Source organism: Phaseolus vulgaris, chromosome 3 (assembly GCF_051622355.1).
Source record: "Phaseolus vulgaris cultivar YP4 chromosome 3, ASM5162235v1, whole genome shotgun sequence".
Taxonomy (NCBI): Eukaryota; Viridiplantae; Streptophyta; class Magnoliopsida; order Fabales; family Fabaceae; genus Phaseolus; species Phaseolus vulgaris.
In genome coordinates, this window is record NC_143500.1 from 18410370 (window position 1) to 18482458 (window position 72089).

Consider the following 72089-nt stretch of genomic DNA (forward strand, 5'->3'; position numbering starts at 1 on the left):
GCGTTAGATAATGAACATAGAGCACATGAGTGTAGTGAGGTGTTTACTACAAATAAGGTAAGGTAAATGTTAGGCGTGTGAACCTTATTGTTTATGAATGATTTTAAATTTTGGCATCTATTATTGTAGGTATTTCATAATCGAGATGAGTTGTTAGAGTGGGCAAGAAGTGTTGGCTATTATTATGGGTTTGTTATTGTTATATTAAGGTCGGATACATGGACGGGGCAACCAGGAAGGATGACATACATATTATTAGGTTGTGAGAGAGGAGGTAAATACAGAAAGTATAAAAAAGACGTAGATATCAGTCGAACGGGAAGTAGGAAGTGTGATTGTCCTTTCAGATTGCGAGGCAAACCAGTCTAGGGTGGATGGTTGAATTAATTTGTGGTTATCACAATCATGATTTGGCAGAGACATTGGTAGGTCATCCGTGTGCCGGAAGGTTAAGTGTTGAGGAAAAGGCTATGGTTGAGGATATGATTAAAAATTTAGCGAAGCCAAGAAATATTTTACTAACCAGGAAAGAGAGAAATGAGAAGAATGTCACGACAATAAAGCAAGTTTATAATGCAATGAGTGTTCACTGAAGATCACAACGAGGTCATAGAACAGAAATGCAACAATTCATGTTGTTACTAGAGCGAGACATGTATGTGCATTGATGTAGGTGTGAAGAGGTGTCGAATGTTGTGCAAGATATATTTTGGACACACCCAGATTCAGTAAAGCTAGTGAACTTGTTTAACATTGTCATATTGATGGATAGTACGTACAAAACGAACAAGTATAGGATGCCATTACTTGAGGTTGTTGGGATTACATCAACTGGTTTGACTTTTTCCGTTGCATTTTGTTTACTAGCAGCAGAAAAGGAAAATAATTTTTTGTGGGCCCTTGACAGACTTAAAGGGTTGTTTTTTAGAGTTAATTCATATCCTAGGGTGGTGGTATGTGATAGAGATATTGCCTTAATGAATGCAATTAGAATCGTTTTTCCTGAAGCTTATAATTTGCTTTGCCGATTTCACATTGATAAAAATGTGAAAGCAAAATGTAAAATGTTGGTGCATCCAAGAGAGGCATGAGATCAAGTAATGCAGTCTTGGAGATCTATTGTGGATTGTGATATTGTTGAGGCCTTTGAAGATCGTGTCAATGCATTTCAAGTTGTGTGTTCTCCATGGCCTGTATTTGTTGATTATGTGATGGCTACATGGTTACGTCCACATAAATTAAAATTTGTTAAGGCATGGACAGATAAGGTGATGCACTTAGGAAACACAACAAGTAATAGGGTTGAGGCGACACATTGGAGCCTAAAGAGAGTTCTTCAAAATTCCATGGGGGATTTATGTTTCTGCTGGGATTCGATCAACAAGATTATTATTTTACAACATAATGCAATCAAAGCTTCATTCCAAAAGAGTCTGCATGTGGTCGGACATCGGTTTAAGGTTACAACTTACAAAAAATTGTTGGGTTTTGTGTCTAAATATGCTTTGAACCTGATTGCTGAAGAACTTGATAGGGTTAAATCTGTGGGATTTGATAAAAATAGTTGTGGTGGATGTACTCTTACATGTACTCATGGTCTTCCTTGTGCGTGTCAATTGGCTTCGTTTGGTGCAGGTAGCATACCACTTAAATCAGTACATGTCCTGTGGACTCGATTAAGCTTTGATGATATTGCAGCAGAACAATGTTCATATGAGTTGTCAATTGACAAAGAGTTTGAGGTGATCACGAAGCGGTTCAAAGAGTTGGACGTTGCAGGTAAGGTTAACATCAAAACTAAATTGCAAGAGATTGCCTTTCCAGAGAAGACATCTATTTACGCACCACATGATAAGGTCAAAACAAAAGGTGCTGTGAAGATGGCTCGTCCTACCAAATTCATGAGATCAACTAAGCGAATCCCTTCTTATTTTGAACATGTGGATTTCTTACACTCACAACATGATAGTTGTTCGAGTAAAAAATCTACTGAAGGACACTTACCACAAATTCTACCAGCACAATCCATTCCTTTGCTTGATCAGTTCCCTGTAGGATATCATCCATACATTGTTTATGTTGTCGACGTTAAGGCTGATGGCCATTGTGGGTACCGTGCTGTTCCTGCCGAATTGAGCATGGGAGAGGAGTCACAGGTTGTTGTTCGAATGAATTTGTTAAAAGAACTAAGTGAATGGAGACAAGAATATGTTGAACTGTTTGGCGGTGATGAACGATATGAATACTTGAAGAAGTCACTTCTAGTTGACCACATGTCTATGGTATCAACCACTAACACCATTTCATTTGTACTTTGCATTTCTTCATTTAACTCACTTCGCCATTTGTACTTTGCATTTCCTCATTTAACTCACTTCGCCATTTGTACTTGCAGGCAGGAGCAGATAAGTGGATGACAATTCCAGACATGGGATACGTTATTGCTAATCGGTATAATGTCATTTTCGTTTCATTGTCCATGATACAATCATTGAGTATTTTTCCTTTAAGAACCCAAGCACCAAGTAAATTCACTCATCACCAAATAATTGCAATTGGGCACGTCCACGAAAATCATTTTGTCCAGGTATACCCTAAACGAATAAAAAAAGTAAGTCATAATGTTAACTTAAAAGTTATGTAACTTATATTTATAACTTTTATAGGTGAAGCTAAAAGATGGTTGTCCAATTCCACCAACAGATATACTGTGGGCATCACATCGTTATCCCACGGCCCAATCTTGGTCAACATACTACACTAGTCGATACAAGTTTATACACAAATAATGTCCATTAGACGATATTTCTAATATTAACATTTGTAATACATATTTAATGTTTATGTTTTAGTATGTTTAGTTTCTTTTGATACATGTATTCACTACATTTCTATTGCATATACGCGTTTATGGAACTATCATATACAATTACAGATGACACAATCCATCACACACAATGGTGTCTACAAATGCCAAAATTCGGAACACATTAGGGATGACAAAATCCGGAACACATAATGATGCCTAGGGATGACAAAAAATTAATAATATTGTAAATATATATATATTATAATAATAAAAAATATATTAATATTAATAATATGAATATGAATATTTAAACATGAGAATAACAATAATCTTTAAAATTAATTAATAAAATAATAATATTAATTAAATAATAATAATAATAATGAACATAAATTAAATAAATTAATTATTATTATTTATTTTATTTTATATATATCAAATATTATTAATTATTATTTTTATTTTATTTTATATATATCAAATATTTAAAATATAGAAGCTTCATTCCAAAAAAAAAAAAATTAACAATAAAAAATAAAGATTGCATAACTCTTGTCAATTTAAGCTTTGATCTTAAAAATGTGATTTGTGATATCCATAAATAGACATTCATCTTCATAAAAAACTTAGTCTGAGATTTCATCTCAAATAAAATGAACCCTTTTTGACTTCAGTGTTTAATGTGGAATAAATTGCTTCTAAACAAAAATGTGTGCTTATTTTTCATGCTATCAAAATTTTTTGGAAGAGCTTGTTTCCTACAAAATCATATGAAGATAACTTTTTTAAGATCTGGAAAAAAAAAAGTTAAACCAAAAGTGTATATAGCATGTACAAATATAGGATTTTGAACTGAAACACTGGTGAAGCTGAAGCAAACCTGGGTGCAGCGCACATATACATACTAGTTACTTTAGCTTCCAAATCACTTTTAGTTTATTAGATAAGCACGTGATATAATCTATGTTGTTCATTACTATTTTGCTTGCAAAAATTAGTTGTAGTTGTGATCACAGAAAAAAGGGTGCAATGCTGTTGGGTTGGGTGAATTAGATGTGGGTTGGGTGCACATTTAAAAAAATCCTAATTTTTATTTCATTAAGGGTATTTTAGTCTTTTTCTTTATATATATTGGGTGTAGTTTAAAATGATCTGGTGCAGGAAGAATCTGCCATAAAATATCTATAAAAAATAATTGATAGAGTAGTTACAAAAAAAAAAATTGAATTCAAATAAATTAATTGATAGGGTAGTTACAGAACAATTTTTTTGAATTTAAACAAAACAGTTAATAAGTAATTATGAAACATTTTTTAAAATTTAAATAAAATAATTAAGAGTAGTTGATAGAGGAGTTAAGAGATAACAAATTTTAAATTTTTAAATTTTAATATAAATTGTGAATTTTAAATTTTAGTATAGATGGAAAAAAAATAGCGTAAATGAAAAATATCTTTTGAAAATATTTTGCAAAATGTGAAAATAAATATATAAAATATGATAATATTTTTTTAAAAAATTATCTAGATGACAAAAAAATTAAAATATCTTTCTTTCAAAGGCTTGAATAAAATCAAAATTAAAAGCATAATTAGATAAAAGAAAATCAACAGAAACAGAAAAAATGGAAAGAGAGAAACAAAAACTAACATTTTATATTCACATCAGAAGAATAACAATGGAGTTTTTTTTTTAGTGTTCAGTATATCCTTCTCTCAAAACTTTCTAATGCACCTTCCCTTTTCTTCCTAATCCCTCCTTTCTCATATACTAACCCCTCTCACTTCCACATACGCAATTTTATCGGGTACGTTTTTTTCTCTTTCAATTTTTTATTCAATGAACAAAGCCCTACAATTCTTATTTGTTTGTTTTTCTTTAATAGTTCTATTTGTTTGTGTTTTGTGTGAGCAAAATAAAAAATAAAAGTAAAATCAGACATTGCATTTTCATATTCTACTTTATAATTGAAAAACAACACTTATTGAATGGTTTCGTGGTTTTGGAACGATGAAAGTACAACTTCTGGTAATTTGAATATGAAAATAGAAAGTTTGATGGGATAAAAGTGAAGATGAATGGAAGAAAAAAATAATACAATTGTACAATGCTCCTGAACAAACCTCACTTTGTAATGTTTAATTTTGAATTTAAAGTAGTTTTATCTATTAGTATCTCTTTGAGATATAAAATTTAAACTGTTCACAAAATGAAAAATAAAATAAGATGAAAAACAACACTTACTGATTGGTTTCGTGGTTCTGGAACGGAAGTGGTTCGAAGTGGTTCTGGAACGGAAGTGGTTCGAAGTTGTTCAGGAATGGAAGTGATTCGAAGTTGTTCTGGAACGGAAGTGGTTCGAAGTTGTTCTGGAACAAATGATCGGGAGAAAAAGATGAGAGAAAGTTTGATGGGATAAAAGTGAGAATGAACAGGAGAAAAAAAAATGATAGAAAGTTTGATGGGATAAAAGTGAAGATGAACGGGATAAAAAGATGCAATTGTACCATGCTCCCGAACAAACCTCACTTTACAAATATTTAGTTTTAAATTTAAACTCTTTGAGATATAAAATTTAAACTCTTCACAAAATAACAAATAAAATAAGATATAAAGATAAGGATAAAATTTAAATAAAATAAGATGGTAGTTAAGAGGGGAATCCCCTTTATATATAAGTATAAATTTTATAAAATGTTATTTAAAATAGTTAAGCAACATTTTTTCAAATATTTTGTGTCAGAAAAAAAATAAACTTTACATGTACAACAATTAAAAACAGTTGCCTATAATTATTTTAAACAATATTTTTTTATTCATTAACATATAACCGTGATTTAAAGTGAAAAATCTTATAGTAAAAATTATTACTCAGTCAGCCACGTCATAGATCCATCACGGTATATCCGTATATGTTTGCTTAATAAACTTACTCTAGTGTATGTATTAAAAGATACGGATACCAGAGTTATAGAAGGATCATAATATTAATTGGGTGTCTTTTCTAATTATTCATTATTTCTCTTTTAATAGAAGAAAATAATTTGGTGTCTTTTCTAATTATCAGTTGTTTTTCTTTATAGAGATGAATAACCTTTATTTTGTCTTTGTGTGTTAGTTATGATTCTAGTATTTAATTATTGATTATTTTCCTCTTTAGTTAAACCTAGAATTAGTGTACTACTTGTATATATTGAGACCATTTATTTTGATTTTAATAACAAGAAAAAGAGATATTCATTCTCATATCCTTTACCTTCCTTTTACTCTTTTATTCATCTTTGTTCTATTTCATAATATGGTATCAGAGCTCTGGTTGCTACATTTATGTATGGGTGAAGTTGTTGATCACTCACAAGATCTTTGTTGACCTTACCATGTTAGTTCATCAGATAATTCATTCTTGAATAGAGTTTACCCTCTCATTACACAACAAGAGAGACAAGTTTTTGGTGATCAATCCAAACAATGATTGCTACTAGCAAAGGAGGTTATAAAAATAATGCTACGACCTATGGCATGGATGGTGGATATGGAAGAGAATATACTTCCAAAATTTGCAGTTATTGTGGAAAAACAGGGCATACCATTGATACATGCTATAAAAAGCGTGGTTTTCCACCTCATTTCAAATTTAAAAATCAGAACCATCATCAGAGTCATGCAACCTTTCACAATACAAATTTTAACAATAATGAGCAGAATCATGAAGGTTCAAAATCAGAAGTAGAGTCTCAACAAATTGGTTTTACTCCTGAGCAGTATCAAACATTGTTAGCTCTTTTACAACAGGTCAAATCCCAGTGACAATGTTTCTAGTCAAGTCTTTGTTATTCCTTCCAACATGACAACACAAACTGGTAATAACTCTATTTCTTCTTTTAGTTCTTGGATTATTGATAGTGGTGCTACTTATCACATTTGTTCATCCTTAACTTACTTCACTTCATATCATCAACATGATCCTATTTATGTCAAATTACCAAATGGAAATCAAGTCATTGCCAATTATTCTGGAAGTGTTTTTCTCAATCAAAATCATGTTATAACAATGTTTTGTATATTCCTTGTTTCACTTTTAATCTTCTTTCAGTAACAAAATTGATTGATAGATTATCTTGTGTTCTTACCTTTGATTCTAATGGTTGTCACATTCAAGCCAAAAAAATCCTTGAAAATAATTGGTTATGTTAAGATGCAAGATAGACTTTATATACTCAGGATCCCATCTTACCAGAAATTTCAAATTAAACCCCTTGAATCTACACACATCATCAATATTGTTAATGTCAGTGCTAGTGATCTAGAAACCCTTTGGCACTTTCGATTAGGTCATATTTCAAATAAATGTATTGATGTTATCAAGAATAAATTTCCTTTTGTTAAATATAACAAATCTTTTGTTTGTGATGTTTGTCATTTTGCAAAGCAAAAAAGACTTTCTTTTCCTATTAGTACATCTAAATAAATAAAAAAATGTTTTGATTTGATTCATGTAGATGTTTGGGGACCATACTCAATACCATCAATTCATGGTCATAAATATTTCTTGACCATAGTTGATGACTATTCGAGGTACACATGGATTTTTCTTTTGAAACAAAAATCTGAAGTTGTTAAGGTTTTGGAAAATTTTGTTATTTTTGTTCAAACACAGTTTGAGACAATAATAAAAATAATAAGAAGTGATAATGGAATTGAATTTTTCATGACTAATTTTTTTGTCAGTAAAGGAATAATACATCAAACAACATGTGTCAATACTCCACAACAAAATAGTATAGTTGAAAGGAAACATGATCATTTATTAGATGTAGCAAGAGTTCTTATGATACAATCTCATTTACCCAAAATTTATTGGTCATATTTTGTGATACATGTTGTGCATATTATAAACATGCTTCCCACACCTGTTTTAAACTATTCTTCTCCTCATGAAATGTTTTTCCAAACAGATGCAGATTTTAATGGATTAAAGGTGTTTGGTTCTTTACGTTATGCTAGCACTTTGTCAACAAATAGAAGAAAATTTGATCAAAGAGCATCAAAATGTGTTTTTATTGGTTTTCCAAGGGAGACAAAAGGATATATTTTGTTGAATATTCAATCAAGAGAAATTTTTGTGTTTAGGGATGTTGTCTTTTATGAACATGTTTTTCCATACCAAAGGGTTCAAGATACTAGTAATGAAACTAACCGTCCTGACATTGATGATCAAATTTTGTTTGTTGAAGATCAATATGTCTTAAGTAAGCCATCACAAGCCATTCTTGCACCTTGTGATAATACACCTTGTGATAATGTTGAAAATAGCAGTGATAATAATTATGAGTCACAAATTGAGGTTTCAAAAGTAGATTGTTCCATATAGACCAAAACCTCAATGAAAATCATGATATAGAGCAAAGTTCTGAATCAAATCCATTTGTCCAAATGAGCACAAGAATAAAAAAACCACCTGAGTATTTAAAGGATTATCATTGTAAGTTAAATATCCTTTGAATTTTGTTTTGTCTTATAGAAATTTATCACCTTCTTACAAATCTTTTGTTATGTCTCTTTCTTCACATGTTAAGCCAAACACTTATTCTGAAGCTGTGAAACATGACTGTTGGAGAAAAGCTATACAATGTGAGATATCTGCTTTAAAGTCAAATCAAACTTGGGAGACTGCTCTTCTGCCTAAGAACAAAGCTGCCATAGGTTGCAAATGGGTATTCAAAATAAAATATAAGGCTAATGGGACAATTGAAAGGTATAAGGCAAGGTTAGTGACAAAGGGATATACACAAAAAGAAGGCATTGACTACCTTGATACTTTCTCCCCAGTAGCAAAGATGACCACCATAAGGTTGCTTCTTTCTTTAACTTCTATTTATAATTGGGAATTGAAACAATTAGACATAAACAATGCCTTTTTACATGGAGATTTGAAAGAAGATGTATACATGGTTGCTCCTCCTGGATTGACTTCTATTCCACCAGGAAAAATTTGTAAACTAAAAAAAGCTTTATATGGCCTTAAGCAAGCCAACAGAGAATGGTTTGCCAAAATGTCATCATTTTTGCTTTCTATGGGATATACTTAATCTATGAATGATCATTCCTTGTTCATTAATTCTTCTGAAGGATCTTTTACAACATTATTGGTATATGTGGATGATATAATATTGGCAGGAAATGATAAAGAAGAGATTGCTTGAATCAAACAAGCCTTAAATTAGACATTCAAGATTAAAGATCTTGGGAATTTAAGATATTTTTTTGGTTTAGAAGTAGCAAGAAGTAAGACAAGAATAATGGTAAATCAAAAGAAATATGCATTGGAATTATTAACAGATATTCAAGCCTACAGAAGATTGATTGGAAGGCTTATGTATCTCACTAATACCCGACCTGACATAACATTTTCTGTGCAACAACTTTCTCAGTTTCTTGATAAGCCTACAATTGCTCACTATAATGCAACGATTAGAATTCTCAGATATATCAAAGGGGTTCCAAGTCTTGGTCTATTTTTCTCTTCCACTACCTCAGTTCATCTCAAAGCCTTTTGTGATGGTGATTGGGGCACCTGCAGTGAAATTCAATGGCTAACTTATCTTCTTCAAAATTTCAAAGTTCCTTATACTGTGACAATGACTCAGCAAGATATATTGCAGCAAATCCAGTGTTTCACGAGCGTATAAAACATATAGAAATAGATTGTCACGTGTTCCGGGAAAAATTAAAGAAGGGTCTCATCCATTTGCTTCCCATTTTCACCACAGAGCAATTGACTGATATTTATACCAAAGCTTTAAGTCCTCAATCTTTTAAGAATATTTGGCGGGTATTAAAGGATACAGATAACAGAGTTATAGAAGGATCTTAAAATTAATTAGGTGTCTTTTCTAATTATCCATGGTTTCTCTCTTTATAGAAGAAAATAATTTGGTGTCTTTTCTAATTATCAGTTGTTTCTCTTTATAGAGATGAATAACTTTATTTTGTCTTTGTGTGTTATGATTCTAGTATTTAATTTTTGATTCTTTCCCTCTTTAGTTAAACCTAGAATGAGTGTATTACTTGTATATATTCAGACCATTTGTTTTGATTTTAATAACAAGAAAATGAGATATTCTCTACCTTCCTTTACTCTTTTATTAATCTTTGTTCTATTTCATAATAGTATGCAATAAATATATATACACACATACTAATGTTGAGTTGTATTGACAAAGATAACAAACAAACATTTATTTATTTATTTAGTTCTCACAAATGAGTACCTAATCACTAGAAAATGATGGAAACTAACAATTCCATCTTATTTGTTAGACCTTTTCCCAATCTCCTAATGATATATACATAGAAAAGAATGAAGGAGAATATGAAAAAAAGGATGTCATCCTAATTATGTCTGATCCGATCGGTCATCGGTAGTCGATGACGTCAGCAGAAGATAACCACGTGGACCACTCGCAGGGTGACACGTGGACCAGGTGACAGATAGATCAGGGTGAACGTGATCGGTTGTCACTAACCAAGTGACCACCGACAGATCAGGCGGCAGAGAAGTCAGGGGACAGATCACCCAGAACGGTGATCGGTGGTCAGTAACCAAGTGGCCACCAACAGACCAGTTCCCAGATGAACGCCTGGGGGCAGAACGCGAGAAGCAATAGAGCGCCGATCAGTTATCGGGTGCATGTCATCGGGGTCTCGTGTTACACGCAGTTAAACTAGGACTGAGGTTCCCAGCGAGAGCGTTACGCATGGACCTCGCATGAGCACATCTCAGGGAATCGTGCACGAGAGTGGCCTGAGGGAGCTAGTAAACCGGTCAGTGATTGGTGATTCCCTCAACCCATTACGTGCGTGACACCGTGAAGGGTAAGCCGTTTACGCAGAGAGCAACGTTTGGTGAGTGTGCCTAGACCAGCCACACCTGGCATTCTCCTGAGAGTATGCGATTTACCCAGATGGAAGAAATATGCTAAGTTACTCCGCAAGGGAATAACTTAGGCGCACAAAGAGAAGCGTTGGAGCCCTTCAAGTAGTGACACGTGTATGGTCAGATGTGAGTCGCATGCCTCCACGTGTCATCATCTGAGAAGGGCGCGGTCCAGATAAAGGTGCACTCCGTACCGCTAAAGGTACAGACAAGCGCAGCCAAGCGCAGAGACGCGCGGACACGCACAGACACTCGCACTCCACTGATTCTGGAGGTACGTTGTCTCAGAAAGCATAACAGGGTTCTGACACATGCCAGAGGGGCATAACAGAATTCTGTTAGGCCCAGATACAGAGGGAGGCATAAAAGAGAATCGGGGTGAGATTCAAAAGGGAAGAGAATAGAAAAAAAAAAGAGAGCAAGAGTTTACACACACACTATTAGTTTTTCTCATTGGTGGTTCTGTGATCTAACTTGATCGTCGGAGTGCAAACGGCCGCTAGAGGCGCCGTCTGTGTGTTTTGCAGGTCGCGTTTGGAGATCCTAGAGAAGGTTCTGAGGGTGATTTTGCAGATAACACAGTCGCGTAGACGGGGCAGAGAGTGCAACGAAGCGATTCCTCCACGCGCAAGTCGTCGGCAGGATCAATGTCTAATCACATATTCTACCCTCTAATTCCACCAACTACAATTGGACTCCTCACTTGATGTTTCCCATCAGACCAAGTTATGCCTCCAAAATGTTATAGCCTCACCCGGTCTTGTTACTTTCAGTGTCAACTTATAGCTCTTCTCTTCCCCAATTTTGTCAAATTTCAACACATTAGGCTCCACAGAGATGGAAAGGCCTGCTGGTACTCTAAGACTTGCAGTGTAAGTGCCTGGTGACCCAACATTTTTCACCCTCCGTGTGAAACTAGCTGAGCCATAAAGTTTTGGTATTGTCATTGTAGGGTAGTTGAAATCCAGGATGTCTATTATATCAGGGCAACGATAATGTGCACCAGAGAACGTCTTTATCTGAGTCTGGTTATAGCCAGAGATACAAAGAAAGTTTAGGTAATCATTCATGGTTAACTCATACACCAACCCGGGATCCATGGCACGATTTGGTCTGATGTGGCCAGACCCATATGCAAATGGCGTTGCCTTACCATTATTCCCATCAAGCATCGGCTTGCCAGTGTTGTCCCTTGTCCTGGCTGAAACATGACATTTTCCACAACAAAAATTTATGTAAATATGTGCCACAATAAAAGATAAAGGACAAAACTTAGATAACTCTGATTTTAGTTCTCACTCCTACAACATGTGTAACAGCTATTTATGTTACTTTGTATTATCATAGAATTTCTTAAAGAAGTGTTGTCCTAAAGAGAAAAAAACAGCAAGGAATTGTATAAATAAACCAAATGGACCTCATAATAAGATTATGAAGTATAGTGATAAAACAATATTCTAAAGCTCTTAGTTAATTACCAGTTGTCATTATTGCAGATTTAATAGCTGCTGGACTCCAAGTAGGATAGAGAGTCCGGAGAAGGCCAACAACTCCAGCCACATGAGGACAAGACATGGATGTTCCAGACATGGTGATAAAAGGAACCCTGCGCTTGTCAAAATTCAATTCGGTTGGGCTGACAGCTCCTGAGTAGGCAGCAATAATGTTCACACCTGGAAGCGGTGACATCAGGCTGGAGATATAAAAAGGGGATGCAGAAGAAAAAGAAACCAGGAATTAATCTAAAACCACAAGTTACAAAAGACTTACTGAAAAAAGAAACAAAATACTTGAAAGTGACTCATGAATTTGAAGGTTTTATCTCGACAATCCTCATTATATATAAATATTTGCATGCAGATTAATGAAGTAAAAGTCCCTAGTCTAATAATTTTTTTTAAAAAAAGCTAGGAAATGTATCTAACTTTTGTGCAAATTTGAAAGGAACTACATAATGGACAAATGGGCAAACCTTAAGGATCTCTGGGGTGACTAGGTTGGGCCCTCTTGAGGAGAAAGCTGTCATGACTGGGGCAGGCTTTGTCCGCAACTTGGTCTCGGGTGGTTCAATATATCCTAGTGGATTCCTGCATGATAACATTATTAATAGCCATTAAAGATGTTGACGGAACAATAGTTATGTGGGGTTTGCATTAAGAGAGAAGAGAGATGGTAGAGTATGTTTGAAAGTGAGGGAGGGAGCGAAAGAGTTACTTAGTTGAGTTCACGTAGGCATAGACAGCAAGACCATCTTTATAAGTAACTTGTGATGCAGGAAGGAGATGAGGATCAGCAATAAGCTCATTGCCACTTAACTCGTCATTACAAAGAATCATCCCAGCTGCACCAGCCTCCAAAGCAACCAGACTCTTTTCCACTCTTGGATTGATACCTCTAAGGCAAACCAATATTTTGCCCCTCGCCTTTTCAGGGTCAATTGTTCCTCGTATACACAGAGTACTACATACACAGGGACAAGCGTGTTAATCACATCAATCATGTTGTACTTTCAAAATCACTACATATAATAAATTTTGGAAAAGTTTTAAACAAGCGTTACGCGTTTTCAACTGATTCCTTGGCCAATTTTGCTTCTGCAGCTTTGATAAGTGGGTAAAACTTGGATTCCGGCATAGCTTTGGCAAGGCTTGCTCCCTGATAACCAAGGATTGAAGTTTTTAATTAAAATTGGACAAACAAAGTGAGATGAATTAAGTTGTTGATTGAAAAATTCCCGTTCAAGACATTCATAATTTGTCATATACACATTATTTTCTCTATCAACTACTAAAAGCACTTACTTTACTATAAAGAAACAGAAATATATACCTTGAAGCGTTGTCCATTGTGGAGTTGAATAACAGTGTCAAACTCTCTGTCCAACGTGCTTGCACCAACTGTTACTATCCAAGGTGCAACATTAGCGACAGTTCCAGGCGAAGGTCCGGAATTTCCAGCAGAACATACAACAGGAATGCTCTTCATGTTAGCATGAAAGGCCCCGATTGCTATACCATCCTCAAAGTAATCCGAAGCAAGCCCTCCAAGAGAGAGGGAGAGAACATCAACCCCATCATGTATGGCCATGTCTAAGCCTGCCATGATATCAGCATCAAAGCATTCATTGCCTTCAAATGGTGGCCAGCACACCTTGTAAGAAGCAACCCGGGCCTTAGGAGAGCCACCTTCGGCAGTTCCATTTCCAAAGCCAAACACATTGGCTCCAGGAACAAAGGTCCCTCCTATTGTTGACAGTGTGTGAGATCCATGACCCTCATAGTCTCGTGCTGTGTTCAGTGTCCTGTTAAATTTTGCTATTCCTCCCAAATAGGCAAGATAACCTTTGTTGAAGTACCTTGCCCCTATAAGCTTCCTGCATATATTATCAGAACGTAACACTATTCAATTTTTTTCATTGCACTAATGTTCTGTTTTTAACAAACAACTGCACCATAATTGATACACATTCAGGTACATTCAACGAAAGCCAGTTATAGCTGCATTTTATCTGGATTTTTCTCATTTGAAGGACATTAACAAAAGGCAATTTTTTATTAAGACATTGTTTTTTTTCATTCTCTGTCATTTTTCTTGCATTAATTATATTATATTGACATACAACTCGAACATGACTACCTCCAAGCATAAAACAATTAGCAGATAATTTTTAAACAGATAACTATCATTAATGCCGTCCCTTGTCATCCCTATTTATAAATGCTATAATTATCAGGATTTAATACATCTAATTTAACAACGGATTTTTTTTTATTAAATTATAAATAGGAAAATTGTGGTTGAAACCGATAAAAACACGGGTAAAAGAAAGAACTTGATCACCTGTTGCAACGGAAGCCGGTGATATCATGTTGACAAGTTCCTTTCCACCGTGATGGAATGGGTCCCATCCCCTCATCTCCAAAGCTCGGAGATTCTGGCCATACACCTACAACACACAAGTTTTAATCAGACTTTATGAAAACAATAGCCCAAATGCATTTCAACAGATATGAAAAAAATAAGAGAAGGAGAAAAAGAAAAGGAAGAAATGAGTAGTTGTGATGAAACACTGGGAAAATTGTTTAGGCACTCTATTTGGGTAATGCGGTATCCCAACAACATTATGCATAATAAATAAGAAGGCATGAATTATTAAAACGTGGTTAATTGGATAGTTAGAAAGTTACAATAAAAAACACAAAGTGCTACTTGAGAAAACATCATGGGTCGACCGTGATTTGTCACACATGAAAAGGATCCACGCCAAAGTGATTTCCACGGCTGCAACAAGACAGATGATGCTTTTGACAAGTGGATAGTGATTGCACATTTTTCAATATTTAAAAATAAAAATAAAAGAAATGCATGTGGCAATACCACAGTGACAGACAACTGAGAAAGTTACGGTACTTTAATTACTCAGCAGCTCACAAGAAAGAAAGAACAGATAGGAAACAGGACCTCTCGAAATTTTAACTCTTGATACGTAAGAAATCCCTGCTTTGTGTTGGTGTGATGCCAATACCATAACACATTCTAGTCAAAATCCCTTTACATGATCTAATGGTAATATATGCACATGACATGAGTGAGTTGGGACTCGGGACAGGAAAGGTGAAAATTTACAATAGCTGAGGCAAGCAAGGGAGGAATATTACCAGTGTCAAGATGCGCAATAATAGTATCTTCACCATATCTGGCTTTTCAGAACACTGAATCGGAGGGAACTACCCCATCAACCCTTTCCATGTCCATGAATTCCCATGAATGAGTAGTGTGTAGTTTTCTTCCTTTGTTTAAGAAAACTGACACAACCTCTGGATGTTCTGCATTAAACACACAAAAGTAACTTTGTTAATTAAGGATGGGATTTCATTTCTGAACCATGTCTTGTTTTGCTGGCATTCTTACCTGCAATGTCAGCCGCTTCTTCCTCTTCCAGCATGGCAGCAAAGCCATTGATGTGCCTTGTGTAAGAGTATATCATTGCCTCTTTTGCTTTCTCAAAGCTGCATCACAACGTTAATTTAGAGGAGTTTGCACTGAGGATTGAAGGAACATTCATTTAGTGTGTACCTTCCAACATAGGAATGAAGGAACTCATGATGAGCTTGTGTAACTAGATCAAAATCAGCATATGTGGCTCCTTCACCATGCTCATGGGATCCCATGTAGACTATGTAAGACTATTTTTTTTTAAGAAAAAAGAAAGAACTTGAGCCATTAGTCAACTTTAAAACCAAATGGATGAGTGGGTTAGCACAAAAATTGTTAAGCAACCAACTCACAAAGTGTTGAAGAAAGAATAGTGACATAAAGCAAACCTTTTTTTATTGCAAAAGCAGGAGCATGAAAAACAGAAAAGAGAATGAAGGAGAGTAAGAGGAAAACTGAATGCTTTCCGGACAACATTTTACACTGAGTCATCTTTATTACGAGAATGCAGGAACATGAATTGAAAAGTGAAGAAGAGAAGGTGAATGAAGTAGAGAAAGAGTAAAACAGGACAGGTTAACAAGTAGAGCATATATGGACAACTTGCTCCACTATACAACTCTTCATTTATAATATAAAAAAAGGGTATTTTTGTCATTTCATATAAAAGTTGAAATTTTAGGTGATCCTGCCGACAACTCGAGCATGGAAGAATTGCCTTGTCGCTTGCTTGACCCGCCTCTGGCAACTATGCTATCTGCAGGAACACTCTTAGAACCTCCTCCTTGGGAACTCCGAACGCAACCTGCAAACACACAGACAGCGCCTCCAGCGGCCGTTTGCACTCTGACGCTCAAGTTAGATCACAGAATCACTAGAAAATAATGTGTGTAAAAAACAGTGTGTGTATTTCTCTCTGATTCCCTTTTTATCCCCCTCTGTGTCTGTGCCTAACAGAATTCTGCTACGCTGTCCTCTGCGCGTGTCAGAATTCTGTTATGCTTTTGTACGAAAACGTACCACAGTCAGGGTCGTGGGTGTGTGGGTTTTCTGTCTGTACCTTTCACGACACGGAGTGCACCTTTATCTGGGTCGTGCCCCTCTCAGACAGTGACACGTGGAGGCATGCAACTCGCATCTAACCATTCACGTGCCTCCACCTGAAGGGCTCTAGCGCATCTCTTGTGCGCCTAAGTTATTCCCTTGCGGAGTAACTTAGCGCGTTTCTTCCATCTGGGTGAAATTGCACATTCCCAAGAGAACGCCAGGTGTGGCTGGACTAGGCACACTCACCAAGCATTGCTCTCTGCATACACGATTTCCCCTTCACGATGCCATGCACGTAATGGGTTGAGAGAGTAACCAATCACTGACCGGTTTGCTAACTCCCTCAGGCCACTCTCGTGCACGACTATACCGACGAGGAGCTCTTCTTTCTCTGAGGTATGATCATGCGAGGTCCATGCGTAACGCTCTCACTGGGAATCTCAGTCCCAGTTTAACTGCGCGTAACACGAAACCCCGATGACCATGCACCCGATGACTGATCGGTACTCTATTGCTTCTCGCGTTCTCCCCCGGGTGTTTATCTTGGAACTGATCTGTCGGTGGCCACTCGGTTACTGACCATCGATAACCATACCGGGTGATCTCCTCCCTGATTTCTCTGCCACCTGATCCACGTGTCACCCTGCGAGTGGTCCACGTGGTTATCTGCTGCTGACGTCATCGACTACCGATGACCGACCGGATCACAAGCCCCCTAGTCTCGAGCTGTGAACTCGTTCTCAGCGAAGAGACTAAGTGGTCGCGCTCTTGGTCCACGTGGCAAGCGGGGCCGCATCACGTGCCACCTCACGTGTCGCCCTTTAACGTTACAACTTCCTTTCTTAATCTTGCGTCACGTGGCCGCATCAACGGCCAGCGTGGAGTGCCGCTAGCGCTTCCCTTATTCAAATAGGCGCGCGTTTTCACTGTTTCATCATCTTCTTCAACACTCTCAGGCTCACTTCGAATTCCCTCTCTGCGCGCCCATCTTCCTTCAAGCTTTCTACCTCCAAACCTTTCGCGATCACTCAAAGGTATGGTTTTTCTTCTTCCTTGGTCTATTTAGGCTCTTTTCACCGATTGCATTCGTCCCTTTCATTATCATTCATTCATCTTCTCTGTTTTTCCTCTTCTCGACCCGCGCTAGGGTTTTCGCGCCCCTCACTCTGCTTTCTGCTTCTCCCTCTTCCTCTTTTTCGCCTGGACATCTCTTTCTTCTTCCCTTCCTCTGTTTTTCAACGAACCATTCATCATTTCTTCTTTTTCCATTCCTCTGACCCTTCATTTTTCTCCATTGCAGTTATCTCGCAATGGCCCGCTTAAAACAAATCGCTCGAATCGTCGCTTCGTCTTCTGGTGCACAGCCTTCAACAAGTGCACCGGCACCGCCACCACCCGATGCTACCTCCTACCATGACAACGCCATGGTTTACGACTGGGCTCCCTTGACGTTGCTGGCCGAAACCTCCACCCTACTACCGCAGGGTCACCTCACATCCCTTCTGAGCAACGACCCAGACGAGCCTTCTTGCGCTGTCGACAGGGAAAACGACTTTAATATCTGTATACGCATTCCTCCTCGAGGGATGCCCATCTGTGCGGATGACAGGGCCACCAATGGGGTGCCCTTCACCTTCGTCTACTCCGCCATCTTCAAGAGGTTGAAGTTGCGCCTACCCTTCACCTTTTTCGAGAAGGAGCTGATGATGGAGTTGAACGTCGCACCCTGCCAACTCCATCCAAATGCCTGGGCTTTCATCCAAGCATTTGAGATTCTCTGCAATTACTTCGGGCTTAACGCCTTCGTGGATGTGTTTATCTACTTCTTCGAGGCGAAGAACCCTAGGGACAGGTCCTGGGTTAGTCTGAATGGGGTTGCTGGACGGGTGCTCTTGGGCCTGTATCAGCAATCCTTCAAAGATTGGAAAGGCAGGTTCTACATGATATCTGCCACCCCACGAAGTCCAACATTGCTCGAGGGGTACCCCCTCTACTGGGTTCCTGGGGTTGAGTTCAAGAAACCCCGGGGTCTCGAAGCCATGGCCCCCTACGAGCGCGAGCTATGTGGGTTGTTCCTGGGGGCCAAGTACAACTTTGCTCTTCTCATCAAACATGAGTTTGATGTGTTGGCTTTGAAAAAATACATAGGTAGGCTCTTCTTCTTTCACCTCTTAAGATACTTGCACATTCTCATGCATGCTTGCATACATTTCGACTCACTTGCATAACTATGCCATCTAACTCTTCTTTTTCCCTTCGATGTAGATACGATGTCAGGGAAGGAAAGGAGGAAAGCTTTGCTGGAGCTTGCCAGACTCAAAGGGGCCAAAGGGACTGGCTCCTCTTCTTCCACCACCGATCCTATCGCCGCTCCTCCTCTCTCGGTCGCGCTAGCTGAAGGCCCCGAGCCAGGAAGGAAGAGAAGAAAGCTGGTGAAGACCTTTCCTTCATCTGCTGCTGCTCCTGCTCCCTCAACCGAAGAGGAAAGCTCAGGCTCTCCTCTCGTGCACCGCAAGAGGAAACTTCCAGCGGTTGGGGGGGTTTCACCTCTTCAGCTTGGGGAGATTGAGGTAGTGGAGATAGAGGAAGGTTCACCCTCGCCTCCTTCTATTCAACCTGCCCCAGTGCCAACAAGCTTTCCCTCTCCTCAACAACTGCCATCCCCAGCTCCTCGATCACCATCTCCTTCCCCAGCAGGCCAACCACTTGGTCAATCCACTCCACCTGCTGGGGGCGATTCTGCTCGCTCGGGGGACCTCTCGTGACGCCACCGCCACCGCCAACCTCCGCCGCTACCGCTGAAGGCGGCGAGGCCAGCTCTCGACCAAGCGGCTCTGGAGCAAGCAATGAGAACTTCAGCCGAGATATTGCCTTGGTCCGACAGCTCATTCGCAGCCGGGAGCTTGTCGAGTGGAACGGGGAGGAGGTGGACATGCACCTGGCGAAGCAGATAGTGCTTTCCCTGGAGTTTTCCACCCAGCACCGCAAGCAGCTAATCATGGAGAAAAGGATCAAGGAGCTTGAGCATGATAAGGAGTCACTGCAAAGTGACTTTGAGGCTGCCCAAGGATCCGTAGAGTTGATGAGGGGTATGGTGGAAAAAGCCAGGGGAGAGTACCTAGCGCAGGTCCAAGAGACCATCAAGACTGAGATCTTGATGGGGCAAGCCATCAATGTCTTGGACTGCGAGGTGGCGGAGTTGCGGGGCAAGGTGACCCACCTGGAGGCCGAGACTTCCTCCCTACGCCAACTGAACTCATAACTGGCGGGGGATCTCGAATCTGCCAGAGAAACGGTCGTTACTGGGGAGAAGAAGCTCGAGGAGGTGGTGAGCAAGCTGTCCGAGGCAAAGGGCCAATTGGAAGAAGCTGCTTCTTCCATTGCTTCCCTTACCACCGAGAAGAATGCTGCGGAGGCCTCCAAGCAAAAGCTCGAAGTGGAGAATGCTGACCTTATGGGCGTGGGCGCTGAAGCCCTTGCTTATGGGTTCGAGCTGGCACTCGAGCATATCAAATGCATTCTCTCGGATCTGGACCTCTCCCAGTTCAGCATTTATCACGAAGTGGTAGATGGAAAACTCATCCCTCCTCCTTGAGCTCTTTCTCTCTTTTTTCTTTGTAAATTTACACTTCTGCACAATTTTTTGTACTTGAACTTGTATAAACTTTGTCGCTTAATATATACTAGTTTCAGACGTATATCTTTCTCTTCGCATTTTCTTAAGCTTTGTCTTTCTCTTTGCACGCGACTAACTGTTAACCAGCTTAGGCTTAGCGCGATCTGCCTTCTTTGATCTTGGCCTCTACTTTGATCATGACTAACAACTCCCTTAGCTTCGTCCTTAACAGTTCTTGTGCACTGCTTTGTACTGGATGACTGACAAGGCATAGTCTGTCTACTAGCTTGTTGTGTAGGAATTTGTTTGGAAAAGTTTCCTCCGACCAGGCAAGACTGATCAGTCACCGTTCTTCAAGCAGCGTACCCACCAACAACTCATCAGTCATCGTTCTTCGGGCAGCGTACCCACTGACAACTCATCAGTCATCGTTCTTTGTACTTCACTTTGCTTCTCTATCGCTCTAGCGCTAAGTGCATAGAGGACATCGATCGTCAGAGGTGATACTTTGTTTGGCGAAACCTGCTCAACTGCGTGAACTCAACAATACTTGAACTTGACCCTCCATGTACCGCCTTTAACTTGAGCAAGTTGTTTAACCTTATAACAAACTTGGCAAACTGTTAACTCAAAATAAACTTGAGCAACTATCAATTCTTCGGCGATGACGTTCAATAAAACTTGTGAACTTAAGGCAACAAACCTTAACATAAAATCACTTACTAGGCAGCAGGTTTTGACTCAAACTAGTATTAAAATACAGTTTACCTGATCTGCCAAGTGAAATCCCCCCTACTTCTGTCATCGCCCGGAACTCTTCTGATCTGGTACTCGCCGCACAACCCCTTCACTGTCTCAACTTTCACGCCATAAGGTTCTGGCGATGTTACCTTTCTTCTTTTCCTGACTTGATCATTGTTCCCTCATCTGGGGATAGAGGCGCCTTTCGGATCTTTCTCTACCTCCCTGAGTTTCAGAACAATGATCTGGTCTTATTGGGTCAACATTGCTGTTTCACTTAAAGGGGGAAAGGCATTTTCCTTCCCTTCCCACCATTTAAGGTCACAAACACCCCTGACCTTTCAGCTCATTTTGCCTGAACTCGCTCAACGGCGAGAAGGACTTTATCTTGCCTGAACTCGCTCAACGGCGAGAAGGACTTTATCTGGTGCCTCTACTTTGCCCAGGGTTTACATCTCCTCTTCCCTGGATGCACTGAGGACTTTTAATCTTGCCTCTATCTGCTGGTGCAGAGAGGTCTTTTAATCTGATCTCGCCTGCACTCGCACAAAGTCGAGGAGGACTTTATCTGGTGCCTCTACTTTGCCCAGGGGTTACATCTCCTCTTCCCTGGATGCACTGAGGACTTTTAATCTGTTCTCGCCTGCACTCGCACAAAGTCGAGGAGGACTTTTATCTCTTTCTCGCCTCAAGACGCGCGAGGGCGTCGAGGTCTTTAATCATTGCTGGTGCCTCCGATCGCCGAAAGACGATGAGGACTTTAAAACTTTAACTGTGCCGCCGATCGCCGAAAAGCGATGGGGACTTTAAAACTTTTAACTGATGCCGCCGATCGCCGAAAAACGATGGGGACTTTAAAACTTTTAACTGAGAGCATGCAATACGATTTTACTGTTGCCCTAGATCACATACGAGTAATAAGGCCTTTTTCCTAAAACTCTCGAAGCCATAAGCATGCAAACATAGAAGCTTTAAACTTTGAAAAACTCTTCTTTATTGAGTGGCCTCATTAAAAACCCTCCTTAGGGAAAAAAGAGTGCCCCTTGAAATTGTTTTAACAGAAACTATTCGAATCTCTTCATATTCGTCTTTACTTACAAGGCTTTAACTGTAATACGACTTGAGATGTGTTGCGTTCCGAGTGCGAGGAATCGCCCCTCCTTCTAACGTCTCCAAGCGGTAGGCGCCATTCCCGAGCGCCTCGGTTATTCTGAACGGTCCCGTCCACTTGGGCGATAACTTGTTCTGCATCTCATACTGATGGGCCTTCCTCATCACCAGATCGCCGCTTCTAAACTACCTTGACGTTACCTTAGAGTTGTACCTTCGCTCAACTTTTCTCTTTACCGCTTCAGCTTTCACTCTCGCCTCCTCCCTGACCTCATCCAGCAAATCCAGATTCATTCTTCTTTCTTCGTTCGAGTCTTTCGCCACGAAGTTCTGGAATCTCGGCGAGCTTTCCTGGATTTCAACTGGAATCATCGCATCACATCCATAAACCAAACTAAAGGGGGTCTCGTGGGTTCCTGACTGCTCAGTGGTATGGTATGCCCAAACTATGCGGGGTACCTCTTCAGCCCACGATCCCTTAGCTTTCTCTAATCTTCTCTTTAAACCTCTCAGCAACACCCGATTGGCAGACTCCACTTGGCCATTCGTCTGTGGGTGCTCGACAGATGCAAACACCTGTTGTATCCCCACCTCTTCGCACAACTTTTTCAAGAGGTGACTTGCAAACTGAGTCCCATTGTCTGACACCAAGCGTTTAGGCACACCAAACCGGCACACTATGTTCTTCCATACAAAGCTCTCGATCTTGTGTGCGGTGATCTGGGCCACTGGCTCCGCTTCGATCCACTTGGAAAAATATTCAATCGCCACCACCAAGTACTTCATCTGCCTGATCGCCAATGGGAAGGGTCCCAGAATGTCAATTCCCCAAGTATGGAACGGCCAGGGGCTGTAAATCGACTTCAGCTCTTCTGGGGGTGCCTTGTGCCAATCGGCGTGCTGCTGGCATTGCTTGCAACGCTGGGCGTATCTCTTGCAATCTTCTCTCATCATGGGCCAGTAATAGCCTACACGGATAGTCCTTGTCGCCAGCGATCGACCTCCAATGTGGCTCCCGCAAATTCCCTCATGGAGCTCAGCCATAATCCTCGTGCACTTCTCTCCGTGTATGCATACAAGAAGGGGGTGCGTGAATCCAAACCTGTACAGCTCGCCGTCAATAAGGGTAAACTTGTTGGAGCTCTTCTTTATTTTTCTGGCCTCAGCTGAGTCCACTGGAAGCACACCATCCGCTAAATAACGTTGGTAAGGCGTTATCCATGTGTCTGGCTCGTGGACATCGCAAATCTGCATCGATCTTGCCCCTTCTTCTGCTAGGCGCGCTCTGACCCTCGGCGCCCTCAGAGTTTCCTGCGTTAGGGACCTATGACTTCTCGTCGGTCTTCCCATTGATCTAAACATGGAGAACTTGGTGGTCTGCCACGAATGCTCGAGGCGCTTTCAAAGTTTCTTGAATGACAATCCTCTGCCTACCCCTCTTGCCCGAACTAGCGAGCTTGGCTAGCAAGTCAGCTCGGGCATTATGTTCTCTTGGCACGTGCACCACTTCAAACGAAGCGAAAGATCTTCTTAGCTCCTGCACGTACTCCAAGTAGGCTGCCATCTGCGGGTCCTTGGCTTGGAACTCGCCAGTTACTTGTCCCGTGACCAACAGCGAGTCGCTCTTGGCCATCAGCACTCTCGCCCCCATTTCCTTAGCCAGCAAGATTCCAGCGATCAAAGCCTCATACTCTGCTTGGTTGTTGCTTGCTTTGAAAGCGAACCTCAATGACTGCTCTATCAACACTCTGTTGGGCCCTTCCAAGATGACCCCAACCCCGCTGCCCAGCTGGTTGGACGACCCATCAACAGAGAGTACCCAACGAAAGTCACCCTCGGCGTTTTGTGCCACCTCGGAGGACAACTCGACCACGAAATCGGCGAAGACTTGCCCTTTGATCGATCCCCGGGGTTCATACTTGATGTCGAACTCCGAAAGCTCGACCGCCCACTTCACCATCCTTCCAGCCACATCGGGCTTCTTCAAAACCTTCTGGATCGGCAGATCAGTCATCACCAGTACCGTGAAGCTCTGGAAGTAATGGCGCAATCTCCTCGCCGAGAATACAACCGCTAATGCTGCCTTTTCTAGGGCCTGGTACCTTACCTCCGGGCCTTGCAGCACCTTGCTAACAAAATATATAGGCCTTTGGGTCTGGTCCTGATCTTGCACTAGCACTGCGCTGATCGCCCTCTCAGTTATGGCAAAGTACAGCTTGAGGGGTGTTATGTCTTGGGGCTTGCACAGAACTGGAGGGCTCGCCAAATATTCCTTGAGCTTTACGAAGGCCTCCTCACACTCCTTTGTCCAAACAAATCTGTTGTTTCTCTTCAAACATTGGAAGTATGGGTGGCCCTTCTCTCCGCTTGCCGATATGAATCGAGACAGGGCGGCCATCCGCCCCGTGAGTTGCTGCACCTCCTTCACATTGGCGGGGCTCCTCATTGCCAAAATGGCGGCGCACTTCTCGGGGTTAGCCTCAATTCCCCTCTCTGACAGAAGAAACCCCAGAAATTTCCCTGCTTCTACACCGAAAACGCACTTTTCAGGATTCAGTTTTAGCTTGTACCTGGCTATTGTGGTGAACAACTCTTCCAAGTTTGCGACGTGCTTGTCTTTCTCCAGGGACGTCACGACCATGTCGTAGACGTATGCCTGCACATTCCTTCCGAGCATGGGCGCGAGCACTTTGTCCATCAGCCTTTGGTACGTGGCCCCTGCATTCTTCAACCCGAAGGGCATCACCCTGTAGCAATAACATGACCTTTCCGTCATGAAGGCGGTCTTCTCTTCGTCCATGGGGTGCATTTTGATTTGGTTGTACCCTGAGAAGGCATCCAGGAAACTGAGCAGTTTGCACCCTGATGCACTGTCTACTAGGGCGTCAATGCTTGGCAAAGGGTAAAAGTCCTTCGGGCAGGCCCTGTTCAAGTCTGTAAAGTCAACGCACATCCGCCATTTTCCGCTGCTCTTCTTGACCAGGACGACGTTAGTGAGCCATTCTGGATATTGGATTTCCCTGACGTGGCCCGCTGCAAGTAGTTTTCGTGTCTCTTCTTTGATCGCCTGTCTCTTTTCCTCATTAAATTTTCTTCTTCTTTGGCGGATGGGCCTGACTTGGGGGTCCATTGCCAAACGATGGCACAAGAAATCGAGGTCGATCCCCGGCATATCTGAAGCAGCCCACGCAAACGCATCCAAGTGTCTACTAATTACTTCGGCGATCTGGTCTTGCATCTTGCTATCCAGGGTTCTTCCCAACTTAAACACCTTACCACTGATCTCCTTCTCGAGCCATTCCTCTACTGGCTGAGGTTTCCTCTCGCTGGCGATCAGCGCCCTCGCGATACCGGTTTCTCTGGCGGTCTCCGAGCAGTTTCTCTCCGACCTTGCCTCTACATTCCCCATCGGCACATCGCCCTCGGCGACCACCTCTAACGCCGCATCCGAAACTCGCCGGGGTTCGCGCTCCGACTCCACGCCAGGGGGAGGCGTTGTGGTTACGTGGCACACAGACCTCTTATTCTTGAGGCTGTTTTTGTAACACTTCTTCGCCTCCTTCTGGTCGGAGCAAATAGTGATGATCATACCCTCCATAGACGGCAGCTTGACCTTCATGTGCCTTGTCGAAGGCACAACTCCTGTTCTGTTGAGCGTTGGCCTCCCCAGCAGTATGTTGTACGCTGACGGGGCGTTTACAACAAGGTACCTGACCTTCTCCGTTCGTGAGGCCAAGCCGTCAGTGAAGGTCGTCCTCTGCTCGATATACCCCCTCACCTCCACTTGGTCGCCGGCAAAGCCGTACAAGCAGCCCCCATATGGTCTTAGCTGATCAGGGGACAATTGTAACTTCTTAAAGGTTGGCCAAAACATCACGTCTGCTGAGCTTCCTTGGTCGACCAGCACCCGGTGGACGGTCCTTCCCGTCGTGACAAGTGAGATCACAATAGGGTCGTTGTCATGAGGCACCACGTCCCTGCGGTCCTCCTTGGTGAACGTGATGTCCATGTCGGGCGAGTGATCTTCAAAGACTTCCACTGACATTATCGACCTCGCATAGCTCTTTCGTTGCGACGCCGTGCACCCCCCGCCGGAGAATCCGCCAGCTATGGTGTGGATCTCGCCGTGAATAGGCACCTCGTGCTGTTGCCCTCCGCTGCTCGCCGGTTGAGACCCTGATGCTTGGTCCGCTTGCTTCTCTAGCAAGTAATCCTTCAGGAAACCACATTTGACCAGCTCGGCGAGCTGGTGCCCCAGAGCCAAACACGAATTGATAGAGTGGCCAAAACTCTTGTGGACTCGCACCATGCGTCTGGTTTTGCCCCGAAGATCTTCTCCGCCGTTTTCTCAGGCACTTTGAGCCTGGCAGCTATGTTTGGGATGACGATCAAATCAGCCAAACCCATCACAAACTCATACCTGGGGGGGCGATTACTCTCCCTGGGGCGCCCTGGTCCCTTGCTTTTATTTTTCTTAGGGTCGTAAGGATGACGCGTCCTTTGATCCCTCTTTCCCGCCGCCGCCTCCATTACCCTCCGAGGATGTACCCTTGCTTGGGTGCGCGGTTTAGCTAGGGCCACATTTCCTCTCTTCTCGGTGACTTCGCTCTCGGCGGCGATATGAGCCACAACACGTCGCTGGATTTCGCGCGAACGTGGCGAGGTGTCTCCTGATGAGCGACTCACTAAAAGGCCCAGGCAACACGCCCTTTTTGAAGGCGTGCACGAACATCTCTTCGTCCTTTCCTGGCAAACGGACTATCCGAGCTCCGAATCTGTTCAGGAAATCCTTCAAGGACTCCCCTTGGTACTGCCTTATATCAAACAAGTCGTAAGACACCAACGGTGACGCCTTGTTCACTATGTACTGCTCAACAAACATCTTGGAAAACTGTTGGAACGTGGTAATGTGGCCAGTGGGTATACTGACGAACCAGTCCAACGCCGTTCCGCTCAAAGTGCTCATGAACACCTTACAATACACCGCGTCTGAGCCCCTTGAGAGCATCATCTGAGTATGAAACGCCGTGAGATGGGCTTCAGGGTCCTCCACCCCAGTGAAAGACGCTTTCACTGCCACAGTGCTGGCCGGGACCACCGAGTCCATGATCTCTTGGGAAAATGGCATAGGAAAGCTGCGTGGTGGGGATGGGGGTGCAGATCTGTCCCCTGCCGCACGCTCCTCCCGCTCCTGAAGGGCTTTGCACAGCTCTTCGTTGATCCTGTTGAGCTACTCGTTCCTTGCTTGCGAGGCCACCAGCGCCTCGTGCATCCTTTCCTGCTCAAAACGTGAGGCAGCCACGTTCTCCTGCAGCGTCCTCATCATGTCCATCACTTGCGTCATGGACACAACATCTTCGTCTGTTGATGGCGCAACTGAACTGGAGCGCGTTGTCCTCATTTTCTCAGCAAAGACTTTGAAAAACTCTAGAAACTTTGGTGTGGATGGGACCTCGATTCAAACGGGCCCCACGGTGGGCACCAAATGATCCTGCCGACAACTCGAGCGTGGAGGAATTGCCTTGTCGCTTGCTTGACCTGCCTCTGGCAACTATGCAGAACACTCTTAGAACCTCCTCCTTGGGAACTCCGAACGCAACCTGCAAACACACAGACAGCGCCTCTAGCGACCGTTTGCACTCCGACGCTCAAGTTAGATCACAGAATCACTAGATAATAATGTGTGTAAAAAACAGTGTGTGTGTATTTCTCTCTGATCCCCTTTTTATCCCCCTCTGTGTCTGTGCCTAACAGAATTCTGCTACGCTGTCCTCTGCGCGTGTCAGAATTCTGTTATGCTTTTATACGAAAACGTACCACAGTCAGGGTCATGGGTGTCTGGGTTTTCTGTCTGTACCTTTCACGACACGGAGTGCACCTTTATCTGGGTCGCGCCCCTCTCAGACCGTGACACGTGGAGGCATGCAACTCGCATCTAACCGTTCACGTGCCTCCACCTGAAGGGCTCTAGTGCATCTCTTGTGCGCCTAAGTTATTCCCTTGCGGAGTAACTTAGCGCGTTTCTTCCATCTGGGTGAAATCGCACATTCCCAGGAGAACGCCAGGTGTGGCTGGACTAGGCACACTCACCAAGCATTGCTCTCTGCATACATGATTTCCCCTTCACGATGCCATGCACGTAATGGGTTGAGAGAGTAACCAATCACTGACCGGTTTGCTGACTCCCTCAGGCCACTCTCGTGCACGACTATACCGATGAGGAGCTCTTCTTTCTCTGAGGTATGATCATGCAAGGTCCATGCGTAATGCTCTCATGGGAATCTCAGTCCCAGTTTAACTGCGTGTAACACGAAACCCCGATGACCATGCACCCGATGACTGATCGGTTCTCTATTGCTTCTTGCGTTCTCCCCCGGGTGTTTATCTTGGAACTGATCTGTCGGTGGCCACTCGGTTACTGACCACCGATAACCATATCGGGTGATCTCCTCCTTGATTTCTCTGCCACCTGATCCACGTGTCACCCTGCGAGTGATCCACGTGGTTATCTGCTGCTGACGTCATCGACTACCGATGACTGAGCGGATCATTAGGTAAAGAAAGAGAGTTGTATACTGGAACAAGGTTGTCATTGTATCATTTTCTTAACAAGGAAGCTGTTCTTCTCCTTCCTGCTATGGATTTGAAGTCCAAAGGTAACTCAAAAGCTCTTATTAATAAGTGAAAGGAGACTGATAAGCTGAACAGAATACCACAAAACAAGGAAACAAAATACTAGGATTCAGTTAGGATAAGGGATTATATTAATTAATTATAATTAAATTAAATATATTATAATATAACTAAATATATATAATATATAATATATAAACAAAAAATCGATAATTCTGTTAGGATAAACAATCTAAAACAACTCCGCTAACTAAATTAATATCACCAATCACAACAAAAACATTTAACTTTTAAATGTTTTATATATAATAATATAATATAATTTCAATTTGAATGGGCTTTAGGCGTAGTAATAGACATCCAAGCCCAATCTGCACCCCAACAAATGTCTTCCTACACTCCATCATTTATGAAAAGACCATTTTACCCCTTCTAAAAATGTTTTTCATATTATTTTTTTTAAATATTTCCAAAACATACTTTCGGAACACATTTTATGAATTCTAAATTTATCATTTTAGAAATCAAAAAAATATGTTTTGAAAAGGATATTCCAAATTTTTTTTGTCTTTCGGATATTTTATCCTGGAAACACCCTTTGGTGACAAGGTTAATTTTAGTATTTCAAAAAAGGTAGGGGTGCAGTAAGAAAAATGTAGGGTTGCAGGAAGAAAGAACTTCTTTGTATAATTGAAGCCCAATCATTGTATAAATAGAAGCCCAATCATTGTAGAAATTAAAGCCCGTCAATCTTGATGGATTTTATTCTAGGGTTACATAAGAGGCTGACATACGATCAAGGTGAGGGTATTTTCCTGCAACTGCCAGTGCCTTCACTTGTTTGTTGTCGTTCGAAACCAAAACCCTAGCAGTCGGCAACAATGGTGAGCTCTTCTTCGTCTAAGATGAGACTGAGTTACATTTATGGTGGCTGTTGTTTTTGGTAATGAATTTTGCTTCTGCATTTGCAGGCAGACGTTGAGGTTGATGTGGCGGCAGCAGCACAGCCGAAGAAGAGAACATTCAAGAAGTTCAGCTTCAGAGGAGTAGATCTGGACGCGCTTCTCGATATGTCGACTGATGAACTCGTCAAGCTCTTCAGTGCCCGTGCTCGTAGAAGGTTTCAGAGAGGTCTCACCAGAAAGCCCATGGCCTTGATTAAGAAGCTCCGCAAAGCGGTACTCTTTTCTTTTTCTCTTATCTTACATGTGCTTCATTTCGTTGCCGTTCCTTTGAAACTGATCTTGTTAGGTTTTACTGATTTTATTTTCCTAGCAATCTGAAAGTGATTTAATAAGCAAATAAATAAGAGTTGTTTGTTTCGGATTGTGGTTACTTGATTTTAATGACAGAAAAGGGAAGCACCGGCAGGTGAGAAGCCAGAGCCAGTGCGCACTCATCTGCGCAACATGATTATTGTGCCTGAGATGATTGGTAGTATCATTGGAGTGTACAATGGCAAGACCTTCAATCAGGTTGAAATCAAACCTGAAATGATTGGCCATTATCTCGCTGAGTTTTCAATTTCATACAAACCTGTGAAGCATGGTAGACCTGGTATTGGTGCTACTCACTCGTCTAGGTTCATTCCTCTCAAGTGAAAACATATATGCCTTAGTAATTTCTTGCGGCCTGTGGGATTTTGTTTGTTATTTAAGTGTTTTATTTTCGGTTCCTTATTGTATGGTTAATCAGGACTTGATTCCATAGATCAAACATTTTAGTGTTTCTTTTATTTTCACAACTTGTTCATTTAAAACATGGATTTATCGAATTAGTCTTTTAAACTTAATTTGCGATGTGTTAACGGTTGAATATTATGGCTTATTGGCATGCGATTACGGAACAACTCGTCCCATTAGGAGTTTGAACCTGCCTATTTTTGTTTTGGTAGCTAGAGATTCTTTTATTTTCCAAGGACTTAGAAGTTCTTAGTCGTTTAGTTTCTGTTAAATATGTTTTATTTTTTAATCTATTAGGTTATGTTGTTTTTGTTCAATTTAATATAATGTATTGTTTTTAATATATCAGGCTATTTAGTTATGTATTCTAAGTTATGTATCTAGCAAATAAAAATTTTCTAGAAATCGGTGATCCCTTTGAAGTTTTTTACCAGAGGTAAATTTAGTTAAAAATGAGATGGGTGAGACGGAAATAGAGGGAATGTAGGTAGAAAGGGGATCCAAATCAGATTTGGGCAAGGGGAGCAGGGGTTTCTAGGAATTTTATTATTCCAATCTTACATTTTTCATTGACACAATCCTGGCATCAGTTTATTTGTGTACTAGAAACTTCATCAGCAAAGTACGAGGCAATTTTATTTAGTTATGTATTCTAAGTTATGTATCTAGCAAATAAAAATTTTCTAGAAATCGGTGATCCCTTTGAAGTTTTTTACCAGAGGTAAATTTAGTTAAAAATGAGATGGGTGAGACGGAAATAGAGGGAATGTAGGTAGAAAGGGGATCCAAATCAGATTTGGGCAAGGGGAGCAGGGGTTTCTAGGAATTTTATTATTCCAATCTTACATTTTTCATTGACACAATCCTGGCATCAGTTTATTTGTGTACTAGAAACTTCATCAGCAAAGTACGAGGCAATTTTATATAAATCTTCATATTCTGTTTTACGTTGCTGAAATTTCAATCTTGGTAGAAATTAGCCATTTTTTACGACGATTGAGTTTTCAGTTCTTAGGTTTGACCAGTACAAGTTTCATCACAGAATGCGTGGATTTCAAACTCATTATCTAACCTCTGATTGTTAAATAATCTTTTATCCTTCACTTGTCAAGGGAATAGTCAGATAGAATAGTCAGTTTTGATCTATCGCTCACAGAAACTGTAACTTATGACCAAAGGGAATCAGACGCTAGAGTGGTTTATAATATTTGCAACTATTTTCCACCGGGTATCCTTACCATGGTTGAGCAATGAATCTTGTTAGTTTGCGTTGCTCTTAATACGTTTAGAGGGCTGAAGTATCTCGGTGAAGATTCTTTCTAATTTTATTCTTTTTGGGTTTGATTGGATTTGTATTGATAGTTAGTATGAACCTCTATTACCAGGTAGTGCAACTGATTTTGGAGTTTATTTAAATTTCCATGTCTTATAGGCTTAATACTGAGCTTGTGGTACGAGAGATTCAAAGCTGTAAACTGTGACCTTGGGTCTTCTAGTATAGATAATATTAGTACAGATAATATTTGTTAGGATTTGAGTAATAGAACTTTCTAGGAAGTATAGATAATATTTGTTAGGATTTCGGTAATAGAAGAACTAATTAGGATTTGGACAATGTATCGTGGGTAAATTCACTCAATTCTGGCTTTTCTACTTACAGATACTAAGAATTATATCGAGATATTTTTTACTAAAATATTTTGGATTTCGTGAGATGCCAAAACATTTTGATGCCCCTGTTTTTAAAAACTATTGTGATAATGTAAGCTATTCGTGAGAAACACCACCTTAGCCTCAAAATCAACAATGCCCTTTTTCTTCTCTACGTACTTTTCTATTTTCAACCTCGCTGAGATTTAATTACTCTCAGATTAAAAGGTATAATTAGTGATTGTATTTTTTATATTATGTAATATATCTATTATTTATCTTATTTTATTATATTGTAGGCTTGCCACATACGTGATTATCGTTAAATTTTTTTTTATATATAACTATATATACAGAAGTAATAAATTACTTATTTAATTTTTTTTAGCTTTTAGTATGTTAAAAAATAAAAATTATGACATAATAGTATTAATGATTGATTTTAAAGTTTAAAATAATAAAAATAAATCGTAAGTAAAGATATTTATAAAAATGATAATTTTATTATTATTAATTATTTTATTAAGAGGTTTATAGTATATGGTTTAGGCTTTAGGGTTATTTTAACTAAAGTAAAAATTAAATGATATTATTATGTTATTTTTTTTCAAACCATACAATTTTGTTATAGGAAAGAAGAGAGTAATTTTAACTGAGATACTTAAAATAAGAGGTAATTTTATTTAAGAATGTTTTATAGTAGTTATAAAATTTTAAATATTGTCTTAAATGTCAAACGTTCTTTTCATATAAACAGAAGTAACATTTTTAAAATATGTATTATATTTAGAATATAATTATATAAACTTTCTGGTTTGTATAGAATTAAATTTCAATTATAATATTCTTCTCCAAGAACAATAAATTTAATATGAATGAACATATTCAAAATATATATATTTATTTTATTTTAATGTTTTGTTTGAATTAGAGAGAAAATGAACGGGGATTTAAAGAGTGATTTTGAAGTAATTTGAATAAAAAGAGTAATTTAATGTTTTGTTTGAATTAGAGAGAAAATGTACGAAGATTCAGAGAGTGATTTTGAAGTAATTTAAATAAAAAAGGTGAAAAAAGTTAAGTTGTTTGAATTAAGGTATGTACGAGAAGAATTAAGGTATGTACGAGGATTCAGAGAGTGATTTTAAAGTAATTTAAATAAAAAAAATAAAAAAGTTAAGTTATTTGAATTAAGGTATGTACACGTAATATATGGGAAAGGAAAGAAAGTTGGAAAATAAATTTTATTTTTTTAATCAGTACAAATTTATTTATTAACCCTAAAGCCTAAAAAAAGGGAGTGTGTTCACTGTGCGAAAATGGTGAAGCAAAAACAATGGTCTAAACCCTCCCAAAAATCACCGCTCACGGTTCAAATCAGCTAATCCAAACACACATGAAACTTGTGTTTCCTTCCACGGCTACTGTAGACAAGATAGCTATTTATTATTTTTATATATCTAAAGAAAAAAATATGGCAAATCAGATAAAGAAATAAAAGTGTTTATTTCATGGGAATGAAAGTTTCACACCATAAGTATAATTGCATATATATAGGTTTGATTTTAGTTATTACAGGTTTCAACAAAATATGAAAAGTTATATATTCAAAAACTAGTTCAAATATTAAGTAAGTCTTTGCATCTTCTAGACTTGACATTAAGGGTTTGTGTATTGCACTACACCGTTTCCTATCTATAGTAACATTTTGATAGTGTGAATTTATTTAAAATATCACAATACATAACTTTTAAAATGAAGCAAATTATTTTGCTAATAGTCATTCTTCATTTAGTTGTACATTAGCCTCCATGAGACCAATTCAGATACTAATTTATATGGATTCATCTTCTAATTTTTCCAATGTTGCCAAAACTGTCATGTTAGCAATATGAATCGGTTCTAGCTATGACATCACTCATCAGGTGAAAAAGTATGGAGAGTAATGATATACAAAAAAAACTTTTACACATACAACCGACCTCTGCATGCGGTGCAGCCTTGGTGTTTTCAGCATCCCAAGGCACATTGTGAAGCTATGAAGACAGAAATAAAAGGTTCATTTAAAACCCTCCAACTCATTCTCCAAGTCAATTTCAGGTCCCTGATAACCTAACCTTTTTAACTTCATCGGCTCCCTATCAATTAGATAACTAATGATGGGTTTGCAAGTAGAACTTTCAGGGTAACTTACGGTTTCACCGTAAGCTTCAAATCCAGGTGCACCTATGCTTACATAAAAATCTATTCGAGCACTTCCCATCCTCCTATACTTTTCAGACTCGATATCCATATCAGCCACCAGACCTGAAATAAAATTATCAAATGTTACGTCGAATATCATGAGCACAACCAGATGCTTCTGCACAACCACCTATGTTTCAAAATCCAATATATGGTGACGTTGTATTAGTACGACCGAACGACTCAGTGAGTTGACCAACACTCGGCTCATGACGCCACCTAAGTAATAAAGAGACGGTCACGTCACTACACGTGGCCGACCGACCCATAACGTTCAAGTCCAAGGTTGACCAGGTTAGCAAGACTAATCTATGGTTAAGGGTGGCTTAACGCAATCCTAAATATAAACCAACTCTCTTAATCTGGCTCAACAGTCAAGACCCATTAAGGTAATATAAATAACACATATTTCAAGGAGAAATGTACGTTATTATCTACAGTACTCTGACATCTGAGCACTGACACCCCAACTAGCTTGAGCGTTGGAGTGCCTTCTGCAGGTACCACCTCCGCCTGTGGAGCAGGGTGACCGAGAGGAGTGGAGTGCATCAGAGATTTTGGAGTGCATCGAGGAGCTTGGAGAGTGTTAGACCGATCGAGGGTAGAAGCAGGAGCAATCGTTCTTTAGGTCTCCAAGGCGCCCACCGTGGGGTCGAGAGAATAGCGTGAAGAAACAACAGTAGATGGTATCGACCCGTAGTATGGTAAGCGAGAGAATGCCTGAAGCAGACCAAGCAACAATAATGTTGGTTCTCCAAAGAGAGCTGGCAAAAATGAAGAAGGCCCATGAAGAGGCAATCAAGAAGAACGAAGAAGAGATCAGGAACCTCTGAGAGGAGAACATAGAGATGAAGAAATTGGTGGAGGGGGGACCATCCCTTATTCCAACCAACCAGGTTGGTAGGTCCTTCGCCACAGCTGTCGGCCCCCAGACTGAGAGGGAGTCGAAGAACAAGAACCCCACCTTGGAGATGGATGACGAGTCCCACCAAAACAAAACGGTGAACACAGCAGGTACCGTTGGGGCTGACCATCGTCATCCTTTCATTGATTTTATCATGGACACTCTCCTACCGGACAAGTGGAAAAGATAAAACAAAGATCAGTATGATTGGACGACCGATCCTGATGAACACATGGACGCGTACACTACGCACATGAGCCTCTACACGGCCGATGACGCGGTTCTGTGTTGAGTATTCCCAACTTCCTTGAAGGGAGAAGCTTTAAGCTGGTTTTCGAAGCTCCCCCCAAACTCAATGGATTGTTTTGAAACGCTGGTGGCCAAGTTTGATGTCCAGTTCGCAACTAGCTGACCCCACCACCTGACGTCCATTGCCTTGGCCAGCATTCGCCAGGAAAAGGGAGAGTCTCTGAGAAAGTTCATCGATCGATTCGGGAAAGTCGCTATGAGCATTCAAAACCTCAGTCTTGAGGTGGCAATGCATCATATGCTGATTGCCCTCCTTCCGGGTCCTGTCGCAGACAGCCTATGCATGCAGCCCGCGGCAAGCCTGGACGAACTCAGGTGTAGAGCCGCCAAGTTTATGCAATTGGAAGAGCTTCGCGAGTTCCGGAACTAGGCTCGAGCAGAGGCTGGCGGCGAGAAGAAAGACGAGAAGGAACGATAGGGAAGGTATGGACGAGGTGATCCAAAGCGAGACAATCGTGGGCCTCAGTTCTCACGGTACACGCCCCTCAACATTGACAGAGGGAAAATACTGCAAGAAGCCCTTAGTGCAGAGCTGATACCACCATCTAGAAGGGCTCTAAGTCTTGATAACGCCGACCGTAGCAAGAAGTGTCGCTATCATAAGAATACCGGTCATTCGACCGAGGAATGTCAAGCCTTGAAAGATAAAATAGAAGAATTGATCCAAGCTGGGCATCTAAACCGCTTCGTGTGAAATAGTCGCACCACCAGACGTTCCCTGTGCAGGGAAGAGACGCCGAGGAAGAGAGACCGCACCCCCAGGGCCTAGGAAGGATGATCGTCACCGGGAACGACACAAGAGAAGGGACGATCCTCTCAAAGACAACCGCCAAGGAGGTCGCGAGGTCATAAACACCATCGCCGGCGGGTTTGCCGGAGGTGGAAGTTCGAATAGTGCAAGAAAGAAGCACCTGTGTGCTATCCATCAGGTGAACTCAGTGGCCATCTGATGAGAATACTTGAAGGACCACAACACTTGAAGGGTCACAACACTCAGGTGAAGATGACCAAGGATGCTATACTTGAAGGGTCATTTCAACAAGCATTTAAAGATGCCATCAATAGGAGGAATGGTCAAGGACCACAACACTTGAAGTTCTTCCTATTAGTGTTCTTAATATGGAGGCCCAAGCCCAAAGCTCAAGCCCATACTAAGGCCCAAGCCAACACATGAACATCCATCATGCCTCAGAAGATAATAAGAGCAAGGGCACAAGCATTAAATAAATGAGCATCATTGGATGTCTCTATTTGTAATTTCTTTTGTGTAGTTTTTAGTAGAACTTTAAAAGGGAGGTGTAGATATTAAATAAGGGGTGCTAATGTACAAAACAAAGTCACACCTTCCATGTGACAAAAGAGTAGGTGTAGATATAGTTTTAGAAGGTGCCAAAGTAGGAAAGCAAGTCACACTTCTCATGTGACTTGTTTTGGCTCCAATTTTGAATAGTCTAGTTTTTGAATTGTGAATTCAGAATTTAGAAGTTGAAGAAAGGAAACTCTACTCAAATTGAGAGAGAATTGTGAGAGATTTGATCTCCTTCACTAAGTGATATGATTCCAATAACATGATACAAATATTTCAAGGACATGTTATGGATTCAACTTGAGTTGGAATATGATTAGGCACTTTTCTAGAATTGGATCAATGTTCTTTCACTCAAGAACTCACCAAATCATAAGCAACCAAGCCAAAACTCATGGAAACCCATTTTATGTCAAATGAACCGATTAAAATGAACAAGAAAGCAAATGAACGGATTATAACTACCTAGAAATCAAATGAACCAAACAAAAACATGATAGAAAGCTAATGAACTGATTGAAACAGGCTAGAAATCAAATGAACTGAACAAAAGTAAGAAAAGATGCAAATGAACCGATTATAATGACTAGAAAAGCCTAAGACATGTTTTAGAGTTTATTTGAGAATGGAAATGGATGAATAAGGTGGAAAGGAGAAGAGAACTTATGTGGTTGGAGTGCTTGGAGAGGAACGCGCCACTTGAAGGATGCAAAGCTTCAAGATGAGTGTAGATGCTGCCACTTGAGGTTCTAAGAGTGCTTTCAAGATAAGACTAGAATAAGAGAAGACACAAGTCTCTCAATCAGTCATCAATTTGGGAGAATTTTTGTACTCAAAATATCAAATCTGTATTAGAAAGACTCAAGCCCTCCTTTTATAGGAGAAGGACCGGTCATGAGTGTACAAGAAGCTTACAAAGGAAGCTATCCAAGGTTACCTTGCAACTCTTCCACTTCTAGCGCCTAAAGTGGAGAATAGAAGGGATACCTTCTAGATTTTTCTAAAGCTAATATCTAAAGATGCTTTACACAAGAGATATGTTTAGGTTTCCTTCTTAGCACTTACCTAAACACTTTTCTGTATTATTTACAAATTTATACAAAAGAAACTATAAAGAGAGATATTAATTGAAGTCCATTCTTGAAAGCTTGTAGTCTTCTTTTGGCTTTAGGCTTGGTCCTCTCTTTATTTTAATTCTTCTTTAATTTTTGAGAAGACTAGAAGGAAAAACTTCAAATGTTTGGGTGAATGAGTGTACAAAAAGCTTACAAAGGAAGCTATCCAAGGTTACCTTGCAACTCTTCCACTTTTAGCGCCAAAAGTGGAGAATTGAAGGGATACCTTCTAGATTTTTCTAAAGCTAATATCTAAAGATGCTTTACACAAGAGGTATCTTTAGGTTTCCCTCTTAGCACCTACCTAAACATTTTTCTATATTATTTACAAATTTATACAAAAGAAACTATAAAGAGAGATATTAATTGAAGCCCATTCTTGAAAGCTTGTAGTCTTCTTTTGGCTTTAGGCTTGGTCCTCTCTTTATTTTAATTCTTCTTTAATTTTTGAGAAGACTAGAAGGAAGAACTTCAAATGTTTGGGTGAATGACCTCTTCCTCCATTAGTAAAATCCTCTCTTATTTGATCTCTATCACTAAGTGTTATCTTGTGAGCTTTGGAGGGCTTCAAGTGGCGGCAACTAGCAATCATCTTGGAGCTTTCACCATCCAATTGGCATGTTCATCTCCTTCAAGTCTTCATCCAATTAAGTTCCTTCTTCCTTCCATCTCCATTTCCATGTTTCTAGCAATTCCAATCGGTAGTTTGTCTTTTTAGGTGTTGTTTTTTAATTTCCACCGTTTGTTCTTGCTTCTCTTGTGTTTCCTTTTATTTCCAGCCCTTAATTCTCCTTCCAATCAGTTCATATGTGTTAGTTTCTATTTTTAATCGGTTTAATTGTTCTATATTGTGTTTCTACTTGTGTTCATGTGTTGATCTTGCTTTCCTTTCCATTTTCGTCCTATATTTGTGTATAAGGATATGGCACTCATAATTCTTATGAGTTTGGCTCTTCATTTGGAAGGCAATGTCCTCCATGGAACTGTCCTTAAGCCTCCTTATTGTGTTGTACCTTGTCTTGTGCCAATTCAACTCACATCATGTGGTATCTAGAGCTATGGTTGTGTTCAAATTTTTTTTTGAGTTGATTGACACTTTGATTCAGTTTTTGTGATAAGTGATTATGTTTTTGTGTTATTTTGAGTCTTTCTTGCTGTTTTAATTGGTATAAATCATTGTGTTTGTGTCATTTTGATTTTTGAATCCATACATGTTTTGTCTAGTCATGTTTTTCCTCAATTGTCATCAAGTCCATGTAGTACTTTTTTTGGGCTAATTTTTTGTACCGCCCTGGTAGTCGGAAGTGATGACGTGGCACCAAGCTACAGTGTAGGCGTGTTGACAAGGCGCCAGATCCGCAGAAGGGAAGGAAGTCGGGGGGCTCGTGTAGTCGCCAGTTATTAAGTTGGCGTGCTCCGATCTCCAGCATACCAGGCGATCGCCCAGTTGAAGATGAAGTCGCCAGATTGTAAACTCAGGCGACTAAGTGATTGGAGATCGCCAGAACAAGCACATCGCCGAAGATGAAGGTGGTGCAGATTATGAAGGCGGCCGGCGAGACCACAGGGAAGGTGTACGAGAGCACCCTAACTCGCCAATCCCAGTAGAGATCGCGCTCCCAAGTTAGCTATGCACTGGGCAGTACCATGCATAAGTAACTTAGCCAAAAAGAGAGTCAGAAGCAGTGCCCAAGTCAAGAAGGCTCTAGATGGTGGCACGTGTACGGCTGGATGCGAGCCACGTGTCCAGGTCTGTAACTGCCAGGAGAGAGAAAGTGACCTGGTATATAAGAGTTCTCAACGAACTTTCTGAGGTACGCACGTTCAGATTATACTCTTTACGCTTGCGAGTTCTAGAGCTTACTGTGAGAGAGGACATTGCACGGTTCCTTGAGATTTCTTGAGTGATTTTGCTCTTAGTATTTGGTGGTTCGGTCACTGACTTGGGCGTTGGAGTGCGATCGGCCGCAGCGGCGCCGCTCTGTTCATTTGCAGGTTCTTGAGGTGGATCTTGAAGAAGGACGGAGGTTCGAAGCGGTGCACGAGTCGATCCTTTGACGAGGCAGGTTCCAACGTTGTGGTCAACAGGCAGGATCATTTTTGTTGCTTGATTTTTCCTTGAGTGCAGTTTTCTTTTTCTGTTTTTTGATCCTTTGGTGCATTTTATTTTTAGTTTTGAGTTCATGCTTGTGTATTAGATCTATACAAGTTCTATACATCAATTCTTTTGTGTCTTTGAAGTTTCTTAATTCTGTTTTTTAATTCCAGCATAGGTTTCTCTGTTTTCCAGTTTTTGTGCTTACTAAAATTGCTTATGAAATTAATTCTGTTGGATAAAAATTCTGAAACTCTGGATTTTGGTAGTTTTAAGTGTTATAAAAGAGTGAAAAAAATAAGTGTATCAAAATTCAAAGTACGAAAAAAATGATAAATCAAATATGTACAGAGTGGAATTCTGGCGCGGGAAAAAAAGGTGAGTGGCAGTGATTTTGAAAAATTTATTACAATTAATTGGTGCACTGTTTTTTATGTGATTCCAGTACCTATTTTGAGCTAACATCTTGAATTTTCAGTGGTTTAAATTTAAAATTCCAGTTTGCTTTATCCAGTTCCAGTTAAATATTTTAAGTCACACACAGTTTTTACATAAACTCCAGTAGTACTGTTTTTTGGTTTTCTTCATCTATTCTAGTACTATCACTACAAAAAATCATGTAAAAAGTGGCGGTTTTAATATGGCGGTTATTAATAACCGCCACAAATTTCAGTATAATACGTCATTTGACTAACCGCTTCAATTTTCTTTCAAAAATATGTCATTTCCAACTAATTATCCTTCTGAATTAAAACAAGTTTTCCTTTTCTTCATTTCTTCATTACCGCGTTGCGAGAACTGCTGGGCCTACTTCAACACCTACTGCAAGCTCGAGCAATGGTTCTAGTCTTGCTCCCTCTGCGGCAACCTCAATGGCCTCTCCTCCGACGCCATCGAACGCTACTTTAGCCCTCAGTCCTGTGCCGAGATTATGTCCTCTTTCGTAGATCTCGCATTGCCTACGCGTAATTATGAAATTTACTTTTCGATTTTGGTTCATCGTTGTTGAATTGGATTGCTTTTGTGCATGTTTTTCATATTTGACTGTTTTGATTGGAACTGTTACAGAGGAATCGGCAATGCTGGCATGTCCGGTATATGTTGTTGCTGTTGAGTTGTCCTGTAAGTCTCCTAACATCTCACGGCTTATTGATTTGCTAATTGTGATAATTGGAACTGGATTTTGACAATTGGATGGTTCGGTGAGGTTAATTGATCAGGAGTTTATGGTATGCTACTGATTGTGAGTTTTGCTTTGGGTTCTCTGACTAGGACCTGGTGGAGCCTAAGAATTTTGTGTGAGAGCAGTATGGCATTTTACTTATAATTCTGTAGGCTATGTTGCTTATGGCGATAATAACTTTTATATGTCTAGTTTCCACATGGTTCTGATATTATCTCCTGTTCCCTTATTTAAGAGTTGAGACCGTCGATAAATATTTTTTTCTATATTAATTTTATCTAACCGATTGGAGAATGAGACGCAAATTCAAAACACATGGATCTTGTGTCTAGATATCGTGAATGATTATTAGATTACATGGCCAATGTTTTTTTAGTGTTACTGGCCATGATTGCTGCAAGTTAGACTTATAGGGTTTGGAACTGTTTCGGTGGCTGTGTTTTCTGGACTAACTTTTGTTTGAATGAGAAGGTTGTGATTGCATAAATGACCTTTGGTGATGGCATTTCATGTGTTCTTCTTGAATCAAAGTAGTAAAATGGATGCGGAAGCAATGGGTGAGTGAAACAAAGCCCTCCTAGGAGTTGTGATGGCTTTGAAGGTGCATGATGAGTATGAACTAGAGAGGTTCGGCCAGCTCTATGAAGAAAGGTGAAGGAAGTGAAGTTTATAGCCTAGATTTCTAGGAGAAGTATAGCTAGTGCACAAAATGGGCAGCATAACAATACTCAATAAAACTTGTTTAATACAATGAAATAGCCTCCCTATTTATAGGCTAGGTGGACGTAAATGTTAAGCCACCTTTCTAAAGAAAATAAAACCAAAAATTAAATCTAAATCTAAGGTGCCATGACCGGCCATACACTACCCTAGATTCTAGAAGGTTTCCATCAAAAATGCTTCCTACACTATCCTATCTACTAAGTACCCCCAATGGGCCTTTATGCAAACATATACAAAGCCTTCTCTCTTCCATCCGTGGCCTCATTTGCTTGTGTTTGAATATGTTTGGCCATTGATCTTGTAAGGGGTCCTAGACGGTCTAGCTCCATGGATAGCCGCTCACCTTCACGTCCTAGACGCTTACTTTCACGTCCTAGACGCTCACTTTGGTCTTGGTCTTGGTCTAGACGCTCTCCTTGGCTTGTGCCTTGGCTTCCTTGGGTAGGTGTGCTTGGCCCTCCTCCATCATCCCCTCCCCCTTGGAAAGGATTTGTCCTCAAATCCAGCTCGTCATCGTCATTGGTTCCTACAAATGGAGAAAGATCAATTACATTAAAAGTGTCATGTACTCCATATTCAAGAGGTAGGTCCAATTTATAAGCATTGTTGTTGACTCGCTTGAGAACTTGGAAAGGTCCATCACCTCGGGGACTTAGTTTGGACTTCCTTTGAGTTGGAAATCTATCTTTGCGAAGGTGAAGCCAAACTAAGTCTCCTTCCTCAAAAATTATTTCTCTCTTCCCTTTGTTGTTGTATTTTGTGTACTTCTCATTTTGTTGTTGTATTTGAATTTTAATCTTCTCATGCATTTGCTTGATAAAATCAGCTTTGATTACTCCTTCCTTATGCACAAAATCTTGTGGATTAGGAAGGGGTATCAAATCCATGGGCGTGAGAGGATTAAAACCATATACTACCTCAAAAGGAGAAGCATTAGTAGTCTTGTGAACTACTCTATTGTAAGCAAATTCAATGTGGGGAAGGTACTCATCCCAAGATTTGTGGCTTCCCTTCATGATAGCCCTAAGCATAGTTCCAAGAGATCTATTGACTACTTCGGTTTGACCATCCGTTTGAGGATGACAAGAAGTTGAAAATTGTAGTCTTGTTCCAAGTTTACCCCAAAGAGTTTTCCAAAAGTGGCTTATAAACTTGGGATCTCGATCGGACACTATACTTCTAGGGAGACCATGGAGTCTCACCACTTCTCTAAAGAAGAGTTTAGAAATATTTTGAGCATCATCCACTTTGTGGCATGGAATAAAGTGGGACATTTTGCTAAAACGGTCCACTACCACAAAGATAGAGTCATGGCCTCTTGCAGTCCTAGGAAGTCCTAAAATGAAATCCATGCTAATGTCTTCCCAAGGAGCATTTGCAATCGGCAAAGGGGTGTAGAGTCCATGCGGCATTGTTCTAGACTTTGCTTTTAAACATGAGATACATCTAGAACAATGTCGTTGGACATCTTTCCTCATGTGTGGCCAACAAAATTTTGCTTTTAAAAGATCTAGAGTTTTATCAACTCCAAAATGGCCCATGAGTCCCCCTTCATGTGATTCTTTGACAAGGAGTTTTCTATGTGTTCCTTGGGGAATGCAAAGTTTTCCTTCTTTAAAAAGATATCCCTCGGACACATAGTAACCTCCTTGCGCTCTATGTAGACATTGGGCATAGATGGATGAGAGTTCTTGATCTTCTTGGTAAAGCTCTCTTATGTGGTCAAATCCAAGAATTTGGGCACCTAGTTTTGAAAAGAGAGTGTGCCGTCTTGAAAGAGCATCGACCACTATATTGGTGCTTCCTTTCTTGTATTTGATTACATAAGGAAATTGTTCAAGAAATTCCATCCATTTAGCATGTCTCTTGTTGAGCTTGTGTTGGCCCTTTAAATATTTTAAAGACTCGTGATCACTATGGATAACAAATTCTTTGGACACAAGGTAGTGTTCCCAAGTCTTTAGGGCTCGCACAAGAGCATAGAGCTCTTTGTCATAGGTGGGGTAGTTGAGGGTGGCACCATGGAGTTTTTCACTAAAATAAGCAATGGGGTGTCCTCCTTGCAACAAAACCGCACCTATGCCTACCCCCGATGCATCACACTCTATCTCAAAAGTTTTGGAAAAATTTGGAAGAGATAGAATGGGCGCATTGGTGAGTTGAGCTTTGAGCCTTTGAAAGGCTTGCTCATGCTTTTCATTCCAGCAAAATGCAACATCTTTTTTCACAAGTTCATTCAAAGGAGAAGCTAGACTAGAAAAATTAGGGACAAACCTTCTATAGAAGCTAGCTAACCCATGAAAACTTCTTACATCACTTACATTTTGTGGAGTTGGCCACTCGCGGATGGCTTTGATTTTCTCGGGATCTACATGCACCCCCTTTTTGTTAACTATGAAACCTAAGAAAACTACACTATCTACACAAAAGGTACACTTATCCCTATTGGCAAAAAGACTATTTTTCCTAAGAACTAGAAGAACTTCCCTAAGGTGACTTAGATGGTCTTCTAGGCTTTTACTATAGACTAAGATATCATCAAAGTAAACTACTACATATTTACCTATACAATCCCTCAAGGTGTGATTCATAAGCCTCATGAATGTGCTTGGAGCATTAGTAAGCCCAAAGGGCATCACCAACCACTCGTATAGTCCAAATTTGGTCTTAAAAGCGGTTTTCCACTCATCACCCTCCTTGATTCGAATTTGGTGATATCCACTTTTAAGGTCAATTTTAGAGAATAGAGTTGACCCATGCAATTCATCAAGCATATCATCAAGCCTTGGGATTGGATGCCTATACTTGATGGTGATGTTGTTGATTGCTCTACAATCACAACACATACGCCATTTTCCATCTTTTTTTGGCACCAACAAGACAGGTACAGCACAAGGGCTTAGGCTCTTTTGAACCCAACCCTTCTCCAACAAGTCTTGAACTTGTGATTCTATCTCCTTTGTTTCCTCGGGGTTGGTTCTATAAGCAGGCCTATTTGGTAGGCTTGCCCCCGGTATAAAGTCAATTTGATGTTCTATCCCCCTAAGAGGAGGAAGCCCAATGGGTCCTTCTTGGGAGAATAGATCTTCAAATTCACTCAAAAGGTTTTCTACTTGAGGAGGTAAAACCATGAGTTCACTACTTGTGGTAGTGCATGTAAGTGCTCCTTTACAAAAGATAAGGCTTGGTTGTTCAACAAGAAGCAAGTTTTCAAAAACATTTTCAAGAGGTTTTTCTTGTTGAGCAACCTTGTGGGAAGGAACACTCTTCTCCCACGCCTTTCTATCCCTAAGGATTTTCTCTTTTTCTAGCTCTTTTTTTTTTGTTTTCCTCATCCCTCTTTTGTTTCATTTGTATTTGGTCTTTCACCACTTGAGAATGTGGTAAAGGACTAAGTACAAACTTCTTATATTTATGGGTGAAGGAAATCTCGTTAGTGAGACCATCATGCAAGGTTTTCTTGTCAAATTGCCATGGCCTCCCTAATAAGATATGGCAAGCTTCCATAGGCACTACATCACATAAAACTTTGTCTTTGTAGTTCCCAATGGAAAACTTGATTTCCACTTGCTTGTCTACATGTAGTTCCCCATTTTCATTAAGCCATTGAAGTTTGTAAGGTTTTGGGTGAGGAACTACTTGTAGCTTAAGCTTTTCAACCATCCTAACACTACAACAATTACAACTAGATCCACTATCCACAATGAGAGAACATATATTTTCTAAAACATTGCATCTTGTATGAAAGATGTTCTCCCTTTGTGTTTCCATGGATGTGCTAGGGTGATTATTGAGGGTTCTCCTAATCATAAGCAATTCTCCCTCTAGTGGATCTACCCTCTCATCCTCTCCCCCTTCCTCTTTCTCACTAGGCTCATCCTCGCCACTAGTGTACTCGTCTACACCTTTTAAAAACAAAGTCCTTTGGTTTGGACATTGTGCTTGCACATGCCCCCTACCATAGCACTTAAAACACTTGACATCTCTAGCTCGGATGGGTGGGGTTGAGGTTTCTTTGGTGAAGGGCTTGGTAGGCTCTTTTGGTTTATCCTTGGATGTACTACCCTCCCTTCTAAACTCTTTCTTGGGATAAAAGCTAGAATAGGGGCTCACCTTTTGACTTGAGGTTTTGTGCAAGTTTTGTTGCTCAACTTTAATGCAAAGTTGAACCAAATCATTCAAGTCTTGATAAGGTAAGAGCTCTACTCTATCTCTTATCTCAAGTGATAGGCCACTAAGGAACCTAGCAATGGTGGTTTCCTCTTCCTCTCTAATAGAGGCTCTCATCATATAGAGCTCCATCTTTTGTCTATACTCCTCTACGCTCATATTTCTTTGTTGGAGTCTTTGGAGCTTGTCCATCAACTCCCTATGGTAGTAAGAGGGTATATGTCGACGTCTTAGGGCTCCCCTAAGGTCATTCCAATATGTAATGGAAGGTTCCCTATGAAGACGTCTATCTCTTTCGAGAGAGGTCCACCAATACATGGCATTCCCTTGGAAACTAAGGGTGGCTAAGGGTACTTTTCGTTCCTCACTTACCCTATGGCAAGCAAAAAGTTGCTCTACCTTCATCTCCCAATCTAGATATACTTCTACATTTTCCTTTCCATGGAAATGAGGTAGGTCTACTCTTGTTTCCCTTGGCACCTCTTGTTCCCTTTGCCTAGTTCTTCTAGGGGGTGGTTGGTAATAATCATTGATTCTACGGCTTCCCTCCCCTAGAGACTCAATACTTTGAGAATGTGATACATGAGTTTTTTTTGATTTTTGTGATTTTTGGGACTTCTCTTCTTGAGCTTTAGCCAACTCATTGATTTTGTTCTCATTCTCCAATTGTCTAAAAGATATTAATTGTACCGCTTGGGATACTTCTTTTAAAAGAGTTTTCAAAGATTTTACTTCACTTTCTATAGACTTTGGAGAATGAGAAGAAGAAGACATGGCTAAAACTTTGTGTATATAGGTGTTTTACTTGGAGAAAGTTTAGGAAAGTTAGAGAAGGGAGTTTTCCAGGTAAGGGAGGTGAGTCACAATGGACTACTTAAGTACCAAGCCTTTTCCTTGCCAAAAACTTTTCCTCCAATGACTTCACACAAAATTTTCTCTTAGTAGAACACTTAAAACACAAGAAGTTGAGAAATCAAAAAGCAAGAAAACTTATGTAAGCTAGATATGCAGCAAACTAGTCGGTATAGCACAAATTTAAACAATACTAAACATGCAAAACGTTTCTACCAAAACAAAAGAAATACAAGTTCAAACAAGCAACAAATTACTAAGCAAAATGACTATGCTATTCGGCCCTAGGTGAGGCTTCTTGGACGCTTTGAGCCCTTGAAGACACACTCACCGTCTAAAACGTAATTTAAAAGAGGTAATTAACAATAAACCAAGTTGTAAAGGAGATAAGAAAACCCCCTTTGTTGTTCCTTTTTTTGGTTAGTGCACTTTCTTTGTTGTCTTGATTGTTGATCTTCTAGGTGTTTGTAGTGTTTGTTTCAATCAAGAAAGCTTGTTTCGGCCTTAGCTTTGACTCCTCCTTAGAAAGTTGGCTTTAATTCTCCAATTTCCAGCACCTATTCACAAGGGCTTAACCTTAAACCAAGTCAATTTCCATGCACATAAGCACCAAGAGAGAATTAAATTCCAGCACCCAAAAAGAGAGGTCAAGGAACAAAAGCAAGAAACAAATTTAATTGAAAGAAAACAGTACCACCAAAAGGATTTATAATATGACAACTTAGAAAGAGATTCAAGAAATTAAAGGTACTCAATAAAGTTGGCACACAAAAGGAATTCCTAAAGAAAAGCACTAGATTAGATGACCAAATAAAAAAAAACAGCACCACTGGAAAATGTTGTGGGCCAGAAAACAGTTTTGTTCCCCAATTTATGCTGAGCTGTAATTGTAAGATTTGTTTCTGAAATTTGGATACAAGAAAATTCAGGATCTTAGCTAAATTTTGGCTTTGGAATCACCTAAAACGCATGCACCATTTTTTTTTAATAATTTTTGCAAATTTGGTGTGCAGTTAGGCCAGTTGTAACGCTCAAGATTCGCACTCTGATTTTGTGAGATTTATCATTTTTTTTCTGTTGCTTCTTTTGACCTCATTCTTTTTTTGTCTTTTCTATAACACCTTAAACTTGCATTTTCCAAAAATTCAGAATTTTCCTATGGGTAGAAAACAGCCCAGAACAGAGAGGTGTTACAGGGGAAATCTGGAAAACTGGAAGAAAACAGCAAGATAACCAAAATTAACACAATGGAAATGTGAGAAAGGAAATTGTGTATGAACTAAGACACAATTATGAACTCAAACTAAAAATAAAAAGCACCAAAGGATCAAAATAACAGCAGATTAAAGCAATATAAAGAGACCCAAAACAAGAAACAATCAAGCCAAAAAAATAGGACTACTAAGAATTGATGACAATATGGATGAACATGACTTGACAAAACATGTATAGATTCAGAAATTTAAAGACTCAAAGCATAATATGAAGCAAAATAATGAAAGCAATAAAGACTCAAAGCCTAAAATAAAAATAGCAACACAAAGGTGTATGGAATCCTATCACAAATTGCACAAGAACTTGTTCAAGATCAAATGAACAAGAGTGCTTAGGTTGGATCTTCCACAAAGCACACCAAGAACAAATTAAAATATAAAAACAGCAAGACAAGTAAGGAATTGAAATGACAAAGATGAAAATAAAGAAGAACTGAAATTAAAAAGACAAGCTACTCATCTTGAAGAACCAATAGCTCATGATACCAAATGATGGCATTTCATGTGTTCTTCTTGAATCAAAGTAGTAAAATGGATGCGGAAGCAATGGGTGAGTGAAACAAAGCCCTCCTAGGAGTTGTGATGGCTTTGAAGGTGCATGATGAGTATGAACTAGAGAGGTTCGGCCAGCTCTATGAAGAAAGGTGAAGGAAGTGAAGTTTATAGCCTAGATTTCTAGGAGAAGTATAGCTAGTGCACAAAATGGGCAGCATAACAATACTCAATAAAACTTGATAAATACAATGAAATAGCCTCCCTATTTATAGGCTAGGTGGACGTAAATGTTAAGCCACCTTTCTAAAGAAAATAAAACCAAAAATTAAATCTAAATCTAAGGTGCCATGACCGGCCATACACTACCCTAGATTCTAGAAGGTTTCCATAAAAAATGCTTCCTACACTATCCTATCTACTAAGTACCCCCAATGGGCCTTTATGCAAACATATACAAAGCCTTCTCTCTTCCATCCGTGGCCTCATTTGCTTGTGTTTGAATATGTTTGGCCATTGATCTTGTAAGGGGTCCTAGACGGTCTAGCTCCATGGATAGCCGCTCACCTTCACGTCCTAGACGCTTACTTTCACGTCCTAGACGCTCACTTTGGTCTTGGTCTTGGTCTAGACGCTCTCCTTGGCTTGTGCCTTGGCTTCCTTGGGTAGGTGTGCTTGGCCCTCCTCCATCATTTGGTTTTGATCCTTTCCCCTTATTAAGTCATTCTACCCATTTCTTCCTATTTCTGGTCCTTTTGATTCTGTATAGAAGGATGTGATGCAATGATTAAGGTGAAGATAGATGTGCCTGATTTGCATGTTTGTTATTCTATTCTGGCATTTGTTTCCTTCACAGTGTTCTTTAAAACTTGATTAATTTCCTAAATATACAGATGTGTCTTCTTTATCACTGTCATTTTGTAATCGAGAAAAATGTTTTCGGTTATACTGCAGCTTCTGAGGAGTTTCTAGAACTTACCAAAAGTGCACTGCTGGCTGCTCTGGAAGGTATTATGTTGACCACACCATTGCATCTGCACTTGAAACACTTAGACCAACAACTTCATGGGAGAGAACCACGGCAGCAGGTCAAGGATTGGATGGTGTTCTGATAGGTGGGCGTGGTTTAGGGATAGCAATGGAAGCTCTATGCAATTTCCTTGCATCTGAATATGGGAATACTTTTGCTTTAGGTTTGAATGGACAAATACAAAACTTGCCATTTATGACTTTTGTTAGTGTGATTCTTTAATGTTTAATCTTCTATATTTAAAACGCTTTAAGAAGATATTATTTCTTCTGAGAACTGCAGCTAGAGTCTTTGTCTTCTTGTCTGATCCCCTGATTATGGACACAAGACGATATGGTGAGCAATATGAAAGCAAAGGAAGGATGCAGATCGTGCTTTACTCCCAGAGCAGACACCCTTCTATAAAGATCTGGTATTTAAGTTATGATGTTGCTATTCCTGTCTCCCATTTTTTAGAAGTAAAAGAATTGACATATGTATTACAGGCTGCTGTTGCTGTTCAAGCAGGTATATGTGTTGACATATTTGCTGTAACAAATGAGTAGAATGATTTGGTCTCCCTAAAGTTTCTAAGTACTGAAATTTGGGGTTCCTTATTTTTGTACACAAGTACTGAGGATTCAACATTGCCCCAGGACATGTAAGTCTCGTGTGTTTACATAATATCCTGAGACTTGCTTTACAGTAAGAGATAGCTGTTTGGTATTTTCCGATTATTGTGTGACTGCCTCCAATACAATCTCAACTTGAGGTGGTTTTATATACCCCTTTTCTCAATTAGCCAATTATGTTTTATGTTAACTGATCCTTCCGGTTGACCAAAACGCAAGAATCTTGCCACGTCAAAGGTATCTCTCTGGATCGGCTTTGCACCACGCTAGCTTCCCTCCTTCACACCTCGATTCTCCTTAAGAACCTGAAAAAGACAGAGTGGCGCTGCTGCGGCCGATCGCGCTCCGACACTCAAGTCAGTGACAGAATCACGAAAACTCTAAGAGAGGAAAGCTAAAACTCAAGGAATCGTGCAAAATCTCTCTCAGCGTACTCCAGTGTTCTCAAAGCGTAAAGAAGTGTTCTAAACGCGCGTACCTCAGAATCTGTTAAGAGTTCCTTATATACCTGTGCATTTTCTCTCTCCTGACGGCTACACCTCTGGACACGTGGCTCGCATCCAGCTGTACACGTGTCATCATCTGGAGCGTCTTCTACTTGAGCGTTACTTCTACTCTTCAGGCTGTTCGACTAAGTTACCCATGCGAGGAGTAACTCGGTGCATAGCTGCCTTGGAGCGTGATCTCTTCTAGTGGCGAGCACGGGGTGTCACCATGCACACCTTCTCTGTGGTCTCGCCTGCCGCTATCACGATCTGCTTTACTTGCTCATCGTGCATGTTCTGGTAAGCTGTTCCCTTGCCTCAACCTCTGGCTAGGGAGTGATCATCTGATAACTTTGTCCTTCGTACTCGTACCCTCTGAAGGCCCTAAGCAAGCCTTTCTGATCTTTCGGCGATGTCCCTCTTTCGGCGGTCTCTGATCACTTGGTCGCCTAAACTCACATACGGCGACTATGACACAAGCCTGGTGACCGCCTCAATCATCTCCTTCGAGTTCTCCGAGGGCCAACTTGAAGCTCACATAGGTCAGCCCCTACCCCAGCACCAAGACTCTTGTTTTTTGTTGGAACTAACTTAGCGTTCCTACCATTCCATCCTTTTGGCGTTCTGCTTGTTCTGTATTGGTCTTGATTTTGAATCCATGTGCCACTTGCTTGCGTTATTCCTGCGTGCATATACTTGTATATCTTGCTTCTGCTTTTGTGCTTACTCATCTATTTTCTACCTGTGCAGACTTCATGTTGGGAAAAGGTAAACTAGCTGAACTGAGGGCGATCGCCCGATCTCACAAGCTGGCGACGGGCTCCCAAACCGTGCCCAACTCGGTAGTGGAGATCGCCGTTGCTCAGGGCAGAACTCCTCCCAAAGGTCCAACTCCTTTGGGGGCACTACCCGCCCCACAAAGAAAAAAACTTGTCTTGAGGAAGCCAAAGAGGAAAACTCCTCAAGTAGTACAAGAAGAAGAAGAAGATGACGAGGTGACTGAGGATGGCCTTGTCACCAAAAGAACAAGGGTGGCTCCCTCTTCACCACCTGCACTCCCAATTCCAACACCGCCCTCACCTCCAGCTCCAACACAACCAGTCCAAGCAACTCCCTTGGCCGTCGCACCCCCCGTGGTTGAAAGCAGCGACCCAAACTTCATTGAGAACCCTCCAAGCGCCTCCACGCCATTTGTATCTACTGGAGAGGGTCCTCCTTCAACCACCTCTATCGCTGGGGCTGCACCAGGAGGAGATGAGGGTGGCCATAACTCGCCAATTTTAATAACTGAGTCTCCGACTTCACCACCACGCCAAGAAGCCCCCCTCGCCCTTCAAACTCAAGAGGGTGGTGGTGAAAGTCAGCACCAAGCTCCTCCAGCACCTCCACCAGCAACAACTTCAAGCCTTCCCCCCTCCATCGAAGAGATCTGGGGACCCTTCACAGCCAAGATGAAGATGATGGCAGAGGATCTCCCCTCAATAATATCGAAGGCTGTGAAGGACTCGAACAAGAAGCTCCAAGGTGAGAATGCAGCGCTTAAGGAGTCAAACCGCCTGATAAGGATGTAGGCGGAGAAGCTCTCTTGCAACCTGATGATGGCGGAAATTGACCATTCAAGGATGGAAGACGCCATGGATGCTGAACTAAGAGGCGCACGCAAGGAGGCCTCCGATCTGCGCCAAAAACTGCACCTCCAAACCCAAGAGAAAATCGAGCTGGAGAGCAAGCTTGTACCTTACAGGCTCAAGGTGGCCAACTTGGAGGCTGCAATGAAAGCGGACAACCAAGGTGGAAAACCTTGAAAAGAGGTCAGCAGATCGGGAGGTGCTCCTCGGGAAAGTAGAAAAGGAGAGGGACGACACTGTGGCTGAGCTCGCCAAAGCTCGAGAGGAGGCCACGAAGATCGCTGCAGAGCTGGCCCAGGCTCAGGAGGAAAACAAAAAGGCTGCTGAGAAACTTGCTCGGGCTCGTGAAGAAACCGAAGAGCTGAAGAAACAAGCTCAAGAGCTCGAGCAAAGCTCCGCCCAAGTCATTTCCGCCGGGTTCGACGCCGCTTTGGAGCAAGTCTCGTGCCAATATCCCGAGCTCGATCTCTCCATGGTATCAATCTGCAACGAGGTGGTGGATGGGAAGATCGTGCCCTCTGAAGATTAATCGCCTCCCTCCATCATCTTGTTTTTTGAAACTTGGTGCTTATTTCTGTTTGTAAGAACTTTATATGTAATTCTTCTTCGTATGTACTTGAACTGACATTGCTTTATATAACTCCTTCTGCTTAAGATGTTGTTTTCTAATATCGTGCCTCAAACGCCTCTTACTCGCTGTGTGACATAACCGGTAGAACTCGCTTAAACAAATTAACTTAGCGATTCCTCGGGCTTAACCATTCACTCACTGCTTTGAACTTGAACAAACTGTTAATCTTATAACAATTTATCAAACTGTTAACTCAAAGTAAAATTTGAGCAACTATTAACTCTCAAATGATGACATTTAACACAACTTACAAACTTAAGGCAATAAGTTACTTACTAGGCAGCAGGTTTTAACTTAAACTTGTATCACAATACAGTTTACCTGATCTGCCCGGCAAGGCTAGCCTTTACCCTCGTCATCGCTTGGAATTCTTCTGATCGCCATAGGGTCCTGGCGATGTAAGCTTTCTTTGCCTTCATCGCTTGACTATTGTTCCCTCATCTGGGGGGTAGAGGTGCCTTTCGGATCCTTCTCTACCTCCCTGAGTTTCAGAACAAAGAACTGGATAGCAAGGTGTTCTCTTTGAACCTACCTTAGCTATCTCTTAAACCTCTTTCACCCTTCACGCCATACCTGAACTCGTTCAGGACGAGAAGGATTTTATCTGCCCTCACACCGCCTACAAGCGTGGAAGTTTTCTCTGGTCTTACTAAGTCAATATTGATGTTTCACTTAAAGGGGGAAAGGCGTTTTCCTTCCCTTCCCGCCGTTTAAGGTCACGAACACCCCTGACTTTTCAGTTCATCTTGCCTGAACTCACTCTGAGGTGAGAAGGACTTTTTCTCGCCTGAACTCGCTCAACGGCGAGAAGGACTTTATCCTGCCTGACCTGCCTGAACTCGCTCAATGGCGAGAAGGACTTTATCTCGCCTGAACTCGCTCAACGGCAAGAAGGACTTTATCTTGCCTGAACTCGCTCAACGGCGAGAAGGACTTTTTCTTGCCTGAACTCGCTCAACGGCGAGAAGGACTTTTTCTTGCCTGAACTCGCTCAACGACGAGAAGGACTTTTTCTGGTGCCTCAACTTGCCCAGGGTGTACATCTCCTCCCCCTGGATGCACTGAGGACTTTTTCTCTTTCTCGCCTGCACTCGCTCGAGGGCGAGGAGGTATTTTTCTTTTCTTGCCTCAAAACGTACGAGAGCGCTGAGGTCTTTAGTCATCGCTGGTGCCTCCGATCGCCGAAAGACGATGAGGACATTAAAACTTTAACTGATGCCACCAATCGCCGAAGAACGATGGGGACTTTAAAACTTTTACTTAGAAAGCATGCAACATAACTTTAAACTTGCCTTGAATCACGTACGAGTGATAAGGTCTTTTTTCCAAAACTTTCGAAACAACAAGCATGCAATCTTAGAAGCTTTAAACTTTGAAAACTCTTCTTTATTGGGTGGCCTCATTAAAAACCCTCCTTAGGGAAAAAAGAGTGCCCCCTTCAAACTGTTTTAACAGAAAGCTTGTAAATCTCTTCATGTTCGTTTTTACTTAAAAAGCTTTAACTGTAATATAACTTGAGGTGTGTGGTGTTCCAGGTGCAAGGAATCGCCCCTCCTTCTAGCGTCTCCAAGCGGTAGACGCCGTTCCCGAGCGCCTCGGTTATTCTGAACGGTCCTGTCCACTTAGGCGATAACTTGTTTTCCATCTCATACTGGTGGGCCTTCCTCATCACCAGGCCGCCCTCTCTAAACTGCCTTGGCATCACCTTCGAGTTATACCTTCGTTCAATCCTCCTTTTCACTGCCTCAGCCTTTACCCTTGCCTCTTCCCTGACCTCATCCTGTAAATCCAGATTCAACCTTCTTTCTTCATTCGAGTCTTCCGCCACAAAGTTCTGGAATCTCGGCGAGCTCTCCTGGATTTCGACTGGAATCATTGCATCACATCCATAGACCAAGCTGAACGGGGTCTCGTGGGTTCCTGACTGCTCGGTGGTGTGGTACGCCCAAACTATGCGAGGTACCTCTTCAGCCCACGATCCCTTAGCTTTCTCTGGCCTTCTGTTCAAACCTCTTAGCAACACCCGATTGGCAGACTCTACTTGGCCATTAGTCTGAGGGTGCTGGACGGATGCAAACACTTGCTGTATTCCCACCTCTTCGCACAGCTTCTTCAGTAGGTGACTTGCAAACTGAGTCCCATTGTCTGACACCAGGCGCTTAGGCACACCAAACTGGCACACGATGTTCTTCCGTACAAAACTCTCGATCTTGTGTGCGGTGATCTGGGCTACTGGTTCTGCTTCGATCCACTTGGTGAAGTATTCAATCGCCACCACCAAGTACTTCATCTGCCTGATCGCCAATGGGAAAGGTCCCAGAATGTCAATTCCCCACGTATGAAACGACCAAGGGCTGTAAATTGACTTTAACTCTTCTGGAGGCGCCTTGTGCCAATCGGCATGCTGCTGACATTGCTTGCAACACTGTGCATACTTCTTGCAGTCCTCCCTCATCGTTGGCCAGTAATAACCTGCACGGAGAGTTCTTACAGCCAGAGCTCGACCCCCGACGTGACTTCCACATATCCCTTCATGGAGCTCGGCCATAATTCTAGCGTATTTTTCTCCGTGCATACATTCTAGGAGTCGGTGTGTAAACCCAAACCTATACAGCTCACCATCTATCATGGTGAACTTGATGGAGTTCTTCTTTATCTTCCTAGCCTCCGTCGGATCCAGCGGGAGAAGGCCATCTGCCGGCAGCGCTGGTACTGTGTTATCCATGTGTCTGGCTCATGCGTAGCGCAGACCTGCGTCATGTTCACCCTCTCCCCCCGACATGCTCTTATTCTCGGCGATCTCAAGGTCTCCTGAGTCAAGGACCTGTGACTCCTCGCCGCTTTCTCCGTCGACTTGCTTATCTGAAGAACCAGGTGGTCTGCCACAAATGCTCTAGGCGTCTTCTGAGTTTCTTGGATCACTGTCCTCTGCCTACCCCTCTTGCCCGAACTGGCGAGCTTGGCTAGCAAATCTGCTCGGGCATTCTGCTCTCTGGGCACATGCACCACTTCGAACGAGGCAAAGGAACTCTTCAACTCCTGCACATACTCCAAGTAAGCCGCCATTTGTGGGTCCTTGGCCTGGAACTCGCCTGTTACTTGTCCCGTGACTAATAATGAGTCACTCTTGGCCATCAGCACCCTAGCCCCCATCTCCTTAGCCAACAAGATTCCGGCAATCAGTGCCTCATATTCTGCTTGATTGTTGCTGGCTTTGAAGACAAACCTCAGGGACTGCTCTATCAGCACGCCGTTAGGCCCCCTCCAAAATAACTCCAGCACCGCTACCCTATTGGTTAGACGATCCGTCCACCGAGAGCATCCAACGAAAATCGTCCCCTTCAACTCGTGCTGCTTCTGACGAGAGTTCGACCACAAAATCAGCGAAAATCTGCCCTTTGATCGGTCCTCGGGGCTCATATTTGATGTCGAACTCTGACAGCTCCACCGCCCACTTCACCATTCTCCCAGCTACATCAGGCTTCTTCAGGACTTTCTGGATGGGCAAGTCGGTCATCACCAACACTGTAAAACTGTGAAAATAGTGGCACAACCTCCTTGCCGAAAATACTACAGCCAGTGCAGCTTTCTCCAAGGCCTGATACCTTACCTCTGGGCCTTGCAACACTTTGCTGACGAAATAAATAGGCTTCTGAGCCTGGTCTTGATCTTGGGCGAGCACCGCACTCACCGCCCTCTCAGTCACAGCAAAATACAACCTGAGAGGGGTTCCTACTAAGGGTTTGCACAAAACCGGCGGGCTCGCCAAGTACTCTTTAAGCTTCACGAAGGCTTCTTCACACTCCTTCGACCAGACAAACTTGTTGTTTTGCCTCAAACATTGGAAGTACGGATAACCCTTCTCTCCACTAGCTGACACGAAACGAGACAGGGTGGCCATCCGACCTGTAAGTTGCTGCACCTCCTTCACGGTAGCCGGGCTCCTCATCGCCAATATGGCAGCACACTTATCAGGATTTGCCTCTATTCCTCTTTCAGTCAAAAGGAAACCCAAGAATTTCCCCGCCTCCACGCCGAAAATGCACTTCTTGGGGTTTAGCTTTAATCTGAACTAGGCGATCGTGGTGAACAACTCCTCCAGATCCGAGACGTGCTTGCTTTTCTCTAACGAGGTCACGACCATATCATCTACGTATGCTTGCACATTCCTTCCCAGCATTGGTGCAAGTACCTTGTCCATCAATCTTTGGTACGTGGCCCCCGCATTCTTCAGCCCAAAAGGCATCACCTTGTAACAGTAGCACGACCTCTCAGTCATGAAGGCAGTTTTCTCTTCATCCACAGGATGCATCTTTATCTGGTTATACCCCGAGAACGCGTCCAGAAAACTCAGCAACTTGCACCCTGCTGCACTGTCGATCAGGGCATCTATGCTTGGCAAAGGATACGAATCCTTTGGACAAGTCTTGTTCAGGTCAGTGAGACGCACATGCGCCACTTCCCGTTGCTCTTCTTCACCAGCACGACATTAGCCAACCACTCAGGGTACTGGACCTCCCTGATATGGCCTGCGACGAGGAGCTTCTGCGTTTCATCCCGAATCGCCTGTCTCCTCTCCTCACTAAACTTCCTTCTTCTCTGCCGCACTGGTCTGACTTGTGTGTCCATTGCCAAATGGTGACACAAGAAGTCGGGGTCAATTCTCGGCATGTCTGAAGCAGACCATGCAAAAGCATCCAGATGCCATTCTATCACCTTGGCGATCTGGTCTTGGAGCTCACCCTCCAGAGATCTTCCCAGCTTGAAGATCTTGCCCCCGATCTCCCTCTCGAGCCACTCCTCGACGGGTTTAGGCCTGGTTTCCCTGGCGATCACCGCCCTGACGATTCCCGATTCCCTTGCTTCCTCTGGGCGGTTCCTCGCTTCTTCTTCTCGTCCGACGCTCTCTCCATCCGGCTCAGCATCCACCATGGTGACATCGCCTCCGACGGCCACTTCCATTGCCGCATCAACAACTCGCCATTCTATTGGCCTGGGCTTCACACTGGGAGGCGGCGTCGTGGTGATGTAACTTACTGACCTTTTATTCTTGAGGCTATTTTCATAGCACTTCTTCGCCTCCTTCTGGTCAGATCTGATGGTGATCACCACCCCCTCCATTGATGGCAACTTAACCTTCATGTGCTTGGTTGAGGGCACGACTCTTATTCTGTTGAGGGTTGGTCTTCCCAACAGAATGTTATATGTTGAGGGGGCATTCACAACGAGGTACTTGATTTTCTCCGTCCTCGAGGCCACCTCATTCATGAACGTTGTTCTTAGCTCGATGTACCCCCTGACCTCCACCTGGTCGCCAGCGAACCCATACAAGCACCCTCCATAGGGTCTTAGCTGGTCAAGGGGTAGTTGCAACTGCGTGAAAGTCGGCTAGAACATTACATCTGCCGAACTTCCCTGGTCCACCAGTACCCGGTGGACTTTTCTTCCCGCCGTGACGAGCGAGATGACTATGGGATCGTTGTCGTGAGGCACAACGTCCCTAAGATCCTCTTTTGTGAACGTGATGTCCACATCTGGCGAGTGATCCTCGAACATATCCACCGTCATCACAGACCTTGCGTATTTCTTCCTCTGTGATGCAGTGCATCCACCACCCGAGAATCCTCCAACGATGGTGTGGATCTCGCCATGAGTGGGCATCTTATGCTGTTGAGCCTCACCACTCGCCGGCTGGGAGCTCGACGCACCTCCCGTCCTCTTGTCCAACAGGTAGTCGTTCAAGAAACCGCTCTTGACCAGGTCGTCGAGCTGGTATCCCAGGGCCAAGCACGAATCAACAGTGTGACCAAAACTCTGGTGGAACTCACACCAGGCGTTTGGTTTTGGTCCTAACACCTTGTTGCCCACTTTCTCATGCGGCTTAAGCCTGGCTGCTATGTTGGGAATGGCGATCAGATCCGCCAACCCCATGACAAACTTGTACTTTGGTGGGCGATTATACTCCCTGGGGCGTCTTGGGCCCCTTCCCTTGTTCTTCCTCAGATCATAAGGATGGCGAGTCCTTTGATCCCTCTTGGCCGCCATCGTCTCCAACACCCTCTACGGCTGGATTCTAGTCTGGGCTCGTGGCCTAGCAGGGGCCACGCTCCCTCTCTTCTCGGCGACCTCACTCTCGTCGGTGATGTGGCCCACCGCAAGTCACCTAACTTCAACAAATGTGGCGGGGTGTGCCCTAATCAGCGCCTCACAGAAAGGTCCCGGCAGCACGCCCTTTTTGAAGGCGTATACCAACATCTCCTCGTCTTAAGCAGGCGAGCGGACCGTCTGTGCTCCAAAACGATTCAAATAGTCCTTGAGGGACTCTCCCTGGTATTGCCTTATGTCGAACAGGTCATAAGACACCCTAGGTGGCGCCTTGTTCACAATGTACTGCTCGACGAAAAGCTTTGAAAACTGCTGGAAATTGGTTATGTGACCTGTAGGCAAGCTCACAAACCATTCCAGCGCTGTTCCCTGGAGCGTGCTCACAAACATCTTGCAATATACAACATCTGAGCCTCCTGACAGCATCATCTGCGTGTGGAACGTAGTGAGGTGTGCCTCAGGGTCCTCGATGCCGGTGAAAGAAGCTTTCACAGGTACTACGCTCGCAGGGATAGGCGTGTCTGTGATCGCCTGAGCAAACGGCATTGGGAAAACGCGCGGTGGCGACGACGGCGCGACCTCTTCAACAACTGGGCGTCCTCTCTGCTCCTGAAGAGCTTGACGCAACTCCTCAATTAGTTTGCTGAGCTCTTCATTTCTGGCCTGAGAGGCGACCAAGTCTTCATGCATCTTCACTTGCTCTATGCGCGATGCCTCCACATTCGCCTGTAGCGCACGCATGATCTCCATCATCTGCGCCATGGTCATGGCGCCTTCTGCAGCAACTGGCACAACGGGACTTGAACGGTTGCTTCTCATCTTTCTCATGAAAACTCAGCAAATCAAACTTCATGCAGAATGCACACTTCTTTTGTGTAGGATTCTTGGTACATTGTGTTGTTGTTTTTGATTTTTAGGTTGCTTGAGTCTTGATTGAAATTCTATTCGGTTCATATTAATATCTTTGAGTCATTTTATTTTCTGAATCTATAAGTTTTGTCAAGTCTTGTGATTCCAAAATTTGTCAACAAATCTTAGTAGTACTTTTCTTGAATTATTTGTTTCTTGTTTTGATTTGAGTGCATTCTGAATCTGAATTATGTTTTGATTTGATCCTTTGATGCATTTTTCTTTTTAGTTTGAGTTCATACTTGTGTGCTAAATCCACACAAATTCCATCACATTAATTCCATTGTGTTTTTGAAGTATATCTTTCTATTTTGATTCCAGATTTCAGAATCCTTTGTTTTCACAAATCTGTTTGGGCTGTTTTGCTTTATGAAAATTAAATACGTCATAAGAAAATTATGAGCCTCTGGATTTCAATAGTTTGAGGTGTTAGCACAAAAAGAAAAAGAAATCAGTTGAAAAAACAAAATAGAAAAAAAAGAGATAAATCACACAAAAGAAGTGTGCATTCTGGCACTATACTCAAGCACAATTTGAACAAAAACTACCGATTGAAATGCATAGACAAGCATTCAAATCATATTAAAAACGTAAAAACAGCAAGACAAGATGAACAAGATGGAAATAAGAAGAACTTAAGCAGAAAAATACAAAGAGATACTTATCTCTTGAAGACCATAGCTCTAGATACCAAATAATGGCATTCCTATGAGCTCTTATTTGCGTTTTGGTGATGAACTTGCGGAAGCTAGTGGAGGAGATGAAGCAAGGCCTTCCTAGGAAGTATGGATGCCTTGAAGGTGCATGAGAGTGGGGAATTGGGGAGGGTTGGCCAACCCCTTTGAAGGTGATGAAGTGAAGATTAAAACCTAGATGCTAGGCAAAGAGTAGTGTATGGCACAAATTTGGCAGCATAACAATACTCTATTCAATCTTACAAAATGAGAGCCAAGCACCTCCTTATATAGGATTGGAGGGCTGGAATTTGAAGAGCCAAATACAAATGAAATGCTAGCCAAATTACATGCAAGTGTAAGCACATGGAAGCACATGGAGCACATGGCACATGGGAGCACATGGGTGAGGTGGCGCCTAAATGGAGGTAAATTCTAGAAGTATTCCTTGTGTGGTTGGTCTAGAATTTATGCCCATTATGACTAGCTAATTAGCCTTTTAAGTACCACTTTGCATGTTTCATCACATTTACAAAAAGATTTAAACTATGCTACTTTAACTAGAAAAGGAAGAAGAACTATCTCACACTAGAGTCTATGACATGTAAAAATGTCCCCTTGACCCCTCTTTGACTATGACTCTAGTGATTGCCTTAAATGTAGCATTTTTGGTGGCCTTTGATTGGATTGGTGGTGGTGCCTCTTCCATCAAAAATACTGTCTAAACTCGACCTTGCAGGATGAATGATAGGATGATCGGTCGAACCTTACAGGACGAATGATAGAATGATAGAATTTGACATTCGGTATTAACCAAAAGGTGCCATCAAATCTCAGTGCTTGGCGGACTTCTCAGCAGAGTTAGCATCGCAACCTAACACCCCGACTGAATGGGTACTCTATGTGGACGGTTCGTCCAATAAAAATGCTTGCGGTGTAGGGGTCGTGCTGGAGGGTCCAGGTGACCTCCTAATTGAACAAGCGCTCCAGGTCGCCTTCAAAGCAACAAACAACCAGGCCGAATACGAAGCCATATTGGCCGGTCTCAACCTTGCTCATGACCTTGGAGCACGCGAAGTCATATGCAAGAGCGACTCGCAGCTGGTTGTCGGTCAGATAAAGGAAGAATTTGAAGTAAAAGAACCCCTCCTCCAGCGCTATTACCACACGGACCACAACTTTATTGCCAAGTTCGATAAAGTCATCATCCAGCATATACCGTGGTAGGACAACGAACGGGCAGACGCACTGTCCCGTCTCGCCTCATCTAAGAAACAAAGCCACCATCACTCAGTCGTCCAGATGCGCCTACAACAGCTAGGCGTAGGAGATGTCGAATGCCTTGCAGTCACTGAGGCCAATACATGGATGAGCCCAATCATCCAGTACCTAGAACATGGAATATGCCAACCAGGCGAGGAAAAGAATAGCAGACGGCAGTGCGCCCGATACACTATGATCGGCCAAGATCTGTATCGAAGGGGATACTCGACATCGCTTCTAAAATGCCTCACCAAAGAACAATCCCAGTATGTGTTACAAGAGATCCACGACGGAGCGTGCGACAGCCATTCCGGGGCTCGAACAATGGCGGCTAAAGTTATCTGAGCGGGATACTATTGGCTAACCGTTCATGGAGATTGCACAAAGTACGTCAAGAAGTGCTAGAAGTGCCAGGAGTTTGACCCGCTCCATCATCTGAAACCGGAGGAACTCGACAACATGACATCACCTTGGTCGTTCGCCATATGGGGAACGGGCATCATTGGCCCATTCTCGCCCGGCAAAAGGCCAAATGAAACACCTAGTAGTCGCCGTGGACTACTTCACAAAATGGATAGAGGCCGAGCCTCTAGCCGCCATATCCGCCAAGAACGTCCAGAATTTTGTATGGAAGAACATTGTGTGCCAGTTTGGAGTACCGAACACAATTGTGTCCGATAATGGCCGACAGTTCATTGACCAAGGCCTTCAGACCTTCTATGCCGACCTCGACATCAAATCCATCACGAGCTCGGTCGAGCACCCGCAAACGAACGGTCAAGCAGAAGCGGCCAACAAAGTCCTTCTAAATGAATTGAAAAAGAGGTTCGAAACTGCAAAAGGAAGATGGACAAAAGAGCTACTAGAAGTCCTATGGGCATACTGATGCACCCCACAGACCACCACACAAGAAACCCCATACAACCTCACATACGACACCGAGGCCATGATACTGGTGGAAGTGGGCGAACTGTCCATCATACAACAACTATTCGAATTGTCCCTCAACAAGGAAAGCCTAGCGGTCAGACTCGACCTCCTTAACGAGCTTCGCGACAAGAGCAAAATTCGCGAAGCAACATGCAAGCTTCAGGCGGCAAGAAGATACAACACGAAGGTTTGGCCAAGAAGCTTCCACAAAGGCGATCTCGTTTGGAGGATGCGAAGCAACGCCAGGAAGACGAACGACAAGTTCTTGTCAAATTGGGAGGGACCGTTTCGAATTCGAGAAGTAGGAGAAAGAGGAGCATATCACCTAAAATGGCTATCAGGAAAAATGTACCGAGGATATGGAACGTCACGCACCTCAAATATTAGTTCAGCTAAACATGAATAAAATTCACGCACTCTTTCCTCGCCCGGCATCATCAGCGATCAGAGAGGTTTTAACGAGGCGTTTTCTTCAAACATTGCGCAGACCACAAATCACACATTCAGATTGGCCAGGATGAAGCCCTAACTGGCATGCCCTCTCGAGGCTCAAACGTGGGTGTTGGCCAGGAAGAAGCCCCACACGGCATACCCTCCCAACACCCCACCCACGGTTCAACCAGGATGTAGCCTTAACCGGCATACCCTCCCGAGACTTGAACACAAGTGTTGGCCAGGATGAAACCTCAAGCGGTATACCCTCCCAACACTTCACCCATAATTCGGCCAGGACGTAGCCTTAACCGGCACCCCCTCCCGATACCTGATAAAGTATATCGATCCACCCCGATATCACTAATCATGACTGAATAAGATTTCACCCGAACGAGCAATCCAACTTCCTTAAATAAATGTTCACTATCTTTAGAGGACGACCGCCATGTCACCTCAACTCATTATTAACGCACGCCAACCAAGTTCATCAAATTAGTCATTGACTTACACTCACACTGACCAAAAGAAAGACTTCCATTCATTAAACAAAAAGTGGAGGCCACACCCCGGCCTCAAGGGAACAAAAAGAACGGGTCTAAAATCCTAAACCCTAAAACCTAAAGCCTAAGCTCTAGTCTTCAACATCCTCGATCGGGGTAGGTTGGTCGGCGCTCTGAAGGTTCTGGACATCGTCACAAGCGGGCATCAAAGACCTCCATATCTTGGTCAAATTGACTAGAAGGTGGATGCCCCCCGCATAGCACGTCTAGGTCAAAACTTTGGTTTATTAAGACCATGGTGTCCTCCATGGTCTTAAAACCTCAGCCTCTGCCGCTTTCTTTCCTTGACGTTGAGAAACGGCCTCCTCCTCCAAAAATGCCCCCCTGCGCTCGGCCGTCTCCAGTGCCTTTCGTAGTAGCGCGCTCTCCGCCGCCTTATCGACATCAGCCTTCTACACCTCGGCCAACCGAGCCGCACGAAGCTCCAGCTCCGCAGCTTGCGAACACAACTTCTTCTTGTATGTTGTGTTCGCATCAACGGCTTGCTGCAGGTTGCTGGATGCCTCCTGAAGTTCGTGGTCAAGGCGCGACAGGTCCTCAATGCGCCGCCTGCGAGCCTCGGCACCTCGATGGGTCAGGATTAGCCCGCGGGAGATCATCTCGATGCCACCATCGAGAATGTCATCATCAGGCACCGACCTGATCAACTCCTCGAGGTAGGGGGGCAAATGAAAATTCATTGCCCGGGTGAAACACCTATCACCCCAGCAAAGCCAGAGACATCTCTCCGGCGGCCGCCACAGGCACAACAATTGTGGTTGGGATCGGACGGTTGAAATCATCAGTTGGCGGCGACCCAACACGAGTTACCGTTCGGCTCGGAGGAGGGATCGACATCTACCCAGGAGCCCAAACGGTGCGGGCGATGTTCCCTCCCTCTCTAGCCCTTTTCCTGGAGCTTTTTGAAGAGCCCGCTTGGCCATTATCGGCGACAGGGGGCCCGACACTGGCAACCCCCCACTTCTCGTTCAACTTATTCTTGAAAGAGCTCAGCATACCGACATCTTGCGGGATTTCTCTCTTAGCAATCTCTGAAACAAAAAATAACACGTTAGCAAAGAAAATACAACAAACGACCAAAGCGTTAAGACATAGAACATACCCTCGAAGGCCTCCGCACGCTCGATCTCTGTTTACAAGGACATAAGCGGCCGAGCGGGATGCTTCTTCGGGAGGCTATCGAACAACGCAAAAACCTCCCGCTTGCCCTCACTCGGCTTGATCGGCCGCGACCAATCCTTGATCTTTGTGGGCTTCCTCGTCCAGAACAGAGGAAACCTTTATTAGCCAACTTCATCGAAAAAGTAGCGCATGCCAGCCGGCTCCACGTACACCTTGAAGAACTTTTCTTTGAAGTTCTTATAGGAGGCTGTGAAGGCTTTGAACAACACGCTGCGAGCCCGACTGACCAAAGAATGCCAACCAACCAACTCAGCAGGATGGGAGGCATAGAAATGCAAAAAGCAAGAAGAGAGAGGGCGCACCCCAAACGTTCGGCACACCACGTGAAAAGCTTGCATGGACGCCCACGTATTAGGGTGCAACTGAGTCAGAGCCATGTTAAGTGCCCGAAGGACACTGGCCATGAACGCATCAAAGGGAAGGGACACATGGAGGTTCGAAAAAAGGCAGCTGTACATGAAAAAGAAGGGGGGTTCGGTAGATGACCGCTCCCTATACACGCGGTCCGCCCGGGAACAAGGATCGAAAGCCAACAAGGACTCCTCGGCTGAAGCCTTCAAAATTGGGATCTTGTTTAAAACTCAGCCATTAAGGCGTCCGTATGAAATACGGACGCAACCTCGCATACCTTGGGATCAACCCAGGCAGGCCACACATGGGGACGCGACCGCTTAGATGAGATCGACTAGTCTGACGAATTACCAGCGTCTTCACCCCTCACTTCCTCCACCCGCGGGGCAGCGGTCTGAACTGCTCCGACCAATATGATTTTATTGGAAGAAGAAGTAGAAGAAGAAGATGAGGATGACGACGAAGACGAACAAGAAGGGGGCTCAGGAAGAGGAGACCGAGCGGGAGAAGAGGAAGAACTAGGACGTGAGTGGGTAGAGTGGCGTGAAACACTCACGACCCTCTGTTTCACGATTCCCAGGGTGGTTGCGCAACCCGCGGCGCAAGTCTTTGTTCGCGCGACACAACTCTTCATTCCTTGCTTATGACGCTGCAAGATCCACCCGAATGCGCTCTTGCTCTGCCTTCAACACCACCATCGCCTCTTGAAGGCCTTGCATCATCTCCATGACCTGTTGCAAGGTCATGTCATCACTCTCTACGTGCGTCGTTGAACTCTGCCTCGTTGTCCTCATTCTTCGCGATTTCTTGGAGAATTCAAACTGTACCGTCCCGTATCCGGGCGTTGACAAAGTCAAGGTCAAAGTCAACGTCGGGGGGTCAAAGTCAACATAAGGCGTCGCCTAGGTGAAGAGACGCCAAGTGCCGGCGTCGCCAAGAGGAAGCGTCGCCAAGGTAAGGTGATCCTGCCGGCAACTCGAACGTGGAGGAATCGCTTCGTAGCGCTCTCTGCCCTGTCTACGCGACTGCGTCTTCTGCAGGATCACCCTTAGAACCTTCTCTTGATGCTCCAAACGTGACCTGCAAAACACACAGACGACGCCTCTAGCGGCCGTTTGCACTCCGACGATCAAGTTAGTCCACAGAACCACCAAAGATGAGAAAACTAGCAGTGTGTGTGAAAAACTCTTGCTCTCTTTTTTCGTCTCCCCTCATCTCTCCCTGATTCCCTCTTTTATCTCTCTCTCTGTTTCTGGGCATAACAGAATTCTGTTATGCTTTTCTGGCATGTATCAGAACCCTGTTATGCTTTTCAGAGACAGTGTACCTGCAGAATCAGAGAGTGCGGGTGTCTGTGCGTGTCCGCGCGTCTCTGCGCTTGGCTGCGCTTGTCTGTACCTTTCTCTACCTTTAGTGGTACGGAGTGCCTCTTTGTCTGGACCGCACCCCTCTCAGATGATGACACGTGGAGGCATGCGACTCGCACTTAACCACACACGTGTCACTTACTGGAAGGGCTCTAGCGCTTCTGATGAGAATCAACTAAAGGTGGCTTTTTATAATGAAGAACAAGATCATTCGCCTTCACATTTAAAGTTTTTCTTGTTAATCTTTGCAAAAGATAAAGCCCAAGCCCAAGCCCAAGAAGGCCAAAGCCCACAAAAGTCCAAAGACCATCCCATGAAGGGCAAAGCCAAGTTTTAAATAAATATTGTTTAGAAAGGTGCTTAGAGGGAAACATTAGAAACTTCTATTGTTAAAGCATCTTTTAGTCTTTAGTTAAGAGTCTTAGGGGGGGTGTGTTAGTAGATAGGTGTAGGAGTAAATAAGGAGGTGCCAAAGTGAGAGAAGGGATCACACCTTCCTCATGCTTTGTTTTAGGCGCAAATTCTAGAAGCTTTTTAGGAGGGAGTTTTTTTGAATTTGTGTAGCTTACTTTTCAGCACCTTAGGCTATAAATAGAGGTGCTCTCTTTGTAAAAATTCAGATTTGAATTTATCTAAAGAAACTATACTCAAAATTGGAGTGAGCATTTGGAGAGCTTTGAGCTTCTACTCTAGTCTTATCTTGAAGGACCATGGTTTCCTCAAGTGGCGGCTTCCACACTCATCTAGGAGCATCCATACTTCTAGTGGCGTGATCATCCAACCTATCTTCCATCTTCATGAGCATTCTCTTCTCCTTCCTTTCTTCTTCTTCAATTGTTCATGTTGCCTTGTGTTTTGAGTTGTCTAGCTTTCGGTTTTTTTCTATTTTCAGCACCTATATTCTGTTTTGTTTTTAATTCTGTTCGGTTCTTTTGTTTAGTAGCTTAATTCTGTTCGGTTAATCTAGTTTCTATTCCTTTGTTGATTCAATTTGACAATATTTGGTTCATCCAAATGAGTTTGGGATTTGGTACTTGTTATTGGTGAGTTCTTGATCTTAGAACCATGATCCAACTTCTAAGAAAGTGCCTCTACATTTTCCAGCTCAAGGTGATTCCTCAAAGTGTCAAGAATCTTGTTCTATGTGGCTATTGGAATCACATCATGTGGTATCATGAGTCTTAGGTTCTTCTTGTTTAATTGTTGAGTTGTGTGCACTTTATTTCAAGAGCTCTTTTTAATTTCTTGCAATTTAAGTTTCTGTTTTAGAATTTTAATTGAGTATTCTTGCTGTTTTTCTTTTGCTCCAAGTGTTTGTGGAAAGGTTTATGGCACTCATAATTCTTATGAGTATGGTTGCTCTTTTGGAATGGCATTATCCTTCCTAGAGTTTACCTTAAGCTTCCTTTCACTTGTTACAATTTGTGATGTGTCTTTTAATTTTTGAATCATGTCAAGTTTTGTCTTAGTCATGTTATTCCATATATGTCATTACTTCTAGTAGTACTTTTATTGTTTTGATTGTTTCTTGCTTTGGTGTCATATAATTTTCTGAATTGATGTTGATCCTTTGTGCATTTTCTTTTTAGAATTGAGTTCATACTTGTATTCTAGACCTATACAAGTTCCAATACATCATTTTCTATTATGTCTTTGCTAGTTCATCATCCTGTTTTTTATTCCTATTAGGATTCCTCTGTTTCTGAAAAAAAGTGCTTACTGTTTTTCCTTATTGCAATTGATTTACGTACTGTAAAATTCTGAAATTCTGGATTTGAGATATTCAAAGTGTTAGAAAAGAATAGAAAAAAGAATCATTCAAAAATATGAAGTACACAAAAAATGATAAATAAAATAAAAAAAGTGTACATTTCTGCCGAAAAAAATACGGTAATCTGGCAGTGATTTTAAAAAATTTATTTCTCTCAATTGGCTTACTTTTTTTAATTGATTCCAGTGCCATTTTTGAGTTAACATCTTGAAGTTTCTGTGGTATAAATTTCATAATCCAGTTCGCTCTACAACGTTCCAGTTAAATCAGTGAATATCAAACACAGTTTGCATAAAAAAAAAAATTTTCCAGTAGCTAAATTTTTTGTTTTCTTCATCTACTCTAGTGCTTTTCCTTAGGTATTCTTTTGTGTGCCTACTTTTCTCATTGAGTTCTTTATTTTCTTGATTGTCTTTCATTCTTACTCTTTGAGTTGTCTTACATATAGTATTCCTTTTGCAATTACCTTTCCTTGCTTATACCTTTTCTTGTTTGTCTTTATTGTTTCTTTGGTTTTGTGGTGGTTTGCTCTTAAGATTGGTGTGCTTGCTTTGACATATTTCATTTGAGGATTTCAAGGCCTCAAGATCAGATTGGTGCAAGAACATTATTTCTTTGAGAGTGATATCTTTTTCAGCCTTAGTTCATTTCGGCAGTTTCATTGCCAAAAAGCTCACTGTTTTTGCTAATTTTTAACTTGTTTGCTGTTTTTTGTGTGTTTGCTGTTTTTTTTAATTACAAATGGCTGGATCTTCAAGTGATGCATCCTACAAGCAGAATTCTCCTTCCAAAGCTTCCATTCTTGGTGAATTACATGAAGCTCAAAGAACAATTAGACGGTTGGAAGAGAAAATGCAAAAGATGGAGGTCCAACAAGCTAGACCATCTCCTTCTATCCATGATGGGCATCATTCACATAGACCTTCAACAAGAGGTTCTTCCAATGACATAGGCCGTGAAGAGGACCATAGGAGAAGGAGAACTCCACCCCAATTCCTTGGACATAGACATCACAACCAAGGGGAGAGACCTCACTATGGCAATGGCTACTACCAAGATGCAAAGGCTAGGCTACCTTCGGTCAAGCTTCCTTGTTTCAATGGCTCAAGTGATCCTAATGTATATTTAGATTGGGAGGCTAAGTGTGAACAAATATTTGAGATCCATGAGATCCAAGATGAGCATAAGCTTAAGCTAGCCACCCTAGAGTTTAGTGATTATGCCATGAAATGGTGGCATGGAATTGTAAAGGACATTATCTATCACAAGGGTCCTCCCGTGGACTCTTGGAACTCTTTAAAGGATCAAATGCGCGCTAGATTTGTGCCCCCACATTTTAGGAAAGACCTCATGTTGAGACTCCAACGGTTTCAACAAGGCACGCTAAATGTGGATGAATATTATAAAGAGCTAGAAACGCTTGTGCTTAAAATTGAATTAGAGGAAAGTGAGGAAGCTATGATTGCTAGGTTTGTGAGTGGTCTTAGGAAGGATATTCAAGACTTTGTTGAGTTACAAGAGTATTCATCATTGGGCTCTTTAGTTCATCTTGCAATGAAGGTGGAAGCCCAACTTGCTAAGAAAAACTCTTTAAAAAATGCTTCCAATGATGGATACTACTCCAAGTCTTGGAGAAACAAAAATTCTTTTTCCAAACATCCTTCCAAAGATTCTTCTTTCAAACCCAAGGATCCTACGCCATCTACTTCTAGGCCTAAATCCCCAATTAAATCGTCTAGTCAAAAGTGTTTTAAATGTTTGGGATATGGTCACATTGCTGCTAATTGCCCTTCTAAACGAAGTATGTACATGCATGAAGGCATTGTAGTTAGTGAGCATGATTCCACTTCACCTAGGCATTCTTCACCTTCTAGACCATCAAGTGAAAATGAGAGTGAAAGTCCTTGTGAAGGTGACTTATTGATGGTAAGACGTATGTTGGGCACAATTCCAAAATCTTTGAATGATACTCAAAGAGAAAATATTTTTCACACCCGATGTCTTATCAACAACAAGTTATGTTCCTTGATTATTGATGGGGGAAGTTGCACTAATGTGGCTAGTACAAGAGTTGTGGAGAAGTTAGCCTTACCCACTATCTCTCATACCAAGCCCTACAAATTACAATGGCTTAGTGAAGTAGGTGAAATCATGGTGAATAAACAAGTCCTCATTAAATTTGCTATAGGAAAGTATAAAGATGAGGTTTTATGTGATGTTGTGCCCATGGAAGCTTCTCATCTTCTTTTAGGAAGGCCTTGGCAATATGATAGACATGTTTTACATGATGGCCTATCCAATACAATGTCTTTTTCCTTCCTAGGGCGCAAGGTTATATTAAAACCCCTTTCTCCCAAAGAGGTTCATGAGGACCAAATAAAAATGAAAACTAAAAGAGAAAATGAGAAAGAAAAAGAAGTAAGTACTACACCGAGTCACACCATTTTCTCCTCTAAATCCATCATGTTGACTCGTGCTATACCTCAAATGGACCCTCCAAGGTCTTCTTCTTCTTTATCTTTTTCATTACCCAAGGTTCCTATTTCAACACCACCTTGGTTAAAATATGTTAGGGATGATTTTTTCATACCTCCTAATGGGTTTCACCATTTAAGAGGTCTTTTTCCCAAAAATATCATCATTCCCAAACACATTTTTCCAACTTGGTCGATTTGTAGGACCTCCTTTTCTGCAATCCCTTTGGTTCCATCTGCTAAGTCATGTATTCCTTTTTCTTACACTTTTGATTGTAAAAGTAAACTGACTTTGTTATATGCAGGGATTCAGAATTCGTGGGCGAATTCTCTCCAACTCGGGGAGTATGATGAGAATCAACTAAAGGTGGCTTTTTATAATGAAGAACAAGATCATTCGCCTTCACATTTAAAGTTTTTCTTGTTAATCTTTGCAAAAGATAAAGCCCAAGCCCAAGCCCAAGAAGGCCAAAGCCCACAAAAGTCCAAAGACCATCCCATGAAGGGCAAAGCCAAGTTTTAAATAAATATTGTTTAGAAAGGTGCTTAGAGGGAAACATTAGAAACTTCTATTGTTAAAGCATCTTTTAGTCTTTAGTTAAGAGTCTTAGGGGGGGTGTGTTAGTAGATAGGTGTAGGAGTAAATAAGGAGGTGCCAAAGTGAGAGAAGGGATCACACCTTCCTCATGCTTTGTTTTAGGCGCAAATTCTAGAAGCTTTTTAGGAGGGAGTTTTTTTGAATTTGTGTAGCTTACTTTTCAGCACCTTAGGCTATAAATAGAGGTGCTCTCTTTGTAAAAATTCAGATTTGAATTTATCTAAAGAAACTATACTCAAAATTGGAGTGAGCATTTGGA

General features: G+C 42.0%; 2 protein-coding genes, 1 long non-coding RNA gene and 1 pseudogene across 4 annotated transcripts; 3 read left to right on the forward strand and 1 right to left on the reverse strand.

The window, feature by feature from the left end:
• The first annotated feature begins 1100 nt into the window (after positions 1-1100).
• On the forward strand, positions 1101-2789 carry LOC137839247 (uncharacterized). Its single transcript, XM_068648369.2, has 3 exons — positions 1101-2282; positions 2396-2587; positions 2667-2789. The coding sequence occupies exons 1-3, from the start codon at positions 1101-1103 to the stop codon at positions 2787-2789; spliced, it is 1497 nt and encodes a 498-aa protein (XP_068504470.2).
• An 8472-nt stretch (positions 2790-11261) lies between these two features.
• LOC137806817 (subtilisin-like protease SBT5.4) lies at positions 11262-16157 on the reverse strand (annotated as a pseudogene). Its single transcript, XR_016519728.1, has 11 exons — positions 16059-16157; positions 15822-15931; positions 15657-15754; positions 15404-15571; positions 14586-14691; positions 13575-14118; positions 13306-13400; positions 12960-13205; positions 12718-12832; positions 12224-12438; positions 11262-11946 (listed from the first exon to the last, which is right to left on the reverse strand). The product of XR_016519728.1 is annotated as a subtilisin-like protease SBT5.4 (transcript).
• Positions 16158-29571: 13414 nt separating this feature from the next.
• LOC137806818 (small ribosomal subunit protein uS19x) lies at positions 29572-30619 on the forward strand. The gene is made up of 3 exons (XM_068607117.1): positions 29572-29711; positions 29799-30005; positions 30180-30619. Exons 1-3 carry the CDS (start codon positions 29709-29711, stop codon positions 30426-30428), a joined length of 459 nt encoding a protein of 152 aa, XP_068463218.1. The 5' UTR covers positions 29572-29708; the 3' UTR covers positions 30429-30619.
• Positions 30620-40759: 10140 nt separating this feature from the next.
• LOC137806819 (uncharacterized) lies at positions 40760-50400 on the forward strand. Its single transcript, XR_011080424.2, has 4 exons — positions 40760-41097; positions 49781-50019; positions 50139-50268; positions 50342-50400. It is a non-coding gene; the product is annotated as an uncharacterized LOC137806819 (long non-coding RNA).
• The last annotated feature ends 21689 nt before the right edge of the window (positions 50401-72089 follow it).

Coding starts and splice junctions, on each gene's coding strand:
- LOC137839247 (XM_068648369.2), top strand. CDS start 1,101: ATGCAGTCTTGGAGATCTATTGTGGATTGTGATATTGTTGAGGCCTTT. Junction 2,283..2,395: donor TAGTTGACCACATGTCTATG/GTATCAACCACT, acceptor TTGTACTTGCAG/GCAGGAGCAGATAAGTGGAT. Junction 2,588..2,666: donor ACGAAAATCATTTTGTCCAG/GTATACCCTAAA, acceptor TAACTTTTATAG/GTGAAGCTAAAAGATGGTTG.
- LOC137806818 (XM_068607117.1), top strand. Junction 30,006..30,179: donor TTAAGAAGCTCCGCAAAGCG/GTACTCTTTTCT, acceptor TTTTAATGACAG/AAAAGGGAAGCACCGGCAGG.